The sequence below is a fragment of the Rhinichthys klamathensis genome, unplaced genomic scaffold (genome assembly GCF_029890125.1).
Source record: "Rhinichthys klamathensis goyatoka isolate OS25496 unplaced genomic scaffold, OSU_Roscu_1.1 h1tg000068l_1, whole genome shotgun sequence".
NCBI lineage: Eukaryota > Metazoa > Chordata > Actinopteri > Cypriniformes > Leuciscidae > Rhinichthys > Rhinichthys klamathensis.
In genome coordinates, this window is record NW_026606611.1 from 6,302,133 (window position 1) to 6,374,221 (window position 72,089).

At 38.7% G+C, this 72,089-nt stretch overlaps 1 protein-coding gene across 4 annotated transcripts; it reads left to right on the forward strand.

Moving 5' to 3' along the window:
- The first annotated feature begins 1,497 nt into the window (after positions 1 to 1,497).
- arap3 (ArfGAP with RhoGAP domain, ankyrin repeat and PH domain 3) lies at positions 1,498 to 34,799 on the forward strand. Of its 4 annotated transcripts, none has more exons than XM_056250359.1 (34): positions 1,498 to 1,649; positions 11,112 to 12,148; positions 12,905 to 12,951; positions 13,307 to 13,389; positions 13,485 to 13,546; positions 15,299 to 15,613; positions 15,776 to 15,845; positions 16,765 to 16,885; positions 17,486 to 17,670; positions 17,900 to 18,006; positions 18,883 to 19,082; positions 19,447 to 19,532; positions 19,665 to 19,847; positions 21,959 to 22,100; positions 22,625 to 22,729; positions 23,512 to 23,665; positions 23,779 to 23,881; positions 23,959 to 24,154; positions 24,272 to 24,335; positions 25,199 to 25,362; positions 25,457 to 25,669; positions 26,355 to 26,460; positions 26,536 to 26,683; positions 27,055 to 27,123; positions 27,235 to 27,309; positions 27,743 to 27,860; positions 28,003 to 28,131; positions 28,881 to 29,017; positions 29,108 to 29,190; positions 29,284 to 29,319; positions 29,542 to 29,605; positions 29,688 to 29,831; positions 29,933 to 29,971; positions 33,564 to 34,799. In XM_056250359.1, exons 2-34 carry the CDS (start codon positions 11,184 to 11,186, stop codon positions 33,972 to 33,974), a joined length of 5,124 nt encoding a protein of 1,707 aa, XP_056106334.1. In that variant the 5' UTR covers positions 1,498 to 1,649; positions 11,112 to 11,183; the 3' UTR covers positions 33,975 to 34,799. The 4 variants fall into 4 exon arrangements, with proteins under 4 accessions (XP_056106334.1, XP_056106335.1, XP_056106336.1 ...); XM_056250360.1 differs by having other exon boundaries at positions 15,299 to 15,517; positions 23,509 to 23,665; XM_056250361.1 differs by having other exon boundaries at positions 15,299 to 15,517.
- The last annotated feature ends 37,290 nt before the right edge of the window (positions 34,800 to 72,089 follow it).

Sequence of the window (72,089 nt, forward strand, 5' to 3'; positions counted from 1 at the left end):
ATGGCATTTTTCTCAATGTATTTTCTTGAGAATAAAAAGTTTGTATTTCTAAAACTAGTTTTTTTTTTTTTTTTGTATAAACAGCAATTGTATCTAAAAAGTTAAGGAAATTCTATTTAGTATTTTTATATATGACCATTTAGCCACTTTATCCATCTCAGCTTTAAATATTTGTTATATTTGAGTAGAAATGCTTTCCTCTTTTTTTTTTTTGGCAATAAGGAAAGTTTATTCAAGATGATATCCTTTTTCTTCATCCATAAATGTACAGCTGGGGACCACTCCTCAAAACCTCTATTGTCTCAGACACTTCCTGCTTCCCATTTGAAACAGTTCCTGCCTACATCAATCAGATTGGGCTGTAGGGGAGAAAAGGAAACTTCATAAGTGAACCCTCCGGCTTTCTCTCACAACAAAAGTCCTATTGCTTTTGCTGCACAGATCAAGCCTCTCTTCACATCATCTTCATTTTAAACCTAAAAGCACCCAATTGTAAACTTTCCATGACGTCACTAATATGACAGTATGAGATTTTAACTGTAGGGTTTGCATATATAGGCTATTAAGTGTTAAATAGTGTTAAAATATTATTTAGATATGTGCATAATATGATACACAAAAATGATAATAAAGTACAGTTACACACACAACATTTAATGTTGTCGAGTTTAGCTAAAACGGTCAGTGTTGATGATTTGTAGGCTAAACTAGACAGCTAGCCTTAAAGCCCATGGTGCAGGTTAAACACCATCACTGTCGATTAATGGGTACATAAAGCAGTTAAGATATGTATATAAAGTTAGAAATGTCTCCAAAATGGTGTTAAAGTCCAGTTTTTGAAGTTTTTGGTTAGCGGTTATTTTTTTACACGACTTGGCGATGACGTCACATGAGGTAGACAGGCAGCGGCACGCTTCAGAATCGGTTTACAGTTAAAGAAAGGGCAGTAAAAGAAAGAGAAGTGACATTGGGGATGGGACAAACCCACCCAAATAAGCTTCGGTTATTGTTTATTACCAACTAGAAAACTGGCAAAAAAAAAAAAAAAACCTGCACCATGGCCTTTAATTGTTGACGATTCGCCCGTGCTTGTGGTAACGTAGTCTTTATTTTGTAACTGGTTAAACATTAATTCCTGTGTGTAGTTTATATTGCAGAACAACACGCGAAAGTTTCTTTGCGCAGTCTAATTAGCCAAATGCTAACCACAAACTTATTTTACAAGAAAATCATACACCGCCATTCTAAAAAAGCCATAGGAAATTCCTGAGGGAAAATGTTTTATAGCTGAAACACATAATTTCTCCATTAACGCATAGGCTAATTCTTTATTTTAGATGGAAGAACAACTTCACCATTCTTTATGTGGTTAATTGTGTATTTTCGAAACTGTGATAGGCCTAATTAGGTTTTTGTGGCCTGGCCAGCGCTACACGTAGATAAACAATCGGCGTCGCTGTCCCTTTAAGAGCTCAGAGTTAATTCTCAGCAGCAGCGCTGTGCGTGCACTGAATCTCCGGCATAACAAACACAACTATCAGCCGCTCAACACTCAAACTTTCTCCAGCACTTCTCACATTACTGGAGTTTAAAACGCTCCGCATCAACACAACGCGATGTCGCGGAATATGTAACGCCATCTAATTAAGGTAAGGTAATCATTTTACATTCAAACTTATATTTGACAACATCTAACAAGCTGTCAGATAGCAGGCAGTTTTATTCATATCTGAAGGCTGCCCAGTGTGTAGTGCCAAGTGTGTGTACACAGTAAGATCTTCTAACATTTAGTGAGCGTTTATTATACAACTTTATTTAAAACTCGTTTTTCATAGCACATATCTCTTTGTGGTCTGAAATCATCCCAGACCTTGTAAAGAAGGTGAACGGGCTGTAAAGTAAAGGTTATTTTTTAGTTAAGGTCGTGAGTTTAACTATTACCCAGAGTGTTGACTGTTCAGATGGAATTTCATTGATTCTCATCAGGATCAGCAGTGCATTCAATCCTCGTGTATTGCAGTGTAACGAAAGATTTGCTCTGTAGGGTGTTGCTCACTGAGGAATCCGATACCCAGAGGCTTTACGCTCGCTGAATGGCACAGTTTAGTTTAAACTGAATTAGAAACACTCCGAGCTAATTTGCCAGTTCCTTACAGACACAACAACTGTGGGAGTCTCCAGGGAATTTGCAAGAATAACATGCCATTTTGAAGGTCTCTGCAGAAAACATGTTCATCCAGCAAGTGTATGCCTGATGTCGAGGAACTCTACGTGCACCCCCCACTTTTTGAGAGAAATCATTACTTTTAAAGTACAAGTGTGCACTTTTTAAATTGTTCTTGTACCCCTATATGCCATAGGCCTATGTCTAACTGAGCAGATTAGGTTCTCACAACATGGACGAGTGTATTAATTGTGATAAATCTCTTGTTACATAATCTGACCTGTATTTCCCTCTGTGCTCTTCATGACACTTGGAGGATGGGAAGTATATTCAAATCTAGAAGAGATTTGACCTTTGGAAAAGGTTCTAGATTTTTAATGTCAAGCGTACAATCTAATCCAGTGATATTTTTTTGTATGATTGTTATTGAAATAATGCAGTCATTTAGTTCATCTGATTAATTAAAACATTTTTTTAGGGTTATAATAACAGACAAAATGTGTTAGGCTGTATACGAAATATAATATAATATAACATTCAAAAGTTTGGGGTTGGTAAATAATTTTTTCCAATGATTTTTGAAAGAAGTTTCTTATGTTTACCAATCCTAAATACTAAATAGAATAAAACCGGTAATATTGTGAAATGATATTACAATTTAAAATTGAATATATTTTAAAATGTAATTTACTCCTGTAATGGCAAAATTGAATGTTCAGCATCATTACTCCAGTCTTCAGTGTCACACAATCCTTCAGAAATCATTCTAGTTTGTTGATTTGCTGCTCAAGAAACATTTCTAATTATTATCAATGGCGAAAACAAGTGCTGCTGAATATTTTTTTAATGAAAACTGTTACATTTTTCAGAATTCTTTATAATATAATATCACAACATCCATCTTTCTATCAACACATTGCACAAATAAATGTCAAATACAAATGTAAAATATACTCTAATAAGGCACTGAATTGTAAAGAAAATACAGTAAATAAATAAAACAAACATAGTAACATAAAACAAACAAGTTTTAAAGAGAGAGGAAGATTGTAGTGAATGTGTTTGCTTGCGTTTTGATGTACTATATGCATGCATTGCCTGCTACAATATTTGTATATTTGTTAGTTCTCTCCATTTTTGTTGGACATTAAATCATCTGATATGACTTAGGCTAAATGTGAAAGCGAAGGTTATCTAGCAGCAGTGTGGTTTCAATGCAGTTAGGGAACTGAGATCTGAATATGTGTTTGAGCAGAGGTCCAGCATATTAAAACACAAGTGTGTTCTGTCATCTCAGCTACGCGGCCTCCACCAGTTGTGAACAATGACGTATTGTGTCACACAATAGTGCTTCACTGTTATTTATACACCCCCCCCAGCACACTGCATCCCAAAAGCCTCCTTGATTCCTGCGTTTCACAAATTGCTTTCGACTCTACAGCTTCCACTAATTGTTCGTTCTGGAAGCCCAGGGATGTTTGAGTAGGATATGAGAGGGAAAGATGTTTTTCTCGTTTGGCTCCATCATAACCCACAGAGCAATGCAATCAATGAGTCTTGAAGCATGTTTTTTCATTAATGAAAATAAAAACAACAACAAATGATCATGTGTAATAATAATAATAATAATAATAATAATAAACACTCTCATGAGACTGAATTACACTAGCCGAGGCTTTATTTGTGAATGTCTTCACTTCCTGTTGCATGTATTGCCTAGATGTACAAAATCTCTAAAGTCTAAAGTGGTTTGAATCTCTGGAGAATATGAAACTTTTGGAATGCAAATAGTAATTTTCTGCTGATAAAGATTGCTGTTCAGATAGCAACCCAAGATCATTCAGGGCTCATTCTGTCAGATACATATTATTTCCCCTTCCATAAAGTTCTGGACAACTAGTCCATTCCATTCCATTATGGTTTGAGAGAGTGTTGTTTTTCAAATAAACTTGAATAGAGTGGGTGGAATTGAAACACAGCTTTTAAATGGTTCCCAAACAGGGCGTACAGTATGAGTTGCCATCACCGTTGGTATTAGTGGGACTTATGCATAAATAAAAATGGGAAGACAAGACATGCATGAACAACATAAGTAATTCAAAATGAAATGCATGTTTTGCTTGAGTTACTTGATTTTTGGGAGACCTGCCAAAATGTCTGCAGACATGAAAAATCTAGGTTGCAGAAATACCAGCTTAAGAGAGCTTAAAGGGCTAGTTCACCCAAAAACTTTTAAATTGTCATCAATGACTAACTCTTAAAAATGGAGTATCACAGAAATGATCACACTCTAAGTATTGATAAAGTGTGTATGTGTCCAATTGGTAAAATTTTAATCTTCATGCAAAGGAACAGTTGTGAACGAAAAGTGTGTGGTAATGTTTATGTAATTTTCTATAGTGACTGTGTACGTTAGAATATTAGTGCAAGTCTTGTTTACTCCCTTCATTACAAGAAAACATGCATCGTCACTGGCTTCATTTGGTAATACTATTTTGAAAGAGTGCAGGAAATGTGTATATGAGTTGCTCTTTTATTGCATAAACTCAATGTGTTTGTTGCTGTCCCTGTGACCACAAAACACCATCTTATTCTGTTTGCAGCTTTGGTGTCTGGCATTTTGATGTCTGTAAAAAATGGTTCAAATTTCATTTATTTTGATGGTTTAAAAAATCAGTTGAGCTTGTCAAGGTCAGCATGTCAAGGACACAGTCTGTATATTCTTTTCATGGAGACCAGCCTGGTCTCATTGTTTATATATTCGTAGTAGTACGTAACTTTTAGACACAAAACATACACTTTTGTATGTTTTGATTGATGCTGAAATGTACAATATAGATCTATTGACAAAATCCAAAACTTAAACATGATTACGTTTTTTTACTGGTATAAAAACATAACATTTAAAAATCTTTTATCTTTAAATTATAAATATAATTGTATTGGATTTTATTTTATTTTATTTTTTTACCATTGTATAGATTATATTTTAGATCCCTTAACCCTACACCCAAACCACTTTTATAGAGAGTATAAAAAATTTAACTGGGCTGGCAGAAAAATGTAAATGACATATTTAGTAACAGAATAATGTGAAATAAATATTTTGAGCCCTTAATCCCACTCCTACCTCTAAACCTAACCCTAACAGTTTCTGTATGTAAACGGCAGTACCAAAGCAGCCCAAACGACAATGTGTTGGGTTCTCAATACTCTCTTTAAGTTGTTAATCCTTGAATATCTTATCCTGATCCACTCCGTGAAGACACGCACAACTCATTGAAATGCATATCACCCAAAACACAGCATGTCGCAATCGATGACAAATGCCCTGTCCCAAATGGCACAGTTCAAATGCACTTACGATCTTGTGGACTTACAATGGCCACCGCATGATCGTGAAGTCCACGAGACCATAGGGTGTCCCATTTGTCATTGTAGGTTTCAGAAGGGTGCTCTTCCTGACAGTCAAAACCGCATTAGGCCTACATCATGAAAGTGCAGACTCGTAGGAAGACTGAGTGTTTTGGGTGCCATTTGGGAAGTCCAAAGCAGGCGAGGGCCAATGAGCCTGTGATATCACTACGTAAACTAGAGCTGCACGAATCTGGATAAATTGAGAATTACGATATTTTTTTTTAACGATTCTGACCAGACAACTAAACAAAATAACATGTAATTTACTAGAGGTTTTGACAAAATGTTAATTGCTGCAGTCTATTAAAATGTTTCTATTAATTTGAATGAATTATTTAAAAAATCAGTTTGAATGACTCACTCATGAAGACTTCACTTGTTTCATTACTAGATTAATCAGACCTTTTAAAAAAATCTCTTGAATGAATGATTCAATGACAGACACATTTTTTAACAGTTACTTTAAATGATTAAAGGAATAGTTGACCCAAAAATTCTGTCATTAATTACTCACCCCTCATTCCAAACCCGCAAGGCTTTCGTTCATCTTTGGAACACAAATGAAGACATTTTTGATGAAATCTGAGAGCTTTCTGTCCCTCCAGTTACGCAGCTACCACTTTGACACTTCAAAAACTAGATAAAGGGATCGAAAAACGAATCCATTATCAATTGAGCGGTTTAGTCCAAAATTTTCTGAGGAGACTCAATGACTTTATATGATGAATGGACTGAAAGTTCTCAGATTTCAAATTTTTGGGTGAACTGTCCCTTTAATTCCATGAATTTGATTAAATAAGTATTCGTGAAGTATCTGTGAAGTTGTTCATACATAAATAATTTACATTTCAGTTTGTCAATAAATATCAATGTTGTACATTTTAGTGTAAATGCTAATTTACATGGTTTGGTTTTACCATACATTACATATGAATGCTCGTGAGATCACGTTGAACCTGCTATGGGTTCAGATGGCTGCGATGATCTCCTCTTTGTATCATGCACGTTCTCTTTTTTTCCTCTAGAGTGGGAGAGGAGGAGGGTTTTGTTTGAGGGACAGCTGTATCCTGTGTATTCAGTAGTTCGGAGAAAACCCAGATCGGCCATTAAGATAAATATAGTTAGGGCAGGGCGGACAGAGCAGAGCAGGGGCACAGTTTTCCCAGCAAAATACATGTTGATTGTTGTTTGAGATGGTGGCCATCTTGCTTTGTTTACTGGCTCAGTCAAGATGTGGAGGATGATTTGAAGATACAGATATGGTGTTGCTGGAATGAGATGGTTATGGTGTCCTGCTGGTTGCCTTGCCATCTCTAGACCTTCATCTACGAGAACAGGCCTGCCCGAGACCGTCTCAAGCGACCCTTCCCCCGGCATCCTCAGGTCACAGCATGGAGGGAATGCGGTCATTAGACAAACACCAACCCGTTTATAGTGCGTCATTCCTCTGCGACCATGACAGAGTTTTCTTATAAGGCTGTAGGGTGTTTTGGATGGTTACTTACTGGCTTAAGTCAAAAAATTATATTTGACCGCTCCTGAATCTTCAAAGCCTATAGATTTTTTTTTTTTTTAGACCATTTAAAGGGTCGATTAGGCAAAAACTGTAAGTCTGTAAGTAATGTCAGTCTGGTTGCTCTGTACCCGTAAAGCAAAAAGTAATGGCATACCTTTCCTCAACAAGCATGTTTTGAGGTATCATTCATGTTTGTCTGAATTCTGTCATCATTTACTCACCCTCATGTTGTTCCAAAACTGTATGAGTTTCTTTGTTCGGTTGAACACAAAAGAAGATATTTTAAAAAATGTTGGTAACCTAACCAGACAGTTGATGGCCATTGACTTCCATATGATTTTTTTTATTCCTATAATGGAAGTCAATATTTGAACTCTGTCAACAAAGAAATGTACCTACATGTAAATGTAAAATCGGCTATTTGGCAATATTTTGGATTCAAATCAAATGCTAATAGGGAACCTGCAAACATTAATGAAAGTTCTATGTTTAATATAAGCGAGTTTGTCATTGTACTGTTTTTTTCGTTTTTTTTTCATTAAGAATATTAACAATAGTTTCAAGCATTTGCCCCCGAATTGCCGCTATAATCGCTGCACGGGCATTCGTAAGCGATTTAAAAGCGAGTTGAAAGAGGGGAAAAACTCCAATGTCCCAAACCCCCTCAGTGATACCGGTATTACCGGTGTAGTCACACCCGATTAACCGGTGGGAAAATTTCCTCACCGTCACATCCCTAAAACTCATACAGGTTTGGAACAACTTGAGGGTGAGTAAGTGATGACTGAATTTTCATTTTTGGGTGAACTATCCCTTTAATATTATTAGGCTAAGCAATAATATTACTAGTTAAACCAATAATAAACAGATGGAGGTTTTCTGTGCTGTCTGTTGAGTAACAAATCTATTGTCTTATGCAGTGCACTGTGTGCTGTGCTGTTAAGATAGAAATTGTGGTTTTGACCTTTCATGGCTTTATTTTCCCTTGCAAAATAGTCCCTGTCTTAACCGCACAACTTTAGTACATGTGGTTGCAAGCTAGATCGAGCACTGGGAACCTGCACATCAACCCGATAAAATGTGACGTAATATATAATGTGGTTGTGGGATTTCACTCAAAAGAATGTGTGAAAAGTACAGCTATTTTGTGTAGGGGTTGAGAAATGCTGCTGTAAAATGGGTAGGTGTTTGTTGCATTTATAGTCAATTGGTATTAATTTTGAACCATATGCGCTGCATTCAGTGGAGGAAATCCAAAAGGAAATGAAGGAAATGCCATTGCTTGCAAGGGACCAAAATAGTGCAAGCTTGGTTTTTAAGGTTCTCTGTATGCTACGGTTCAAAAGTTTGGGATCTGTGAGTTTTTTCAAATATGTTTGAAAGAATTCTCATATCTGACATTTATTTATATCATAAATACAGTATTAATTATACTATTACAATTTAAATGAACCGTTTTCTATTTTAATATATTTTAAAATGTAATTTATTCCTGTGATGGCAAAGCTAAATCTTCAGCGTCATTATAGTCTTTAGTGTCACATGTTCCTTCAGAAATCCTTCTAATATGCTGCTTTGATGTTCAAGAAACATTTCTTTTTATTATCAATGTTGAAAACAGTTGCTTAATTTTTTGTGGAAACAGCGATATATATATATTTTTTTTTCAGGAACTCTTTTGTAACATTACAAATGTTTAATCTAACTGGTGATCAATTGAATGCATTCTTGCTGATTCAAATAAATCTTACTGATCACTTTTGAATGGTAATGTAAATAAAATGCCGCATGAGTCACTTTCATGACACTCAACAATACGTCTTTTTTTGGCTCCACACAAGAATCATCATAATTTGGTATGCAAATAGAGGCAAGAGTGCAGTTGCAACTCAATAGGCAAATATTACAATGCCATTACTGATCTAAGTATAAATTTGATCATTTACAAGAACAAAAACAGACAGCATAGTTAGGACTGAAATTATCTATATAGGACAAATTTGAGTGGAGTCTGTAGATTAAGGGATTTGGGCTGAATTAATTGCAGATGTTTTGTCACTGGTTGGCTTCATGATGACAGTCTTGCTGAAGGGAGTTTTTCTGCATCGCTGCTAGAGGAAAAAGAAAACACCCAGACCCATTTCTCTCCTTTCCTCGGGTCACACTTTATCAGTCCTCCTCACAAGCTTCCTGCCTCCCCCCTCACCGTGGGATCCGGTGAATCAGAGTGCCCGAGCCAAAGGTTAGCATCCAGAGTCCAGACAAAGGAAGACGAGGATATGACTCATCAACCTTTTTTAACAGCCTTCTAACGTCTGCTTTTCTACTCAGACTCAGTGTTGAGTGAAACAGACCCTGTTGACATTATCAAGGCTTTTTAACACGTTTCTGAATTTTATTGTGTTTTATAATTGCGGTGGAGTGATTGATTGATTCATCTCTGCCACAAATAGAAAGTAGCACCGTACATACTCAAAAGTACCTCCTATTGAGATGTCCTTGTGAGAGAACAGTGTGAATCCTTTGTGGATTTGTACACCCTGTGATGACAGTTTATCCAATCATCACACCCACCCATCAGGCACCGCCCCTTTTTCAAGGTCACGAAATGTAGCAGCTCTCTGTCCCTGGGTTTGGCCGTATGCCACTCGTAGCCTTGAGATTCCTCGTAGGCCACTGCTCTCAAGTGGTATCTCTCCATAGGACACACAGTCAGAAATGTTTACAGAAAGCGTTTTCTCAGTCTCGCTCCCGAAGTTTTGCCATCTCTGACGAACAAGCTTTGCCCCACCCATGTGGATTTTCTCCCAGGCCCACCCTGGTGGAGTCTGTTCTCTCGACTGTTGCTAGTTCTCACAATTTTCAACAGCTTTCCCTCAATGAATGGAGGCTTCTTAAAATAGTCCTAAGAAATATGACTGCATTGTCGTTCCTTGCATATGCTCTCTGTTACAGCTTATCCTGATATTCCCATGTGTTTCGACTATGAATACTTGTTTTCAAATCATGGTACAAAGATTTGTTTTTATTCAGTCACTGACTATTTTGTTCCAACGCAGTGGTTTTAAGAGTCTATAAGCGGGGTCATGTCCTCATCTGGAAATGTCTGGGTGATTCAGTCTCAGCCTGCTGAAAAATGCTTTTTGCCATAAAAGACCATTAACCTCCCTGCAACTATCAGCCATGTCTTTTGTTCATCAAATTTAGAGGTGGACATTACACATTTAGCTTTGTAAAATATAAATTACCAGTTGTCTTTGCATTTAGGCACAATGCTAGTATAATAATAATATATTTCATGTATTTTACATATTATTAATTTACTAGGGGTGTAACAATATGTCGTGTCACAATTTATCGCAATACAAAAATGCAACAATATGTATCGTGGATAGTGAGAATCTGTATTGTGTATAGTTCACCCCAAATTATTTTTTTGGAGAAAAAATGTAAAGTTTTAGTATCAGTACTACATTAAACTACTATATATAGGCCTAATGTATAATAATGCATTGGGGGAATATTCGTGGGTCCTGATAATACCAAATGTCTTATGTTACCAGTAAAAAAGTGGCCTACATTATTTTAAATATATCTAGCCAGTGAAAGAGTGCAAGCGTATTCGTCTAAAATAATTCTGTTTTCAGCTTCAGAATCATGAATATTTTTATTCTGCTGTTACCATTGTCCTGTGCATGAATAGGCTTGGACTATCCAACTATCCAGTAACCCAACCAGCACCAAGTCCAAGCCTATTCATTCCCACCCCCTATGTAAAACAAAATTTAGCATTTTAGTCAACAGTACAATGTTTTTTTTTGTTAACCTTTTACCATATGTCTTGGAGTATCGCAATAATATCGTATTGTGAGTTCAGTATCGTGATATGTATCGAATCGTGATATGAGGGTTTCGTTACACCCCTATAATTTACTACACGGAAAAAGACCTATTTAATCCACCAAGAATTTGATCTACGTTCCATTAACCTATTTTCTTTGCTTGTTTTCTCAGATGAAGGACTGGTGTCGTCTGCTGCTCTTGGCTGGAATTGCTGCTGTTTTTCATGCAGCCTAAAGAGCACCCATGCACACTATGGCAACAATCGGTCCATGCTCAGATGCAGAGGACCTGTTGGCTTCCATCCACCTCGAGAGGTATCTGGACCACTTCCGCCAGGCAGGCTTTCTCCTCGCCCGAGACTTCTGTCATGTGGACAATGTCGCTCTGAACAGGGTGGGAGTCACTGCCACCGGCCACAGGAAGCGTATCCTCAAACTGGTCGAGCACATTCAGCTGATCTGTCAACATCAAAGGAAAGAGCTCTTGCTAGATCGCTGTAATTCAGAATCTGCTATTCACGAGGTGACCCCTGTCAATGTGGAGCCTCTTTCTCCTTCAAGACCTCCTGGCACCTCTTTAGAAACCTTACGTAACAGCTCTGCCCCGAATCTTTGTGCACAAGTGAAGCGCTCATTCTCCGAGCGTAGCACCAGTGTTGTAAAGCCGGTACCAAAACCAAGAACTGTCTTCCACAAACTGAGAGCAGAGAAATTTTCTTTACCAACACAACATGAAGTGCAACCTCGCCGAAAGTCATCTCAGGACCTGATGGTAATAGTTGCAGATGATTCATCCTCTACTGCGTCCAGTACAGACACTGTTGAAACATTTACTGAATCAAAAAACGTTCATTGTGAACCAGGTTTGAGCAATACCACTTCAACCCCAGAGACTGGTGGAATGTTACCTCCAGTCCCCCCTAGGTTAAATCGAGGAATTCCCCCCTCCACATTCAGGAAAATGTCGGACCAGGAGCATCTCAGCACCCCACCCCTCTGCACGCCACCTGACTCCCCCTCTAGTTATCAGTGCTCTCCCTTCACCAACACACCTGGTTCACCTCCAAGTCCTCCCTGCTCAGGGCTTGAGATGGTCTCTAATGAAATCTACTGTGGCACTTTATCAGGCACTCCTCGTGTGTTTTGGAGTCGCTCTTTACCCGTTCCCCCTCCGCGCCAGGAGGTCAGTCCGTCCACTGAAAATCAAAGGTAAACTGTTAAGTCTTAATTGAAATGACATTAGGGGCTTTCGCACCGGTGGAACCTTTTCATAGTTCCTAGAACTGTTGGCGGAAGTACCCGGATTTTGGCTTGTTTGCACCACGGGAACTAGGAACGATTTTAGTTCTAGGAACTCCTTTTGGAGGAACTAATTTAGCTCCTACTTCAGAGTAGGGTCTAAACCAGCACTATAGGAACTACCAGTGACGTTAGTGTACGCTTGGCCAGATGCACGCGAAACATCACCCTCCATTTAAAAAAAAAAGCTTTGTTAATGCACAGATTATAGCCTATATATTTACTCCACAAACTAACTCTACGGACATGGAAAACAGTGATAGATGGGTCTTTTTAACCTTTACGCTAAGGAGAAAATCCAATGCAACTTTGAGGGGACCAAGCCAAACATGATGTATTTCTGCTCCGCTAGCAACACTGGACATTAACCACACGGCGTACGCTAATACCTTTTCATTTACTGGCTTTTTATGTTGTAACAGTTCTACCTAATAACGTATTAGACAGGACTGTTAGACAGACTTCCTACTCGCGGTGCAAATGCAACCAGGAAAATGTTCCTAAGGGAACTATTAGTTCTCGGGGAAACCACCCTGGTGGCTAGTTCCTAGAACTACCTGGTGCGAAAGCCCCATTGTTTTTGCTGGACATACCAACATGCCATACCATTTAATTTTGATTCTTATGACTATCGCTCCACAATTAACTAACTTTCTCCTCCAATAGCACTTTAGAAAAGTCCAACTCAACTGAAACACCCAAAAGAACGTCTGGTAGGTTTATTAACACACAAAGTGTTATGATTTACTCCCCTGAAATTTGTTCCTAACATGTATAACTTTCTTACATATCTTTTTTTCTGAACATTAATATACATGCATACATACATACATACATGCTACCATTCAAAATTTGGGGTCGGTAAGATTTTTTTTTTTTTTGAAAGAAATTAATTCAGCAAGGACACATTAAATCAACCAAAAGTGACAGTAAAGTCATTTATAATGTTACAAAAGATTTGTATTTCAAATAATTTTAAATTTCTATTCATCAAAGAATGGATATTTATTTTAATATTAATGGTTTTATCTTATCCTACAATTATTTTTTTTTGTTCAACTGGCACAGCATCTGCTGAGTACGAAGATGAAATGATCAACCCGTACTGTGAAACTGTCTTCCACAGCAAGCGACAATATCAACATTCAGAGGTGAGAGACTTGAAGTGAGCAAACTTTATTTTAGAGTGAATTTTAACTTTATGTACTCAAATGGGTGTGTTTTATTTATGGTTGAATATGTTTAGGTTGACAAGACCAAAATTGAGGAAAAGACTACAAATAAAGAGGATAAAACAAGAGATCATGGGTAAGTCCAGTTATTTCCATGAAAGTTTAAATTGGCTGTTTCCGCAAAAGTCAGCATAATGTTTGGTATCCCCACAGTGTTATCCAGCTGATCATCCCGCTAATAATTCTAGTTTGTGTTCAGCTAAAGAAAGTCATATACTGTACATCTGGGATGGCATGAAAGTGAGTAAATGATGAGAGAATTAAACATTTTTGGCTGGAGTATCCCTTTAAGTCATGTAGATGCTTTAGTAAGTATGATTTAGCGAAGTGATCTTCGTAATGTGGTTAAAGCTATCTGAAACGATCTCATTTTCGTTTTTAACGGAACGGTTTCATTTTCACCCGGAAATGAAAAATCTGTCGTAATTTACTCATCCTCATGTTGAAAACCCTAGAACTTACTTTCTTCCATGAAACGCAAACTGAGCAGTTTAGCTGAATTTCCCAGCTGCTCTTGTCTATAAAATGAAAATGGGGAAGGATGCTGTCAAGTCCCCATATAACCATATGAAAAAAGATTGCATAAAAGGTGTCTTTATGGCTCGTGCTATACTCCAAATCTTCTAAATATAATATGATAGCTATGTTTGAGGAACAGACTATAAAAAATAATAATTATGAGAAATAGTCGCAATTGCGAGAAAAAAAGACAGAATTGAGACTTTATCTCACAATTCTGACTTTTTTTCTCACAATTGCGAGTTTACATCTCGCAATTCTGACTTTATAACACGTAATTGAGTTAATATCTCGAAGTTCTGACATCTTTTCTCAGAATTGTGAGATATAAACTCGCAATTGCGAGTTATCAGGCCAATTCTAAGGGAAAAAAAGACTAACGTTTTTCCTCTCAGAATAGTTTATATCACAATTCTGAATTTCTATCATGCATTTCTGACTTTATAACGCAATTGCGATTTTATATCAATCCTGACTTTCTATCTCGCAATTCTGACTTTATATTTCGCAATTGTGAGAAATAAAGTCAGAATTGCGAGATAAAAAGCCGCAATTACCTTTTTTATTTTTCAATCTGTGGCGGAAACAAGCTTCCATAAGTTTTAAATGAATGACTAGACTGTGTATGTACAAGATGTCGAGTTGGTCACTCAAGACTTACTCATGTATATTTATTGGTGAAAGGTCCTTTATTTGCCTTTATGTAGTTTTTGTAAGTCTTTCTTAACTACAAAGCATATTTTATTGGAATGTCCAGCTTTAAATTATATTAGGCAATGCTCTTATTCAGAAAGTAAATTAATTGACATTTTTAAAAAGGTTTCTTCTGGGAAAATATATATATTTTTTTTATCAAATTTTAAATTGAAAGATTTTATATGACTGGTATTATTATTAATATTATTATTGCTGTTAATTTTTTATTTTTGTTTAATTCGTTTGTAGAGATTATATAGTTAAATAATTGTATACAGTTAATTGAAATCTTATTTTTAAAATGAGTATTGTACATTTTATTACTCTTGAGTTTGCCATGAATATAGCCTTTGCTGGTATGGTGTTAAATAATGAATGAATGAATAGTAAATAATGAATCAATAATAATAAATGAAAAGTAATACATGATAAATAAATAAATAATAAACAATAACTAAAACACATTTTCTGAAAACAAGTCTTAATATCTAATGCATTTTTAGTTTTTTTAAGGATGGTTTTTACTTGAACATGAAACTGTTTAATTGTATTTTTTTTTTTTGTATACTAATATTACTGTGCGGTATATATTTTAAACCTCCTCCTTCTACAGGCAGAACCATCACGCGTGGCTCAAGCGTCTTGATTCTCCAGGCTACTGCACTGTGGGTGAACCCACACCGGGCTCCCACTCGTTCTCCCTCCCTCATAACCTCTGCTCCAATGAAGCAGACGAGGACCACATCATCTCTCCCTACGCCAGCTTCACCTCGCTGTCCGAGCGGATGGCACCTATCCTCAGCGGCTGGCTGGACAAGCTCTCTCCTCAAGGGTACGCCCCATCGGGGCTGCTACTCTCCTCTCATCTCTGCGTCTCCTGCACGCTCCTCAATGGCTGTTTCTGCTCCCTGTCTGTCCTCTCTGGCCGGTTTGTCATCACTTCACGTGTTGTGTCTCCTGCTGTTTGTTCCTGTCCTCTGCTTGACATCTTCCAGTGTCTAGATTCAGTTCCTGCTTAAATAATTTCAGAAATGTGACCTTTGTAATGTAGTGGTTTTTCTCTGACATCACATTTGTTCCTCTGTTATAGAAACTATGTGTTCCAGAAACGATATGTGAAGTTTGATGGGAAAAACTTGATGTACTATGGTAGTGAAAAGGTATGATTGCATGTGATCAAACTCAATGCCATCTTTCCATTGTATTATTAAAGGGATCATATCATACATTTATCGTTCAGTATTTTTCTACTTTTAATGTCAAGGTTTTTACACCAGAACAGTCATAATATTATCTACCGTTTAAAAGTATTAAAAAGGCTGTACAAATATTTTGTACCATTATAAATGTCTTTACTGTCACTTTTGATCAATTGAATGCTTCCTCAGTGAATAAAATTATTAATTTCTTAAACATCTGACCCCAAACTTTGAACATTAGTGTAGTTTTTCCACCCTCCCTCTGAATTGCTTTGAAGTAAACCCAGTTTTTGCATGCGTGTACTGCAGGTTTACTGTCAAATATAGTTTTTAACTGTTTGCTCCACGCTGAGCATTGAATAGTGGGTTAAACAGCTGAACAACACTGAATGGATGTTGTTGACGTGTAAAGGCCCTTTTATACTGAACGTGAAACAGGAAAGCTGAATGAATTGATGACGAATGGTCTATTTACACCAAGAGCGAAATCTATATTCATTTTGCTGAATGAAAAGCAAATTGCCAGAACAATAGATGGTGGTGATCGACAACCAACTTCACCTGCGTGTTGAACCTTTTACCTCAGCTGGTCTGGGAAAAGTTGTTACACTTTGTAATCATTTAAGGTTTGCAAGTTAGTTAAGTTTCAATAAATCATTTTTGGGCTGGGTAGAATGGTTTGTGTTCCCACTGTTACAGTACAGCATGCTTTCATAGTAGAATTAACTGATTCATCATGATCTATGACCCCTTTAAGCACTTCACGCTGCCTGAAGACCTTCAGAATATAAACAATTCCTAAATTCCAATGTGTTTTTCTGCAGATGTCACATATGTTGGTACACTGTTATTCTTAACACAACTGGTCTTTTTCTCCCAGGATGCTTATCCCAAAGGTGTGATTCCCTTAGCTGCCATACAGATGGCCCGCGTAGCCAAAGACAATAAATTTGAGATTGTGACAAGTCACAGGACGTTTGTGTTCCGAGCTGATAATGACGGTAAGCGCAGCATTTTTCTACATTGACGCTTATGCATTTGGCAGACGCTTTTAACGACTTACGATGCATTTCAAGCTATTCAGTTAATGCATTTCCTGGGAATCAAACCCATGACCTTGCTGTCGCTCTAACAGAAATGCAAATTTAATAACAATATTTTTGTAATCTTTTTGGTCACACTTTATATTAGGTGTCCATATGTACTTATTGTGTTCATATTTTATTGCAAAAATACTTTTACTGCTATTGAGGTGGGATACGGGGTAAAGTTAGGGACAGGTTTGGTGGTATGGGTGGTTTAAGGGAAGGCTCAATAGTGTAATTATAGATTTAATTACAGAAATTAACTACAGCTGTAATTACACGCTGGTATTAAAAAAAAAAATTAAATACATGTATGCACACAATAGGTGCATTGTATCAAATGATTAATTTAAATGTTATTACATAGTAGTTAAATACGCGTATAAGGTGGGACCATCTTTTTTCATGGCTGATCATATAGAATTGGAATGGGTCTTTAGAAAGTGTTTTACTGCTTATTTAAAATTGAACTATGGCAAAAGAAACCGTATGATCCTTCTTTATGCCGCCTTGTAGTCCAGAGGAGCAAATGGTGCAGCATGTTGCAGGAGCGGGTCAAAGAACAGCTGGTTTTTGGCCGTCCACGTTTTGGCCCCGGCAGTCACTGCCAAAAGAGTGGCTTCCTGGAGCTTAAAGGAACCAAGTCAAAGATCTATGCAGCAATTATAATGGAGCAGATCTGGTTGTACAAGAGTGAGCAGGTAATTAGTTAATCGTGTTATAGCCATACTACTCTGAATTTAGTACCAGTGATTTGCTTTACCTCTTTCTTCTCTCAATGTGATTCAGTTTGAGTGTTTTAAAAGTATTCTGAACTTCCTATAGCATATGTACAATGCATTCAAAAGTAGCTTTAAATGATTTGCATCATGAAGGCTTGATAGCTAATTCTTAAATGAAGGCTTACCCTTTGTGATATGTGTTTTACAGTGCTTTAAAAATGGGATTGGAATTACTGTAATTGAGGCCAGAGGTGCTACAATTCGTGATGGGAAGGGCAAGAGCTTTGATCTCATTACTCCTTATAAAACCTTCAGGTAAACCGTTCAAGTCACGCTATGCTTATGTTAAGCTTGTATGTGTTTACTCCTATGTAATTTCCAGCACTGCAAAAACATTGTTTAATCAGTGATTTGTCTTTTCCATTTCATTTATCTTGAATTTAGTTTCTTTTTCTTACCCCTTAGTTTAAAAGAAGAAAAATAGCCAACAGGGTTCGCAAAATAAACTTAATGTATATTCTCTAAAAACAAGTCATATTATCATGCACAGCTTTGATTCTTTAAAAGGACATTTAGATATTTTTACTGGGAAACAAGACAAGTATTTAAGAAAAATGGAAAAATAAAGATTATGTGATACGTAAACATATGTTATATATTTATATTGACTCATTTAATTTTTGATTATGATTTTTTTAAAATCTTTATACGTTCAAAAGGATCTGTCAAAATATCTGTAAGATTTTTAAAATGTTTTTGAAACAAGTCACCAAGGTTGCAATTGATCAAAAATACAGTAAATCAGTAATAATGTGAAATAATATATAAAATAACTGTTTTCTTTTTTAATATATTTTATAATGTGATTTATTCCTGTGATGACAAAGAAATCATTCTAATAGGCTGATTTGTTGCTCAATAAACATTTCTTATTATTATCAAATATCAATGTAGAAAACTGTTATGCTGCTCAATATTTTTGTTGAAACAGCGACACACACACACACACACATATATAAACATAGTTGAAATAAAATCAATTTTGATTTGTTAAATTTCACTGCACACTTAAAGCAGTGAAGTCATTCAGGAGTCTTTTCTCTCTAACTAACAATGGCAGACTAGAGAGTAGAGACAATTAATAGGATCCATGAAGGCAGAGCATTAAGAGGGTTTTGTGCACCCTTGCAGCTTCACGGCAGAGTCGGAGCGAGAGAAGAGGGACTGGATGGAGGCCCTGCAGGAATCTATAGCAGAAACACTATCTGATTATGAGGTGGCAGAGAAGATCTGGTCCAACAGGTCCAACAAGATCTGCGCAGACTGCAAAGCCATCAATCCAGACTGGGCATCCATTAATCTCTGTGTGGTCATCTGCAAGAATTGCGCAGGTGTGTGTGTGACTGATGTGGTGGGGTAAAGATTTGGTGTATTATCAGATCGGTGGCGTTTATAATTAAAATTTATAAAGCACAGTGAATTCGGCTGAATTAGGCTAGAAAATTCATTAAATAGTTGGTGTGAGATATTTAGTGACTATCCGGCATGGGTGACAGCAGTGCAGTGTGTCTTGGTTAATACAGATGGTATTAAGAGTTTCTAAGCTCATTTGAGAGTTCATATGAGGTCCTCCGTGCTGTAAACTGCAGGTAAATGTGGCTCAGAGGCACCATATCAGGAAGTCTTTATGGGACAAACAGAATGAATGGTGCGTGGAGAGTGATGTGGTGCCTCTTTTGTTCTGTCTGCCTGCAGGCCAGCATCGAAGTCTTGGCACAATGGTGTCGAAAGTGCAAAGTCTGAAACTGGACACCAGTGTGTGGAGCAATGAGATCGTTCAGGTAGGGGTTGCCGTGAGGTTTTTATTTTTTTCTTCAGTGAAATGATCCTTATATTCCAGTTGATCCCCCATGATTGTACTACACTGTCTTTTACAAATAAGGCCAAGATGAACTATTATGCTTATGTTCTAGCTCTTCATAATGCTTGGCAACGATAGAGCGAATGAATTCTGGGCAGCAAGACTTCCTGTGACCGAGGAGCTGGACTGTGATGCCTCCCCAGAACAGCGGAGAGAGTTTATCACCCACAAATATAAAGAAGGCAGATATCGCCACCCTCATCCCAGTTTCAGCACCCAAGAGGAACTTCTTAAGGTAAAGGATAAACCCTTTGCACTTACAGGGGACAGATTATGCAAAAAGAAAAGAGATGAGCATGACATATCAATATCTATTTAACAAATTGGAGTTATTGCTCATTTCACATTTAAAGAGGTTAACCAATCATAACAGAGATTATTTATATATAGAAGTCTTTAAAAGTAGTACAGAACCAAATAATTAAAAAAAAGCCCCTTAAAGAGGCCTTTGCAAAAATAAAAAATCTACAAACTTTCATGTGCGCACAAGAAACTTTTGCGTGCTCACGATAAAACATCCGCATGCTCACGAGAATCTATTGCGTGCGCACAAGAAACTTTTCACGAACACTGGATTTTTTTGCATGCTCACGCGTTACAATTTCCGCTTTGTCTACTATAACCTATTTCCTTTGTGCATCACTGCCATTTTACTATGTAGAAAACGAAAGTATGAATGCACATGAATTATTAAAGATCTATTTGCTCAAAATGTGTTTTTTGTTAGAGCAGTATATCTCTAATATCACGGCCTTATGTCTGCTTTTACTCTGATGGCGCAATACGTCTGTGTGCATTGTTCTATACGTCAAGTTCAAGACTGGTACAAAAAAGTGATCAATTTGCTTTTGTTGGGACAGTATGTCATATTTCAAGGCCTTATGTCGGCTTTAACGAATTTAACTCTGTTGTCGGAGAAAGTTTAATGGTTCATAAAAAAAACATTGGTACAGTAAAAGTGATAAATTTGGATTTTGTTTGAGCAGTATTTATGTTGTCCCATATAAAACTTTTTACTGTACCAATATCTTTTATTTGGCAATTAATGTACTAAAATTTTGTATTTCACAAGATTGAAACACCCTTTATTAAACCACTTTGTTGGATTTAACGCATCCTTACAGTTGACGGAGAAATGCTGATTTTCTTCATTCAATTCTAACAACGCTTATTGCGAGCATAGCCATAGACATAAAGGACTATAAAGCGCTGTGTTATATATCTTTATCAATTCATACGCATCCATACTCTCGTTTACTTCATAGTAAAATGGCAGTGATGCACAAAGGAAATAGGTTTTAGTAGCCTATACATAAACTGGAAACTGTCAATTCTTGTGCTCATGAAATAGTTTCTCGTTTGCTCGCAAAAAAGTTTCTTGTGCACATGTGAAAGTATGTGTGTGTGTGTGTGTGTGTGTGTATATATATATATATATATATTTGCAAATGTCTGTTTAGGGGCTCTGTACAAATGTCTTATTTTATTTCACGTCTTATTTTATTTCAGGTTTTATGTTGTTATTGTTTATTTTATTTAGCATTTTAATAATAATGATGGTATTAATAATATTTATTACTACTACTACTACTTCTACTACTACTAATTATTATTATTATTATTATGTGAAATTAATCTTAAAGTCATGAGCATTTTTATATAGTAAATAAACATTGTTCTCAATAATGCTTAGTAATCATGAATGATAGGAAAGGCCATGGAAAAGTCAAGGGAATTCATTGTTCAAAAATGTGGAAATCATATATCCTTGCTAAGAGTCAGCAGTGTCTGAAGCCTTTGTGTAAACCGTGTGCAGATGTCCATACAGGTCTTTTGCAGAGATAACAGTAAGCGAATGTTTTAAGTGCCAAATAACTTCAACATCTTTGCACAATAAATGCGTTTCCCCTTCCTCTTCTGCAATAAACCCTTGATTTTGAAATACACACAATACTTCCTTAAGTGAGAGCTGCTGTGAACTATAGCAGTGGCCATTTCTCTGTGTAATAGCTAGGCTTCAAAAGAAAACTTTTAGATCAGTCCCCACTGGGGCAGTGAGGACATCCTGTCTTAATATAGCCAGAGCCATCTAAGTATTTTGCCAGCGGTCAAGCCAAGATTAGTGTGTATTATTCTTTCTCAGGACTTTACCAAGGCCATCTTTTGTGTATTTGGGCTACCTATAAGTGATGCATGTGCTGTGAATTGTAAATAATTAAGAAAGCTAATAAAAGGACTGCAATGAATAGATGGATTTTTTGGAAGAAGCTTTGAATGTCCTTTGGCTGAATGTGCTATTAGCAGTGCATTTGTTTAAGTGTGTGTGCGTATGTGGTCTGCCTGCAGGCGCTGTGCACCGCCGTGACCGAGCAGAACCTCCTGAAGACAGTCACTCAGATTTTTGCGGAAGCTGAGGCCGTTCGACTCGCTGACGCTAATGGAAACGTTAAGCGCCTGTCCCCACATTACTCATACACACAGTCTGCAGGTATGATAGAGTCCTTTCCAGTACTTCACTACAGCCATATTTCTTAAAGGTGAAGTTTGTAATTGAATTGGTACCAAACGGAACTCAAATGATCTAAATCCCAACAACAACAACACAAATCCAGACAGTTCTTTTAAAATTCTTTCTCCATGTTGCCAATGCTTTATATGTATGTTTCTCTGTACTTTAGAAAGCCTTGTAATTTTGGTCCTAGCATTTGTTGATAGCTGATTTATGATTCTTTTTTTTCTTCTTCTATATAGTCTATTGTATTTGGACACACTAATCAATTTCCTGCTAAACAGATTATTACAGGTTATCCTGCCCCAAACTCAAGGCATTGGTTGAGCCATAAGCGAACACGTCAGACCACTCAGTTTTGAAAATGCGCCACAGGGGAAAGTTAACCTATGAAAAGTTGACTTATATTTACTATATAAAATGACATACTTCACCTTTAATATATGAAAAATGTGTGAAATGCAAGAAGTGTGAAGTATCAAACTGTAATTTTCTGGATTTAGATTCCTGTGTCTATGATGAGATCATGCAGCCCATCCTGTACTCCGGATACCTCTACAAGTCAGGCTCCTTGAACAAAGGGACATTATCCCGCAGAACCAGAGACGGTAGGCGACTGTGTGACAAAAACAAGCCTTGGCAGAGATTTAGGAGCCGAATGTACCTCTGCAGTATAAGTAAAGCTGTTCAGTACATCAAAATGTTGTGTATTGTTAAGGTGCACAAAGTAATTAAAAATCATTACAAAAGTTATGATACATTAAAAAGTTTTTTTTTATAAGAAATTAATACTTATAATCAGCAAAAATACATGAAATTGATCAACAGTGACAGTAAAATCATTTTTATTATAAAATATTTCTACTTCAAATAAATGCTGTTCTTTTGAACTTTCTATTCATCAAAGAATCCATACAAATATTTATACAAAAATATTAAGTAACACAAGTTAGACATTTTTCTTCAGCATATAAACATCTCTGAAGGATCATGTGACACTGAAGACTTGAGTAATGATGCTGAAAATTCAGCGTTGCCATCACAGGAATAAATTACATTAATTTTTAAAATATATTCAAATATAAAACAGTTATTTTCGACTGTAATAATATTTCACAATATTAATGTTTTCACTGTATATTTGAGCCTTCGTGAAGATTTTAAAATGATACTTAAACGGTAGCGCAAGTGGCTTCATGATAACCACCTGATCACTGATTCAAAACAACAGTGGTCTTGAACTTTAGACTGACATCTAATACAAAAAATACAGAAAAAAAAAATACTTTTTGTATATTTAATTGCTACTGGTATACATTCAGAATGTTATATTCAGTTTGTTGCAGGTTTGTTTGTTTTTAATTACATTTTTGGTTTTATTTTTTAGCAGATTTTCAAAAGTACTGGTGTTCGGTGGAGAAGTCTATTCTCTTCTACGAGTCTGACAGATGTCATGAGCCCAGTATGAAGATCAATGTGAAAGACATCATCTGTTTAGGAGTTAACAGGCCAGATTCCAGCAACAACAGCGGCTTTATTGACAAGTGGGTGTCACTGCATAACAGAACATCCTTCAGGACACTTTCAGATTTAGAAATGGTCATCGCATCTTGCATCATAACATTTATAACAATCTGATTCTTGTTGTTCCTTTCAGATTTCGATACACTTTTGAACTTTACTTAACATCTGATAAACTGATTCAGTTTGGCTTGGAGACTCGAGAGGCTTTGCATAGTTGGGCGAAAGCGATAGGGAAGGTAAATATTAATCGGTCGCAAGATATATCTTGTCACATCAGTGCATTAGATCTCACCTCGGTTTTGCTCTCTGACAGGCCACCACACCTCTCAGCTGTCACTGCCTGCTGGCGCGAGAGTTCGAGCGAGTGGGCGTACTGCGCTACAAGGCCATGCTAGACCCGCAGTGGAAAGAAGGCTTCTTTGTTCTGCAGAAGTCCAACCTGTTCATATGCCCTGGAAATGATGGAGCCGCTGAGGATATTATAAACCTGAAACGCCTACAGGAGCTCAGTGAGTCTGTTAGCTAAATCACTGATATGATATTTCAGAGAAAACAAGTCAGCTCCTTTATTAATCCTCGTGGATAAATTTAGCAATGTATTTATCCGTCTTTGTCTTGGGTTCAAGGCATTGCATCAGAAACGGAGAACCATGAGAAGAAGGACATTCTGGTTCTTGTTGAGAAAGGAAGGTGGGTCTTTGACTTCTATTAATGCTCATTTTAAGCCAAATTAAACTTATTTCCTTTTTTTTAAAGTGCCCTTATTATGCTTTTTTCGAATATTACCTTTCATGTAGTGTGTAATAAAGGTCTGCAGAGTTTAAAAGATTAAAGTGCAGAGAAATGAGTTATTGTCTCCCAAAAGAAAGAACCGATTCTGAACTGCCTGAAACGAGTCGTCAGTAATTCCAGTCTTCTTGCAAAGACATACGTAGGTTTTTAATAAATTTGCATAATGCCAGCCTATGGTCTTCATTAGCTGTCCATGAACAACATCTATTTTGACCCTCAAACACTGTAGCTGTAGCTGAGGCCTGGAAGAGTTTGGTTCATGTTGTCAACATGTCGAGAAGACGCTGTTTTCTGCGCTGGGAAAGCAAATCCACTTTGCATGGATGAGGACTCAGGCTCGAATTGATTCGTGAAAACTGACCCCATCGCTACTGTTCGTATGCTTGTGTATCAAGTGCTGAGGAAGCTTCCGCAGACGAAATTTAAATATAGTAATAGCGTTTTGTTTCTGACATGCGCTGTAAGCAGTAGACCAATCACAACAGACTGGGCCGTCTGACCAATCAGAGCAGAGTTGGCTTTCGGAAAGGAGGGGTTTAGAGAGACTGATTCCTTTATCAAACAGTTTCAGACAATGAGAGAAAAGAGGTGATGCTCCAATGTATATTAACGTGTTTTTTGACCTTGGATGCATCTAAACCTATTTTAGGAGACCTTTTAAGTTGCGTAATATGGGCACTTTAATACATGTCCCTAATTGCAAATGATTGCATGTTATTGAAGAAAAAGTCCCACTAAAAAAAGAATGACTGTGCTTGCAGGACTCTGCATCTGCAGGGCATGGGCAGGACCGATTTCTCCCTGTGGTACGCAGACATCCAGAAGTCTGCGGGAGGGAAGGGAAACAACCTTAAAGACCAGCAGCTCAGCAGAAATGACATCCCCATCATTGTAGACAGTTGCATTGCATTCATAACACAGTATGGTGAGAAGATGATGTATTCATGTGCTTTATATTATATTCCCTGGGCTATAACATTAACATTAGAATCCAACTGATGTATAACTCTCTTACACAGGTCTGGGCCATGAGGGTATATACAGGAAAAATGGTGCAAAATCCAGAATCAAGCTTTTGATTGAAGAATTTCGTAGGGATGCCCGTAATGTGAAGCTACGCATTGGAGATAACTTCATAGAGGACGTGACGGATGTACTGAAGAGGTTCTTTCGGGAGATTGATGATCCCATATTCATGGCTGATCTTCACCCCTTCTGGAGGGAAGCTGCCAGTTAGTACAGTAAACTGCATTTAAATCTTTAAACAAAGAAGATTGATCAATATTATGGGTTATTTTCAGCATAATGTCTATGACGTGAATCTGTGGCATGCTTACTTTACTATTGCAAACGATAATTTTGATGGAACATACACCGCTGTGCAAAAGTTTTGGGTTTTTAAAATGTTTTATTTGCTGCATTTATTTGATCGAAATACAGTAAAACAGTAATGTCAAATATTATTACCATTTAAAAATGTTTTCGGATTAAATATATTGAAAAATGTCATTTATTCCTGTGATTGCAAAGCTGAATTTTCAGCATTACTCCAGTCTTCAGTCACATGATCCTTCAGAAATCATTCTAATATGATGATTTCATGCTTGAGAAACATTTATTATAATAAAACATTATTATTGTCTGTTGACCCCAACATTTTTAATGAATTGGTAACTTAGCCAGATGTTCTTCCACCTGAAAAAGACAAATAAAAAAAGTTGTGGAATTCATCTAAATGGTTTAACGATATTACAAGGTTCACATTGTATGTGTATTGTTAAATGTAAGTATATAACAAAAAATGGATTTCACAACCATAAAGTTGAAAACAACCCAGAATATTCAAATAACTGACAACACAGATACTGTATTTTGGATAGTTTGTGCTGTCTCAGTGATTTCTCATACTATATTCAGAGATACCTCTAAAGGCACAGCGCTTGGACCGATACAAAGAGCTGATTCGAGGTTTACCACGGGTCAACAGGACTACTTTAGCAGCACTCATCAGTCATCTCTACAGGTGAGTCTTCATTCTGATTCAGGTCTGTTTTTGTAATTATGTCAACTCTTATACGCTGTCTCTTCCTCTTTTTAGGGTACAGAAGTGTGCTGATCTGAATCAGATGTGCACTAAGAACTTGTCTCTGCTGTTTGCACCCAGTCTGTTTCAGACTGATGGAAAAGGAGAACATGAGGTCAAAATCATAGAAGACCTCATTGATAACTATCTGTATATATTTGATGTAAGTGGATAACTTCATGGCATGATATTATAAGATATAATATGACATTTTACTGTGTTAAAGACCTTTGCAAAAAAAGTGCTGTGGTGCAGTTATACGGTAATATCAGATGACGATACAGTAGCTAAGTACTTTGATATATCATATACAATGTAACTGAATTAATTTTGAATATCGTGCAATTCATTCAAAGAATACCATAATTATACGGTGGTACAAAAAAAACCCACAAAAATATATGGTAGTACCATTGTACATTTGGTACTTTTTGTGGAATTTAGTTTAGTTTGAATATGAATAATTTTTGTTAATAATTGTTTTGTCTTTTTTTTTTTTTTAAATGTGTTTTGTGTGTGTGTGTGTTTGATCAGATTGATGAAGAGCATCAAACTCAGATTGAACTGGAAATCAGTTTGATAACCACTTGGAGAGACACGCAGGTAGAGCTATTTATATGTAATATTTTGTAATATGTTTTCTTTCTCTTCCTATCTCTCTTTAATATATTATAAATTATTACTACTATTATATATCTTTTCTTTTTCTTGTAGCTCTCACAGGCAGGGGACTTGATTATTGAAGTTTATCTGGAAGAAAAAATACCAGATTGCTGCATCACTTTGAAAGTAAGGGATCATGTTTGAAAAAATGATAAATGCACTTGTGTGTGTATGTGTGTGTGTGTGTGTGTATATATATGAAGACGACTTCTTTCAGAAAATATGTGATATGTTGTGATGAATTTCTAAAAATAAAACTTTAATGTAAAATATTTGAACCAATTTTTCAGTTCTACATTGTGCCAATTTTGTTTTTAAATGTACACATATTCCTTATTATTATGATTAGTAGTAGTAGTACACTGACTAGTATATAGATGGACTCAAAGCTAACATATATAAAATAATATTGTAGACAAATCTTTATTTCATCTTTAGAGAAGTCTGCTTCATGTCTGTATGTGACTGATTTTTTTGACTGAGAGTTGCTGTTGCACAAAATTACCACATGGTGGCAGATTGAAACCATTATTGCAAACCCGTATGTGTCTCTCCACAGGTGTCCCCCACTATGTGTGCTGAGGAGCTGACCAATCAGGTGCTGTATATGAGAAATATTCCTCCAGGGGAAAAAGACGTGTGGATGACCTTTGAGGCCATTGAGGAAGGAGAGCTGGGTAAAAACAAAATACACCCCAATTTGCATAAGCACAAGTTTACTTTGTTCACTACTAAAATTAGGAGGAAACAGCAGAGCAATCAATGTTTTTTTAAGGCTGGGTAAAAACAGTATATAAATGCAGGATGTCATTTCTATAGAGCGACCTCTTCACCCCAAAGAGAAGGTTCTGGAACAAGCTCTACAGTGGTGTAAAATGGCCGATCCCAGTTCGGCATATCTGGTGGTGAAGAAGGTGCCTAGAGGAGAAGCTATAGACATTTTCACAGGTGAAAGCATACTTCTTTCAGAGAATATAATGAAGTGTTGTGATGAATGTATTTCAAAATGAAAACCTAAGTTTAAAATATTTGAACCAATTTTCCAGTTCTGCATTGTGACAATTTTTTTTTATGTACACATATTCAATATAATCTCTCCACTAATTTGAGGTCATATAATGTATAGAAATTTGTACTTTTCAAAAGTTTGGGGTAGATGGTATTTTTTTTTTAATGTTTTTGAAAGTGTCTTATGTTCACCAAGGCTGCATTTATGTGATCAAAAATACAGTAAAAACAGTAAAATTTTTAGATATTACAATTTACATATACTGTTTTCTGTTTTACTATATATTTAAAATCTAATTTATTATTGTGCAAAGCTGAATCATATATATATATATATATATATATATATATATATATATATATGATTCAGCTTTGCACAAGAATAAATTAGATTTAAAAATATAGTAAAACAGTAAATGCAAATTGTTGCATCCTTGTAAAATAATTTTCTCTCTGTCTAACATTCACAAGATTGGGATTTTTTTTAGTGTATACAAGAATTACAAAAAAAATTATTATTAATAAAAAAGATACAATATAGCATGACGGTTATTACTACACATCATCCAAACACAAAACTCTAAAACCATATTTTGTCACATAAACAACACTAACTGCATATTTTGCTCTCTGTATTGTTGTTGGTTTTTGACCTTGTAACTAGTGTATCTCTGTGTTGTGGGTTGCAGCCTATAAGAGTGAGATTGTGAAGTCTGGAGTACTGAAGTGTCGGGAAGAGCCGCCCAAACTCTTGCAAGGAAACAAATTCCAGGAGCGATCATTCCAAATTAAAGACCACAGACTACTCCTGCTAAAGGACAAAAAGGTGTGTGTACAGTTCATTATCAGCTCCTAGATAAAAGCCCATTACAGAAGACGGTGAACTGAACATGTCAGCGTCTTTCCCACATCACAGAGCAACAAGCCTGAGAAAGAGTGGCAACTGAAAACCTTGAAGATTTACATGGGGATCAGAAAGAAGTTAAAGCCACCAACAAAGTAAGATGCACGCTTCACAATTCTGCTTTTAGATCAAATTAACATATCAGTGAACCTTACAAAATTTGAAATAACGAGTGCATTTGTTTGCAGATGGGGATTAACGGTAATGCTGGATAAACAGCAATTGTAAGTATTATTTAAGTGTGTGTGTCTGTGACTGTGTGTCAACCAATTTCGAGAAATACATTTGCTTTGGTTCAAATCCCAAAAAATTGGGGTCGTGGCTTAGTGACCATGTGAAAATGTGGGTCCCATGGCCAAACCAGTTGAGAACCACTGCTATAGGCTTTATAGAAAGTGTCTATTTATAGCTACACTTAACCATAATCGCTCTCCTTGACCTCACAGGTACCTTAGCTGTTCCTGTGAAACTGAGTTATGGGACTGGATGACTAATTTACTAAAAGCACAGGTACAGCACATTTTAAACTGAACATATCTGTACATTCATTAACATTTCAAAGGCGTAATTTAACAATAACGTCCTCCCTCAGAACGATGACCTGCGGCCACCCGTGATGAGACGGCACTCTTCCTCTGACATTTCCAAGCAGAAGTTTGGCACCATGCCTCTAGTGCCCATCAGAGGAGAGGAGAGCAACACCAACTCCACCATGCTCTCCGCCAACCAGACTCTGGTAGAACACAACAGCGTCCTCTAGTGGCTCGGTGCATGTCATGCTTGCTTGTTTTTGCTTTGAGATTTAGCTTTTTTTTTTTTCTTTGTGTGTTTTTGCAGAGAAAGCTTCACACCAGAAGAGCACTCTCAATGTTCTTTGTAAGTATTTCTTTTTAATCTGCAGATGAATCCAATGCAGTTCATGCAATTCAGTTTTCACACCTTTGTATGCAAGGAAGTTTGTTGCCATTTGTTCAATATGGTTAGTCACAATTACTCCGATTACAGTGGCTGGTCAAAATGTAAAAGTAGGAGGAGGTTTGAAAAGTATCAAATGACCTTTGCATTTAACAAGCGCTCAAAAGTTTAGGAGTGCACTCTACAAAATAGCCTATACTTAATTTAGGAACTCCCTTTGACTTCCTCGCTCCTTCCCCCTCATTCCTGTTGGGAAACCAGGGTTTCCTGGTATGACAGGATGCGTTTGTGGGAAGAATGCTTCTACTGCATTGTTCTGCAACTGTAGCCTTGAGGGAGGGCAGGGAGTTTTGGGAAAGTGCTGCAGCCTCTGGTGTGTCCCTGCCCAAAAGCTTTCGCAAGCAAATTGTCCGCGGGCTTCATGCTTTTGTCCTCGATGTATTCGGCAATTATCTTGATGCTGTTGCTCTGATACTGAGACAAAAGTTTAAACTCAAAAAAGGAAGGAACTTGTTTTGAACATTGTTGAGGGGTGATCACTTTCTGTGCATGCCCCGCTAACCACAAATACCTGTGTTCGCATAATGGTAGATCATCTAAGCAGATATCTGGCAGATTAGGTATTTTCATGAGATAATAGTCACTAGTGTGTTCGGAACCCGTATGTTTAAGATGTAGTTCCTGTTATCTTCTCGTTTAAGAGAATGATTTGCTTTGGAACAAGGAAATCAGCTCATAAGCTTACTTGTATTTTATAAAGAGATAGCTTTAAAAGTTTGTCTGTATGGATGAGCTATACATTCAGAGCTGTTGTGAAATAGCAGAGAATAAATATTTATTTATTATTTAATCATTTACAATAGTTATAGCATAAATTTTTTTTTTTTAAATAGTAATAAATAATTAAATAATTAAAATGTTCATATAATAGTATATTCACTATATTTTATTATGGCAAATTTAAAGTAATTATAGATGTAATGCCATATAATAAGCCATAGTAATATGATGATTAGTAGTAGTGGTAGTGTAATATTATAAGGTCCATAGTATATTCACAATATAATATGGCTCATTTAATATATTACAAAATGCAATGTCATACTATAATAATAATAATAATATATTTTATAGTTTATATATTATAATTATTATTATGTGATTATATACAGATCCTTCTAAAAAATTAGCATATTGTGATAAAGTTCATTATTTTCCATAATGTAATGATAAAAATTTAACTTTCATATATTTTAGATTCATTGCACACCAACTGAAATATTTCAGGTCTTTTATTGTTTTAATACTGATGATTTTGGCATACAGCTCATGAAAACCCAAAAAATTTGCACATTTCATCCGACCAATAAACACTTTTAAAAGTGTTTTTAATACAAAAAAAAAAAAGTCACCCTTCAAATAATTATGTTCAGTTATGCACTCAATAGTCAATACTTGGTCGGGAATCCTTTTACAGAAATGACTGCTTCAATGCGGCGTGGCATGGAGGCAATCAGCCTGTGGCACTGCTGAGGTGTTATTGAGGCCCAGGATGCTTCGATAGCGGCCTTAAGCTCATCTAGAGTGTTGGGTCTTGCGTCTCTCAACTTTCTCTTCACAATATCCCACAGATTCTCTATGGGGTTCAGGTCAGGAGAGTTGGCAGGCCAATTGAGCACAGTAATACCATGGTCAGTAAACCATTTACCAGTGGTTTTGGCACTGTGAGCAGGTGCCAGGTCATGCTGAAAAATGAAATCTTCATCTCCATAAAGCTTTTCAGCAGATGGAAGCATGAAGTGCTCCCAAATCTCCTGATAGCTAGCTGCATTGACCCTGCCCTTGATAAAACACAGTGCACCAACACCAGCAGCTGACATGGCACCCCAGACCATCACTGACTGTGGGTACTTGACACTGGACTTCAGGCATTTTGGCATTTCCTTCTCCCCAGTCTTCCTCCAGACTCTGGCACCTTGATTTCCGAATGACATGCAAAACTGAGCAACAGTCCAGTGCTGCTTCTCTGTAGCCCAGGTCAGGCGCTTCTGCCGCTGCTTCTGGTTCAAAAGTGGCTTGACCTGGGGAATGCGGCACCTGTAGCCCATTTCCTGCACACGCCTGTGCACGGTGGCTCTGGATGTTTCTACTCCAGACTCAGTCCACTGCTTCCGCAGGTCCCACCAAGGTCTGGAATCGGTCCTTCTCCACAATCTTCCTCAGGGTCCGGTCACCTCTTCTCGTTGTGCAGCGTTTTTTGCCACAATTTTTCCTTCCCACAGACTTCCCACTGAGGTGCCTTGATACAGCACTCTGGGAACAGCCTATTTGTTCAGAAATTTCTTTCTGTCTTACCCTCTTGCTTGAGGGTGTTAATGATGGCCTTCTGGACAGCAGTCAGGTCGGCAGTCTTACCCATGATTGCGGTTTTGAGTAATGAAACAGGCTGGGAGTTTTTAAAAGCCTCAGGAATCTTTTGCAGGTGTTTAGAGTTAATTAGTTGATTCAGATGATTAGGTTAATAGCTTGTTTAGAGACGCTTTTCATGATATGCTAATTTTTTGAGACAGGAATTTTGGGTTTTCATGAGCTGTATGCCAAAATCATCAGTATTAAAACAATAAAAGACCTGAAATATTTCAGTTGATGTGCAATGAATCTAAAATATATGAAAGTTTAATTTTTATAATTACATTATGGAAAATAATGAACTTTATCACAATATGCTAATTTTTTAGAAGGACCTGTAGTATATTCACTATATTACGAAAATGTAATAATATAAAAGAGCTTAAATACTATAATAAAATTAATTAATGAAATAAAATAAGTAAAAAAAATGAAAATGTAATATCATACAACAAAACAAACAACTACAATACAATTAATAAACACAATAAAGTTATTAATAAAATGATTCAAATGAAGTAGTGTAATATTATAAGGTCCATATAATTATACACAATATAATATAATGGCTCATTTAATATATTGAAAAACTTAACGTCTTACTATAATAATAATAATAATATATTTATAGTTTATATTATTATGTGATATTATAAGGTTAATACAATAGTATATTCACTACATTATGAAAATGTAATAATATAAAAGAGCTTAAATAGCATAATAAAACAAATATAATAAAATAAAGGAATAATAAAAAAATACGAAAGTGTAATATGATACGACTACAAAAAACTACAAAAGAATAATAAACACCAAGTTATTTATTACAATTATTAAAATTATATAATAATAATAACAATTACAGATACATGTTATTTTTGAATAGACATTAATATGATTATTATCATTATTCACTGAATAGTGTGCTCTTATGTTGCTGTTGTTTTAAGTTAAATTCAACTTATTTGTGTAGTGTTTTTCACAACTTTTATAACTACTGCTTAACTGTGGTGAAGTAATAATGGATGGCCACGTATGTGTTATTGGTTTAATAACTCAGCTCAGTGCTGTTGTGTGAAATCTGCAGATATCGTTTTGACCTCCTGCTATGCCTTGCCATCGTTCTCTTTTTCACTCTCAGCCCATGAAGATGCAGCAGGACTCGTTTGAGGAGCGCATTGAAAGCCCCGAGCCTTTGTATGAGGAGGTGGGCGACTTCGGTCTGCAGGTGCTCAAATCTTTGGAAACGAGTTTCCTGTCCAGTGCTCCTGCAGAGACCCAGGAGGTTCCCGCACGGCCCGTCAGCCTGGGACAGAGGAAGACCGCCTCCCTGGATCGCATGGTTGGGTCAAACCCACTGCACTCTCTGTCCTCCTCTGGTCAATCTCTAGACACCCTGAGCCAGGACGACTCTCTGCCCGTCCCAGGTAGGCACAGGTCACACAGATCATGTAGCCCGCAACAGGAATTGCTGTTACAGGAACTCTCCACTATGTTCTGCAAGAAACCGGAGTCTGAAGAGCAGCACAGTGCTGAGAACCTTAGAGACTAGACAAATCCCACGAGCAGTTTGCTTTGGAACTTGAAATTGCTGTTATGAAATTGCCACGTGTATCTGTTTGAAACCGACTAGTATTAAAATGACCTGTTCATTAACATAAAACATTGCTATAAAGTATTGTGCCAAAGCAGTCACTGGATTTAAGATGCAAATCTGTGCTATAATTGTTTTGTATAAATCTGTGTTGGCATGTGCATTTGTTGACTTTGTTACACTAAAACGGACCTCTCAACATTTTAACGAATTTCACTTTTTATTATTATATTTTATTGTTCTATTATTTGTACCTAAAGATAAAATGACATTTAAGTTTCACTTTGTAACCTTTTTTAAAAATGCATTTCTTGGCTCAGTAACATTGTATTTTCTCTATAACTGTAAGAAATGAGTCGTTATGCATGTAAAGCAAAGCATCTGTGGTCTGTAATACATAATCAGTGGAAAGCATTTACAGAGATATTCCAGGACTGCAGACCGATTCAATGACTACTGTATGTGTGCATTTCAGTTCTCCTGGGACCTTGACCAGATCTTTTTATATGTATACTGTTTATTATATTTATTAATTTATTTATATAGACTATTTGATATTTCTCAGTGTTTGGAAACACAGTGAAGGAACATTGTTATCAGAAGGAAGGCAATTTCTTCAATCGGACTGTAACAGTAGAGGGCAGTATAGATACAGCACATGATGTCCGCACAATCTATGGCATTTTCAATGCATAGATTTTCACTTCTCTTTACAGGCATTTATTAAAGGCATGTGCAGTTCTATAAAGTCTCATAACAAAATAAATCTGTTCTTACCCTGAATTTTTCTTCTATGTATTTCAATAAAACATTTTTGAGTGTTCTTCCAATGTATAAATTTAGTTTTTGGCACTCATTTTCCAATAGATATGAAGCACTACTGAATTCCTTACTGTTGTATAGAATTGCTTATATGATATAGTGCTAAAATGGATTTTGTATAGTATGGTATCACATGGTTTACTCCATAAGGATACTTTGATACTTACTTTTATAGTTTATAGCATAAAAAGTTTCTATGCATTGATTAATTTTGTTCATATGTACTTCTGTGTTTTTAACATTTTAAATTGAATTAGTCTAAATGTAAATGTTTTTAGCCACTGAGATCTTCGCTGGTTTATATTGAGGTCCTTGTGTGTAAAAATAAATGCAGAGGCATCAATATCAAGATAATTATTGGTCACATTAATTAGTATCCTAATGTATTCAAGGTAAAACCACTGTATAAATGGGTTTGAGGTATTGACTTGAGTCTTCAGGTGTGGTAAAGGAAGCAGTTTGAGTAAAAACGGATTATTTTTGGTTATGAGAGCAAGCATGTAAGCCTGGCTGAGGATCAGTCAATCAAAAGTGTCTTCTGGGGAGATTTGACTTTAAGAGTAATCTTATTATCCACGCTTTTAACTGGACACCTCTGAGGTAACCTTGTCATGGAAGGGATGCCTCTCATTTCCTCTCAGATAATCTCTCTTTATGTCCAAATCAGTCAAATATCATTTTTATTTGGAGCATTTAATTGTTCCCTCCCAGGATAAATGAGAAAATAATAATAATTTTTGGATATTATATTATCATTATGTTATCTGATGCTATGGATTTTATGTTTTGGGGAAATGGGAGACTCATAAAAAAAAAAAAAGTTCGTGAAGACCAAAAGTTGAAGCTTGGTTTGTATTAAGTTGTGAGACACTGAAGCCTTTTATGAGAATACTAACAATTAAATGTCACCAATTTCCTGGAAAATACAATCTTTATTATTTGATTATATTGATTATTTGAATGTGGCTCTACAAATCAAACGCTTGACCCAGATTTGGCAGTATGAGGAACTTTCCATGATTTATTGTTATAATTATTGTTATTATGAAACAGAAACGCATATCCCATGTTTTTGTTATGAGAACTGTTTGATAAACTATTTAAGTTCCTACAAAACCAATATTTGGTCCTAAAATAACGGTTACCCATTTTATTTTAATTAATTTTTTTATTATTATTATTTCATTTTTATATTTTATATAATTTTATACTTTTTTAAAAATGTATTTAAATTTATTTCTTAATAAAAATTGCATTGTATTTTAATTGTATACGTCTGTTCATGTATTTATTTAATTTTATTAATGTCTAGTTTGATGTTTATTTATACTATAAAGTAGCAAAACTCCACAAATCAGGGGTTTCAACTATATTTAAACATATCCCAAAGCCTTGAGGTCGGTGATCAACATTAGGTTACATCTATAGGCTAAGCACCTCTTTCACATGTTGAAGAAAATAAAAACTTCATTTACTGACATTTAAAAAAAACTATTGTTTCAAGCCATGTACTCGTCGAAATATTTACATATTTTTCATATTTCGTTTTTTTTTTTTTGGTATTGGTTTTCTAGATGTTACCAATTCCAAGTTTGACAGAAAAATTGCAGCTGTAAGCTCATTCCCCATACAGTTGGCAGAACACACAGATATGTACCAGTTTTTTTTTTTTTGGGAGCATTCAGCAAGCCCCGAGTGGGAGCTCTTGTTTGAGTTGCTTTGTAAGTTTGGGATCTTTTCTAGGGAAGAAGGGACAGCAAAGACAAGCCCCAACAAGAGCTTAGGGGATTAAGTTCATTCTCACTGCCGATTCGTCACCTTCCTTGTGCCCTCTGCTAGTGGTCTCAATGTGCTGCAGTGTTTTGTGGTGGCTGATTCACTTCAGTGAACAATCATAAGAAACATCAGCTCCTCCAAAAGCAGGAGGAAAAATATCCTCGGGGTTTTAGTCCCTCATCGAATACAAGAGGACAAAAAAAAGCGCTAAATCATGAAGTTGAACGCAAGCTGCTCGGGCCGCAAGCCGAACAATGTTGGAGTATAGAAGATCCTTAGTGAACCTTTGTATCAATGTGTCAGTTCTGTACTACTTTCTGTTCCAAAAAAAAAAAGCTGATTATGAGGATTTGTTGTCAAGATTGTCAATCTAATGCTCATGTGACCCAATATGCATGGTCTCAGGACCGAAATCTCTCCTTGGTGCGACGTTATTAACTCCATGAATCAATTGAGGAAAATGCAACGACGTCAAATCATTCGAATGCTTCACTAGTCTTAAATATTCAAGCGTTTCTTTCTTGGATGTTGAATCACCTTGAAAGCTGATGTTGAGATGATGGACAGTTGTCGAGTGATGACACGGCTCGGTCTTCTTGCACTGGGCACCCTCTTGTGAGCAAACACTTATTGTTGAGTCTGTCTGTGTATGAGTACCCGCTCTGAAAGGATTCATTGAGTCCATGGATGAGTAACCTCGGGCTGCTCGCTCTTCAAAAGGATCCTCTAGTGTGTCTTTGAAAGCAGACTCCTTCACTGTGAATCTGAAGGGGGACTCTGTACCCATTTAACAGTAGTTTTGGAGTAAGCCTCACACTTGGGGTGTCTGACCCAATGGAGACAGATAGAAGCTACAAAAAGGTGAAGAAACCGCAGGCTTACCGCAGACCAGGATTTCGTTTCAGTCTCGAGGAGGCGCTGCCTGTTTCCGAGCCCCACGACAATTGGGTGTAATTGGGACTTTTGTCTGAGTAGCATTTCTTCAAAGACAAGGGAGCCTCTCGGATAACCGCCATTATAGTTGTCCTTTGGCCTGGCAATTAGGATTTGAATCAGATGGTCACAAACCAAACCCTTAACACTCGTTTAATATGACTGATTTGGGGGCGACACACAAACAATGAGTATGAGAGCACTAGTGAAAATGCTTCTATTCTGCATTTTGCTTATGTAATGTGAAATGTTTCATTGCAAATGATATCATCAGCATAACATACAAAAGTACAAAAAGTTGGGTAGCACTTTAATTTACAGTCCTGTTCCCCATGTACATACTAGCACGTAAGTGGATGTACTGTAAAATAAAGTGCAACCAAAAGTTGAATTACAAGACTTTCAGGAATTCCAGTATGTCTTCGAGTTGGATTTGCCTTTTAACGGCAGCACTCAAACGGAGTGAATGAAAAAGTATGTGTAAAACCAGATGATCATGTCTCCAAATCCTTAAACTTTGTCACTTTTTGCCCAAGTTAAAATGAAATTTTGAATATCAGATTTTAATGTGCTCTCATATTTTTGGATCTCACTCTATAATGTAGCTTCAAGGGACGCCAGAGATAGCCAAGACAAGACTTTGGAATATATGGTTATATTATTTTGAGATGCTATTTGAAGAAAAACAAGTTAGCCTATATAGTAAATAAAAACATCATGAACAATTTTAGGCCATTTTCCATTGATTTTCTCACTGTAAAAATCATATGATCAAAACATATGAAGACACATTTTACATTGCTTTAATTCATCAAAATAACAAGCAATTTTCAACAATTTTAATGTAATTTAAGTCGAAATTACTTAAATTTTTAAGTACAATCAACTTGGATGTTTAAGGCAATTTTTTTTATGCTTTATTTGATTTATATTTGCCAATGTTCAAAAGTTTAGGGTCGGTAATATTAAGTCTCTTAAGCTCACCATGGTTGCATTTATTTGATCAAAAATACAGTAAAAATGTTAATATTGTGAAATATTATTACAATTTAAAATAACTGTTTTCTATATAAATATACACTCACCTAAAGGATTATTAGGAACACCTGTTCAATTTCTCATTAATGCAATTATCTAATCAACCAATCACATGGCAGTTGCTTCAGTGCATTTAGGGGTGTGGTCCTGGTCAAGACAATCTCCTGAACTCCAAACTGAATGTCAGAATGGGAAAGAAAGGTGATTTTTTAGCAATTTTGAGCGTGGCATGGTTGTTGGTGCCAGACGGGCCGGTCTGAGTATTTCACAATCTGCTCAGTTACTGGGATTTTCACGCATAACCATTTCTAGGGTTTACAAAGAATGGTGTGAAAAGGGAAAAACATCCAGTATGCGGCAGTCCTGTGGGCGAAAATGCCTTGTTGATGCAAGAGGTCAGAGGAGAATGGGCCGACTGATTCAAGCTGATAGAAGAGCAACTTTGACCGAAATATCCACTCGTTACAACCGAGGTATGCAGCAAAGCATTTGTGAAGCCACAACACGCACAACCTTGAGGCGGATGGGCTACAACAGCAGAAGACCCCACCACTCATCTCTACTACAAATAGGAAAAAGAGGCTACAATTTGCAAGAGCTCACCAAAATTGGACAGTTGAAGACTGGAAAAATGTTGCCTGGTCTGATGAGTCTCGATTTTTGTTGAGACATTCAGATGGTAGAGTCAGAATTTGGCGTAAACAGAATGAGAACATGGATCCATCATGCCTTGTTACCACTATGCAGGCTGGTGGTGGTGGTGTAATGGTGTGGGGGAAGGTTTTCTTGCCACACTTTAGGCCCCTTAGTGCCAATTGGGCATCGTTTAAATGCCACGGCCTACCTGAGCATTGTTTCTGACCATGTCCATCCCTTAATGGCCACCATGTACCCATCCTCTGATGGCTACTTCCATCAGGATAATGCACCATGTCACAAAGCTCGAATCATTTCAAATTGGTTTCTTGAACATGACAATGAGTTCACTGTACTAAAATGGCCCCCACAGTCACCAGATCTCAACCCAATAGAGCATCTTTGGGATGTGGTGTAACGGGAGCTTCGTGCCCTGGATGTGCATCCCACAAATCTCCATCAACTGCAAGATGCTATCATATCAATATGGGCCAACATTTCTAAAGAATGCTTTCAGCACCTTGTTGAATCAATGCCACGTAGAATTAAGGCAGTTCTGAAGGCGAAAGGGGGTCAAACACAGTATTAGTATGGTGTTCCAACACATTCTCATCCTTTGGCGTCATATAGGTGACGCCATATGACATTTCGTCGAAATCTTACGCACATGGCATCCTTTAGCATCAATATAAGACGCATTGTTAAGGGTAGGTTTAGGTCTGGGGTAGGGTTACGGTTATGACGCCTTGGGATCTGTGTCTCATATTGACGCCAAAAGATGCCATGTGCGTAAGGTTTCGACGAAATGTCAAAAGCGTCACATGTATGACGCCTTGGGATGAGAACTGGCTGGGTGTTCCTAATAATCCTTTAGGTGAGTGTATATTACAATGTAATTTATTTATTGTGACGCAAATCTGAAATTTCACCATCATCACCCCAGTCTTCAGTGTCACATGATCCTTCAGAATGCATTCTGCAACTAGCAGTTTAATGAGGAATTGTGACAACTTGTCATAGATTATTAAAACATTTGATAGCAACAACACTTGGAGAGATATTTCAGAACCTCGAAAGGCATCTTGAACTTATACTGGCACCTATGGAGTGGATTTTGTGCAAAAGCAAACGATTTCAGTGATGCCATTGTAGTAGTGACAGTCAGACAAAATGAATTCTGCGAGCAAGAAAGCATTATGGAGATAAAGTGAGTAGAATCTTTTATTAGGCTACTGACTAAACATTTCACCTGATTTAAACATAATTTTCCACTTATTGTTTTACTTAGCTTTCAATTTCTTTTCTTTGCAAAACCACACTGCAGTTCAAGATGAAGTCAAAATAAAGGGGCGGCACACGAAACTTTACATTTGAATGTTGGAGCCCGGAAACACAAGCTCAGTGTGTTCCAAAGTTCAAGTTTGGTGAAATCTGACCTGCGAATTTGTATCAGAAGATGGATACATCACAACGTGACCTTTAAGCTGAATTAAAACAACACAAACTTTAAAGCTGCAGGTTTGCAGTCTTGCAGGAAAGACTTTCTTTTTTGATTTTATTAATTATTTATGTTGTATTTATGGTTGAATTTATGGTTTATGGACTGTGTGATGACACGTCACGTCCGTGACCGTGTCTGAAGCAATTCCGCGTGCTTAAAATGTAGTTTGACTACCCCTTAACAATCAAACAAGTAAATTTGTTCACTATCTCTATGTGACCTTGAAAAGCGTCAGTGCACCTGCACATTTTCCCCGATCACAGCGTGCGTTCGCACTAATGAGAGTACGATTTGTCTTTAGTTAGCCAGAATGTCCCCCACAAAACAATTGCATCCTGTTAGTTGCCCCAGTTATTTAAAACAACTTGAGCCTGTTTAGATGTGCCTGAATTATGCAAATCTGCATGGGGACAGCATTGTTGCACACATATATCCCTGGAGGGATGAGCCTGTAAACACCATGGCGGCATTCTTCCCTCGGCCCCGAATTTCCCCCTCAGCGCCCAGTCGATAAATAAAGGCAACGTTAAAGGGGTCTAATCCCGGGGATGACCCCGCTTTATCACGTCACCTCTCCAGAGCTGAAGCGGGACGGGGTGGGGAGAAAAATGGGGGAAAACGCTCCACATTAAATCCACAACAGTGCACGTCTAAGCTGTCACCTCTGTAAATGACCTCAGGCCTCGAATGGGGAAGACAGCAGAAAAGGACACACTTTATAACTCGGGCTCAATTCAGCCCCGAAGGCCCCACCTCTTATTTTGGCTGCACAAAGTGTTGTTGCCGGCTTCTCCGTACATTAATCTTCAACCCCCCGCTTGTCCCCCCCCCCCCCCCCCATCTCCACTTGGACGGCTCCCTCCATTGTAGCCCGGCTCATTGTAATGTGAGCCTGACTTCATCTCTATGCACCGGCAGGCAGGACTGTCTTTTCCTCTGTCCTGCGCCCCCCCGCTCGCCTCGTACCCCTGCCTTAATTGCCTCGGACCACCAGTATGTTGTGGCTGCAGATGTCTCTCTCCTTAATTTGCGTAGGGAGCACAATCAGCCCCATCTGCTGCAGTTTTTCCTTTCCACCGGCGGCCCCCCTCCCCGAAGAAATCACCTCTGCTCTCGCTTAAGTCTCCGCGGTAAGCCCCCCTACCCCAGAGCCAAAAAAGCCACAACTCCTACTCCTCCTAAAGAAAACCTTGTCAGTGGGGCTGGGATTGAAAGCCTATCAAAAAGCTATAGAAGAGTGCTTTGCTTCGGAAGGGCACAATCGAGGGGTTGGTGTGAAATGAGGGCCCCCTACCAGTTTACTTTTTTCCAGCGCTACTCCCTGTCAGGCTTCTGAAAGAGGCTCGGGCTACAGAATCGGGGACAGATGGGAGGACTTTAGGGAGGAATAATCAGAACGCACCGCGGCCGATAAAGGTACTGCGTAGCGCCGTTGTTTATACAAAACAAAATAAAGTACACAAGCATAAATCCTCTCAATGGGCTGTGTGACACTCGGCCAAAGGCAGGCGGGCGGACGGATTCCCCCCGGACTTGCGCCATGTCTGGCTCTTTTTCACGTTGTTGAGGAGCAAATGCAGATGGTGTGTAACAAGGTGGGCTTTTCAGGGTATTCTTTTTTGTAATCCTTTCAGAGATAATATTTAAAAGTTCTACGAGAGAATATAATTCGTGCAATAATAGACAGACAGAGCAATTACTCTTCGAGTGACAGATGAACAGAACAGGCATTTTGACTGACATCTCCAGTCAAATGCCCATAGATTGCATTGGAATGGACACTGAGAGTTGGGAATGATTGATGGTGCATTGGAAGACAAGGGAACTCCCTGTTTTTGTGCATTTTCATAATTTTGAGAGACAACTTTTGTTCTATCAAACAAAGCTCTTTCTAGGTTTTTTTATTCTTTGTCTTTCGACTAAAATGAGGGTGTGAGATGAGTGAAGCCACTGTCACCCGTGCAGACCCTTATTATGGAGGGTTCAGTGAGCATTTGTGTCAGTTCATGTGTGCAATTGATTCTCCTTTCTTCCTTTTATTTCAACTCTAATTCTAAATATATTGAGGACGTTTGCACAAAATTTGGGCAAATGACCGCTTTCAATCATGTCTGAGATCTCAGGTTGTTATGCTTGTGGATGTGGATCTTTGTGCAGCTGGACAGTGTAAAACGATGTAAAACAAACTTGTCGGACTACATTTTACACACAAAGCAATTCATGAAATCATGTGAACAAATGTAAAATCCTGTGAGGGGTATAAAGTGTTTGCTATGAGGTTGCTAGAGCATTCTGGGTTGTTTCCTAGCCCAAGTCAAAAAAGAAATGGTGCTGCCTTCCTTGTGCCCCAGGTTTCCAGCCTCACGCACAGGAGTTTGGTCCTTCACTATGGTTCCTTCTAAATGAGTGAAAATTTGTCCTCAAGTTTTTTTGTCCTCAAGTGAAAATTTGTCCTCAATTAGACAGCTTTTTATAATGCCTTTTTGCAAACTTAATCTCCACCAACTGAGGGTTTTCATGAGTATAAACAATGTGGCATTCATTTCATTATATCAATATATTATATATTTTTTTTTTCGCTTCTTTCTCTGCTTCTTTCCCAACTTTGGCAAATTGTCTTTGCAGTGATTTAAAATGTTTACATTCTAAATCAGGCTAAATATGTCTAGATAATGTCCTAATATCTCATCATTAGCTATTTTTAGCTGCATGCCAGTGCATATCTCCGGTCACATGACTCTTTTCTACTCATGTTTGTGATTTTCACTACTCTGGCACTTACACCAGATGGCACAGCTTAATCCCCTGACATTAGTTAGATAATGTAATTGACAAATAAAGGCTTCACGACTATATACTAGCCCTATGCTCAACCCCCACAGGTAGCATCATAATCCCTTTAAATGGTGATATGATAGAAGAAGTGAAATGATAGAAGCTGCCTAAGGCTAGACTAATGACATTTGTGCTTCTTCCTCAACTTGCTAAGAGCTGAATGCAGTTTTGATGAAATATAAACCCTGCAATGAATGCAATTTATATGAATCCTAGCCTAGCTAATAAAATAGCTTCTTTATAAGCTTCTATGTAAGTATTGTATCGTCACATTAATGTACAGAGACCCCCAAAATTATTTAGAGACTTAAGACACTTGAGGCACTTTTATGTTTTTTTGTTTTTGTTTTGTTTTTTTGTAATACACTCCTTTTCAAAAGTTAGGGCTCGATATTATTTTTAAAGATGTTTATCTCGTATGCTCACCAAGGCTGAATGTATTTGAGCAAATACACAATAAAACCGTAATAATAACTGTTTTTTTTTCATTATATGTAAAATTTTTGTAATTTATTCCTGTGATGGCAAAGCTGAATTTTCAGCATCATTACTCCAGTCTTCAGAGTCACATGATCCTCCAGAAATCATTCTAAGATGATAATGTTATATATTATATACAGTGATCATACTATCCTTATACAGTGATATTGAAACAGATTTAAGGCTTTTAATATTGAGGAATGTACATTTTGCATTAAAGAAGTACTTTAATTAAAGCTAATTATATTTAATTAAATTTATATCAGTAAGTCATGTCAGTAAATATGATAATGGATTTGCACTATACATAGTATAAAATAAATGTATTTTAAATACATTTTGGAATAGTTTTTTTTTTTACTAGGGTGGAAATAAATAAATACTAAAACTGAACAAACCTAAAACTAAAATCCAAATAAATGAAACCTAGTAATACTGTATAAAAAATTATAATAAAAATGACAAAATCACAACAAAATTAAGATTAACCTAAAATTCTAAATAAACATTGAAAATATAAAAAAGCTACTTCAAAATATGAATAAAAACTCTAATAGTTTATAAATAACACTAACATAACACTGCTTCGTAGATTCAATAAAAATAGCCTAAGACCAGTTGATTAGAGGTGATCCATTGAGTCATTGTTTTGCAGATGCCACTCAGAGGCCGTTTACACTACACCGTTTTCAACTAAAAACTGAAAAAAACGTATGCGTTTTGGCCGTTCTTTTACACGACAACGGTGTTTTGGGGGCCTGAAAACACAAACTTTTGAAAACGTTTTAAAGTGCAAAATTTTGAGAGCGATACCATTATCGTCTCGATGTAAACTACAAAAACACAAATTTGTGAAAACGGTGACGTCATGCGCATGCGTGTTACATGTTCAGTCTAAAGGCACGTTGACAAAATAACATCGCCAACTACTGGCCGGACATGAATATTACAGCGTTTTTAGTCATTTTCGTGGATCCGTGTGAACGGGGATCGTTTTGACAATGATATTTTGTGTCTAATGCAATGCCATACAGACCTTTTAACTGTGATTTGAAAAGTGTCCAGTTACTTTTTGGGGCCACAATAAAAGGATCTTATTACTAAAATGGTCTAAGGATCATGATAAGCAGTTTTTATTCCTACAGGTGTTGTTATCAGGGGAATACAGTGCTAATTGTGCCGTTTTCCTTGTCGGATCCACTATGTCTGGCGAGGGACAGTGGGGACATACAGTCCCCATAGGTGCGAGTGGCACTGACACTCATAATGAAGGCTGTAGGCCTCGGCCCAGTCTCAGGACATGAACCCCCCACAGAGCCCGCTTTGCTGTGAAGCACCGCCTTTTGTTTGCCATTTATTTACCTTGCTTACCCAAGCCATAGTGGTGAGAACAATGAGGTCTAGATCAACAGCTCCTTGAATGGCTGCGGCTTCTTTATCCTTTGCCTCTGAACACTGGTTACCTCCGAAAGCCAGTGATTAAGATCCCAACGGGCTATCTTCAGTTCAAAAGCACAAAGGAACTCCACTTATCCAATAAAGAGTCCCACATTCTGCATCCGTAGCTTGTTGCCGTTAGATATGGTGGTACGAACGCCACGTGAGACTTTAGACACTTAAGACACAATTATTATCTTCAACTTTGGGTGTTTTTTCACTATTGTTCAAAAGTTTGGATTCTTAAAGTTGCATTTATTTGATCAAAATACAGTAAATGTTGTGAAATATTTTTACAATTTAAAGTGACTGTTTTCTATCGTAATATATTTTAAAATGCAATTTATTCCTGTGACGCAAAGCTGAATTTTCAGCATCCGTTACTCCAGTCTTCAGTTTGAGGAATATTAAGTATGGTCTTGAATGCACATACATGCAATATATAGTATACACACATGGAAAGATATTCAAATTATAAACTGGATACTGAATGAGGCTGGACTTATAGCCTTTATGTTTTACAATTACCATTGATCTTCACAAAGTTTATTAATGCAGCATAAGGTTTTTTTTTTTCTTTCTTCTGTGATGTTTAGTTTCTGAATATTGGAGGTTGGTTTGGCTGCATGGGGTAGAAGGGAGGTTTGGGAACCGGTGGTCCCAACCAGCTGCATGGCAAAACGCCGCCCATTCCCTGCTCAACAACAAAAGATGAAAGCGTGTCCTGCTGGGTGGCAAAGACACCAGGTGACTAGAGCAACCTGAAGGGTGAAGCCCAATGTTCCCTAATGCAGAAAAAAAAGCAGGATCCCATTCTTTGGCCACCATTTAAGCATTTTGCAAAGGGGAGTTGTTTCCCCAGCTTTTTAAACATAACCACATAATCCTTTCCCTCTCTAAACACACAATAGAGTGGTAAGAAGGTGGCACCGCTGAAGCCTTCCATAATAAAACCGAGCATTATGGACCAATGCACACAGGTCAGGTTTCACAGGGGAATCCAGGATTGTCTGCACTAAGAAACATTCAGTTTTTATTTTAAGTCATCATTGTACAAAACAAGTGCTATTTATCTGAAGTAATAAGTTTGTGAAGTTTGAAAGCATACTGTGCAGCCAGTCACTACAACGAAGCAGAAGAATGATCCGTTAAAATCCATTGAAATGTACATAATAGTAAAGGAAAATATGGGGTTCATTTTTGGCCAAAATATGGGCGAACTCTGCAAACATTGACAAACATGATAAAACAAAGGAAAACACTCTTTAAGTTGTTGTTTCAAAAAATGGTTGCATAAATGGCTTGGACCATAGTTGTAAAATTTCATCAATTTCTTTTTTCTTTAAGAATGGCCATAACTTTTTACATGAAAAGGGAGATTGGTCTAATTTGAATCGGAAAACGAAGACTGATTGCATTTTGTCTCACAGTCAAAGTTCTTTGTTTTGAATTGTCTTAAAATGTTTATATTTTAATTTAATACAATATTATAGTATAATATGTATATTACATTGTTTTGTTTGGCATTCCAGTGTTCAATATCATTGCTAGCAGCATTGAGTCTTTAAAACTTAATCCAAAAGCAAAGGAAACAATGAAGCTTTTTTTTTAAGACATTACATAACCAATATTATGTGTTTCCATGGTATCAGAATTGTTTGCATTTTGTGTTGACACAGTGGTCAAAATAATAGGTTCAGAAGTTCACGCTATAAACCCGACTTGCAAAGGGAGTCCACAATTGTTACTGGGAGTAAAGGGGAATCATAAATGTGACACTATCCTTTTCTCCATACTATATTTCTTTCATGTTCACATATTGTCTATTGGCCTTTAAAATAAAGGGTATTAAAAATTAAAAGTACTAGCTGAAAAAGTCTATGATACTGAGGTAAATAAAACATTTTTGAATAATGACAAAAATGCTAAATTACTAAAAATGTATAAACAATAAACACACACTGGCTTCATAATTAAAAATAATCCAAATTAAATTATTGCAATTTATAATACCCTGTGTGGAATATATTATAGTAAATTAGAAGTATAGAGAACCATGAAATTCAGCCCTTAGGGAAATAAGAAAATAATTGAATGAGCAAATAGACTGGTCAGATTTATTTAGCCTATTACATTATAATCCAGTGTTTTATTGGTGTCAGCATAATGTGCACATCATCATCATCATCATCATCATTGTTGTTTTAAATATTTAAGTTATTTAAGCTTAGATTATTGGCTATAATTGATTCAATAGCTGATGTGGTAGAGATGGAATTTCCATTTTTTAGGAAAGATTGTGTCAGGGGTATTTTCTTAAAATGCAGGGTTGAAATATCTACATTTACTGGTCAGATATATTATTTATGTCTAAATGAACCTCACATTGAGCTACACCAATCAAATCATTTTTTAAAGTTTGTTCAGATCATGAAAGGTAATAGCAGCACGTGTCCTCTTTTTGTCTGAACTACAAGCTGTATCTCAGTCTTTGAATTGAGATGCACTTTCAACAGAAAAGATGTACTGATCATTGCACAGACAGCTGTCAACTTACAGTAATGTGTTGTCAAAAGTGGAGTCACACATGAAGACGATTATGCTCCACCGCAAACCTTCATCTTGTCAGTCCGTCATAGACAGGCAGTAGAACTGATGACTCCAGAGACCATTACCCTGTGAATGAGAGGTGGCAGGTCTAGTTAGGTTGGAAAGGGTATTCGGTAGTATGTTAATCATTCTCGTGACATAGTACTGGCAAGAACCCATCAAAAGCCTCAGTGTCAGGTCCTCAGGACGAATGATGGATGCTCACCCCTCTCTGAGCTTCCAGAGGAGTGATCAGCAGCCTCCTCTGGCTTTACAATAATGAGGACAGGAAGCCCAGTTTGAAAAAGAAGTGCTACGTCAAGAAGTGGAGTGGGTTCCTCAGCCTTGAATAAGAAAAAGAGAGGTCACGATTGATCAGCAGCTTTATTGATCATTGCTCCCAGTGCTCTCCCAATCTGGAGGTGTAAGCGGGGCAGCTGAGGCGTCGCACGAACGTCACACCCCAGGTACTGTGCCCACTTTGCATTATTCCTCTGACAGGAGGATTAAGAACGCTCTTTAGCATGCACTGGAAATGCTGCGTTATGGCAGGACAATTCAAACTTATATTCAAATCACAAATACAGGGCTGGACAAAGTAACATCTAACTAAATATTAATGTAACTGGGGAGCCTACACAGAAAGTATTTTGTATCTTAATGTTAATACAATTCCTCTTATTTATGTCTGCAAAAAAAATAATGCATCTGATGTAATCATCATGAAATATAGTGAGAGAAAAAATACTTAGAGATACATTTATACATTCTCCACTACATTTGCTATAAGGTACAGCTTTCTCTATTCTAACAGGCTAAAGACTCAAACACATGCCAATACTTCTCATTGACAGTGACAAATGGTTTGTATATTTGTCTGAAATCAATATCCAGTTTGTCCTAATGGACATAGCAAACTGCAGCATGATTTAACTGCCATTGTGGACCTGTGCATTGTGTGTCTATTTACGTTATTATTTAATAGGTTGATAGGCAAATTAGGAAATAATTATATTTGTATATAGCCTATACCTTTTTTTGCTAACAATGTAAAACTCTGGCTTTTTGTCAAATTAAGTCTTCTTTCTTTGACAGCCATTTGAATATGCAAATTATTTTGTAAGTTTGTAAGTATAAAAGTATAATTTGTAGCTAGCTAGACTAGCAAATACTTACAAATACAAGTCAGAAGGTTGAAGATGCAAAATGAAACAAATGTAATGCCAATTTTAAAGTCAGCATGAAACCAAAATTTAAGTTTTTTTGGCTTTTAGTATTAATATGTTAACCTTACTGTTATAAGCTAGTGTGCTCCAAAACAATGACAAAATTCACATTTAGAAGATATAAGTGTTCAAAACTTACAGTCTCTTACTACCACCAATATTGGATCAATGATTTTGATGACATCACTCTGCAACGGTGGCCGAGAGAGCTCAACGCGCTGCAACTGAAACACATGCAAATAGAAAAAAACGCGTGCAAATAGAAAAAAAACGTGTACAAATAGAAAAAAAAAACACCTGCAAATTAAAAAAAAACATCATCATCAGTTTCACAACACACGTGTGCTCCAAATACAGAAACGCGCTGCAAAAGTTCACAACACAACCAAATACAGAAACGCGCTGCAAATAACACAGACCACAACGGAAATGTTTCCAGGGGAACCAAATAAGTGACGAACCCGGCTGGGACGTGCTTATTGCTCGTGAGCTTCCCTATGCCATACTCCCTTCGAAGCAGTGGTGTAGTCTACGTGATACGCAGGTATACGCTGTATACCCACTAGAAAATGTCAAGGATTTCCGTATACCCACTAGGAAAGGCCAAGGATCTCCGTATACCCACTTAAAAAATCGCGAGTATTCGTAACAACATCGTTTTATGACAGAACTTTCATTCATAAATTCACCCCACCGTCTGTGTTTGCGCAGCGGATCGAATCACGGAATCCAGTCACAAATGTAACGTAGCCTACTGTAAAGCGGAACGTCACGCAATTTGGCCATTTTTGAAAGAATAAATCAAAAGTAGGGATGTACAACGAATCAAATCTCGATATGTACTAGTGTGTAAACTAGTGTACTAGTGTGTAAAGCTCAAAAAGACTGCTATAGAAATAAACTCTGCATGTTCTGCGTGTTTCTGTGAATGAGCGCTCAATGTGTGCTCTACTAGCTACACACTGAAGCGCGCGTGACACTCATGGTGTTTTCAGCGTCTATGAGGAGGACATGCACACATTTGAACTTCATCGCAGACCTTTTATGAGAGTCACTTCACAAGAATTTTACCATTTCATTTGATAAAACTATCGTCATTCATTCGTATCATATACACTCACAAACTTTAAAGTCTTCATGACAACCTGTCAAAATAAAAGTTTTGTATAACGAAGAAAATATAACAGAAATATATTACTATTGCACAGTAGAGTATACTTCAAGTAGGCCTAATAATAATAATAATAATAGTTTATTAAAACACACAGAAGCTCAAATGTCTGTAATTTACAATCCACCATAATAAAGGAATCGAAGGAATTATTAAAGAAATTGCATAGTAAGATGTAGCCTACTTTTTAAAATAATTATAATAATCAAATCTATTAAAACATAATTTTAAAGGAATATCACACAAGTTTTCACACGGGGGGGGGGGGGGGGGGGGATGAGTAATATCACAGTATACTCACTACAAAAAACTAGACTACACCACTGCTTCGAAGGGCAGACGGCAGAGCCCTTAAAGTGGGACTGTGGAGTGAGCAGGGCTCTAGTGTGCTGTTAGGCAGCCGTGTGGAGCGCACTTGATGAAGGAGCAACGAAAAACAAACGTAATTCCTCATTATTTTCACCTGGGATGTTCCCATGACAACGCAGCACGGTGTCCATCAGCTGGTCTTACGACAGAAATATAATGCTGTTAACATAACTGTTACAGTTATGTCTGTCTTGTGTCTGTATTCCTGTGTTTCCCCCCGTCATTGTGATTTGGTTTAGTCCTGTGTTAGTTTTCCCGCTCCTCGTTTGTGTTCAGTTCCTTCACCTGTGTCTAGTTAATTTGCCCCAGCTGTGTCTTGTTCCCATGATCCGTTCTCTGTGTATGTAACCCTGTGTTCTCCCTCACTCCTTGTCGGTTCTCGTTTATGTAACGTTGGTATTAGGTGTGTTTGTATCCTCTGCCCGTCTGCTCCTGTTTATTGTTTTGATTTATTAAGTAAAGTATATTGTTTTTGGAAATCCTGTTCTCCTCGTCTTCCTCTGCCTACACCAACCGTAACAGAAGAACCGACCTAGACAGAAAGTGACAAGATGGGTATTTTCCTCACCCCTTCCAACTCCAACGAATCTAAGCTGATCTGTTTCCAAGACGGCCGGCACATCGAGGAGTATGTTGCTGAATTCCTGGAGCTCTCCGAAGGGGTAAGCTGGGCAGAAGAGGTCCAGAAGACCGTCTTTTGGTTTGGGTTAGATGATACCCTTCATCATCAAGCTCCAGCGGCGGTAATCCCAGGATCTTTTGCCCACTACCTGGATCATGTGCTATGGTTGAGTGGCTCACCCTTCACCGTAGTTGAGGTTGATGACATCGCCACTCAACCACCAACTCCAGCCATCTCCACCACGCCAACCATCATCCCAGAGTCTAGTCCCGCCGAGATAGTCACACCAGAGTCCTTAGTTCCTCTCCTCGTCCAGGTTCCAGAGGAGATGAACCTTATGGACTTTGACACTGAGCCAGTGTTTCTCCCCGTCACGTCTGCCGAGCCTGAGCTCCCCGTCACGTCTGCCGAGCCAGAGCTCCCCTGCAGCCCTGCCGAGCCAGAGCTCCCCTGCAGCCCTGCCGAGCCTGAGCTCCACTGCAGCCCCGCCGAGCCTGAGCTCCCCTGCAGCCCCGCCGAGCCTGGGCTCCCCTGCAGCCCCGCCGAGCCTGGGCTCCCCTGCAGCCCTGCCGAGCCTGGGCTCCCCTGCAGCCCTGCCGAGCCTGTGCTCCCCTGCAGCCCTGCCGAGCCTGAGCCCGTCGCCTGCCCGCCAGAGCCTGAGCCCGTCGCCTGCCCGCCAGAGCCTGAGCCCGTCGCCTGCCCGCCAGAGCCTGAGCCCGTCGCCTGCCCGCCAGAGCCTGAGCCCGTCGCCTGCCCGCCAGAGCCTGAGCCCGTCGCCTGCCCGCCAGAGCCTGAGCCCGTCGCCTGCCCGCCAGAGCCTGAGCCCGTCGCCTGCCCGCCAGAGCCTGAGCCCGTCGCCTGCCCGCCAGAGCCTGAGCCCGTCGCCTGCCCGCCAGAGCCTGAGCCCGTCGCCTGCCCGCCAGAGCCTGAGCCCGTCGCCTGCCTGCCAGAGCCTGAGCTTCAAGCCAGCCCTACAGAGCCTTCTCTACTGGTCCCATCCAGCCCTCCCAAGCCTGACCTGATGCACGTCCCTGAGCCTGGCACTCTCCCCAAGAAAATTTTGGGGGGGGGATATAGGCCACCTGATGGTGCGTCTCCGCCATGGCCCCCTGACCAGCTTGCTCCGCCCTGGCCACCGGAAGAGGCGTCTCCACCCTGGCCACCTGAAGGGGCGTCTCCGCCATGGCCCCCTGACCAGCTTGCTCCGCCTTGGCCACCCGAGGGGGTCTCTCCACCTTGGCCACCCGAGGGGGTCTCTCCGCCCTGGCCACCGGAAGAGGCATCTCCACCCTGGCCACCTGAAGGGGCGTCTTCACCCTGGCTATCAGCACGGCCTGCTCCGCCCTGGAGGCTTCCTGTTCCGGGAAAGCCACGCCCTCGTCAGCCTCCAGGGCGCCCTCCCTCCCGCCCCTATTTGATGTTTATACGGCGTGGGGACACGCCTTTTCGAGGAGGGGCGTAATGTTACAGTTATGTCTGTCTTGTGTCTGTATTCCTGTGTTTCCCCCCGTCATTGTGATTTGGTTTAGTCCTGTGTTAGTTTTCCCGCTCCTCGTTTGTGTTCAGTTCCTTCACCTGTGTCTAGTTAATTTGCCCCAGCTGTGTCTTGTTCCCATGATCCGTTCTCTGTGTATGTAACCCTGTGTTCTCCCTCACTCCTTGTCGGTTCTCGTTTATGTAACGTTGGTATTAGGTGTGTTTGTATCCTCTGCCCGTCTGCTCCTGTTTATTGTTTTGATTTATTAAGTAAAGTATATTGTTTTTGGAAATCCTGTTCTCCTCGTCTTCCTCTGCCTACACCAACCGTAACAATAACGGTTGCAAATACATTTTTATTTTTATTTTACAAAAAAGCTTTTAAAATATGCGTTATATTATTTATTTTATTTTTATTTCAGACACGTAAATAATGGTCCATATTACAGACAAGAAGAAACACACATAAAAGCAAAAAATGTAATCTCTGTATGCTTTGCATAAATACATAAAGTAGAATTTTAAGCTGTAAGCACCAGCACGTCCCAGCCGGGTTCGTCACTTATTTGGTTCCCCTGGAAACATTTCCATTGTGGTCTGTGTTATTTGCAGCGCGTTTCTGTATTTGTGTTGTGAGCTTTTGCAGCGGGTTTATGTATTTGGTTGTGTTGTGAGTATTTAGAGCTCACGTGTGTTGTGAAACTGATGAAGATGTTTTCTTAATTTGTGGGTGTTTTTTCTATTTTCATGCGTTTTTTTTTTTATTTGCATGAGTTTTCTTCTATTTGCATGTGTTTTCTTCAGTTGCAGCGCGTTGAGCTTTCTTGGCCACCGTACTCTGCACTTCAGCTTCTCATCAGATTTTCTGTCCAATCAAATGCTTTCTAGAATCTGAAGAGTCCCGCCCCCTACATTATAAATAGACGGCTAAAATCTGTCACTTGTTCACACATTTACTATTATCTACATAGTGAATCTCACATAGGCTAGTGCACTATATTGGGGATAGGGAACGATTCAGACAGTGTAAATATGCTTTCCATTGGGGCGAATGAAGTCTGGTTTCACGTCAGTGTAACACGAACCGCCTCACAGTCTGAGAACATATCGGAGAACATATCGGACACATTTGAATTCTGCACAGAATGCTGTATTTTAAAGCGATATGTAGGAGATTAGGAGGAGACACGGTTATAGATTAGGAGGAAACTGCGGCTTTACCGAGCTTAACAGCTCTGACCGAGCTGTGATATAAATGACACGATATTGGTTATTTTAAAAATGGGGAGGAGCTGTTCGATTTGTCTCGCCCTGTCTTCCTGTTTCGTCAACCCATTGAATAATGCTGCGCATTTCAGGGCACTTCAGTGGGGCTTTGTACAGATGGTGACATGTGCTGGACTTCTCCAATCATTTAGTCCACTGAAACTCCACCACTTTCCTACAGTCGACCGCATTCAGATGATCCTCCGTTAAGTCAATTTACATTTCACTGTCATGTCAATCACAGGGCTGACTGCCTACTACACAGTGCTACAACAAATACTAACCCCTAAACCTACCCTACACCCTAACCTTAACCAGTGAAGGGTGGGATTTTCTCTGAACTGATCAAATCAACAAACAGGAAACCAGGTCTTATTGCATCCACTTGCCGGAAAAAAATGTTAACAGCAGAATTGACTGCGTTATATTGACTGTTGGCATTTTATTCTATTTTAATAGGCCTCCAAATGTTAGCGGAAAGAAGAAGATTTTTGTTAAAAAAATATCAGTCAGCATATGCAACGGACATGGTTTATGCTATTGCTTCCTCCTTAGAAATAGGGCACTGTTTTAGGGGACAGACATTTCTAATGGTGTCCGGAACCATAGTGGATGTTATTAAGTGCGCTCATTCAATCCCACAATGCACTGCAATAACGAGTGTACAACCGATGTACGCTCAACGGCTCGAGAATACCCAGAATCCACTGTGAGAGTCGCGCGCTGAATGAATTCCCGCGTCTCGCCAGGAGATGGCAGCTGTACAGCTGACAGCTGAATCAAATCATCCATCATACAGGTATACATTTTTTCATTTTTTATTAAATTGTTTAATTAAGGTTTATATGCTAGTTTCCATAGAGTTCAAGATAAATCTTTTCATTACTACTGGATCTGCCAGTTTGCTGTTTCAAATAATTATTATTAAAGAGCAAGCACAAACTAAGGAAAATCGGCAGCCCTTCGAGCTCACTCAGTGTCCGAATTCACTCACTCCTTTCCGAATACAGCATATATTTAACGCCGCACATACAAAAGACCTGAACTGGAAGCGATGCTACCTGTTTTACAAAATACGGAAGTAGGCCTATGTTGCTACAGGTAACTCTGCCCCCTCCAATGGAGTAAACATCATCAAACTTTTGCTAAGGGGAGTGGAAGATTACAATCGGATATTATGACAAATCATTCAGGTTTCACAAAGGCACAAATCATGAAAATCATGACGTTTGGTGAAGCATCATCATGGCTGTCGTGAGGTATGTGAAAACAAGGTATTTATTAGTAACAAGGCATTTTCAGTACGGTGGGCAAATCTCTTGTCGCTGCAGTTTTGTTTGCTACTTTTTTAGATGCATACAACAAACTGTGAGTTTAGTGCAATGGAAAGATTTTAAAGTTTTTTTCATGGAATCATAGATGCCAATAAACCTTTATTTTTAAGAGTGTAGATGTGCCTTCATGCTCATGCATGTTCATGGCTTGTGTTTTTGTAACATTTGTTAATATCAGTATGTAGCCTGGATGCCAGCCCGAACCCCGCCCACAACATTTTTTGGTCGGGAAGTTCGGTCTGGACTCGATCCATTGAGGAGTAATTATGATCAGTCAAAAAATGTTCGGGCCAAACAAATTGCCAGGGCGGGCTTTATACGATGATGGACAGATGATCTGCAGTTACGTAATCCTCACGTCGTCAAAGAGCGCTTGGGTTGAACTGGTTTACCTCAGAGATGACAGCAGCTGGAGAATTGAGATGTATAGATTCCACTATCGCGTCTGTCGTAAAAGAAATCGACAGGGCATTCATTTTAAAAGACGAAAAGAGAACTGCAATAAAGGCATTTGTCGATCGTCAAGATGTGTTTGCCGTCCTTCCTACAGGATTCGGCAAAAGTTTAATTTATCAGCAGGCTCCGATGGTCGCTAAGAATATGTGACGCAATGAAAAGCCTGTTGTCATTGTAGTTTCTCCTTTGGTCGCACTCATGGAGGACCAAGTAAAGCAACCGAAATGGGCATCAGGGCGATGCAACTCATGTCAAAGCCATTGCTACATCAAACAATGGTGACGCTTTGTTATACTGTACTCGCACACCATACCCATACTGGTAATCACTGTACCCCTTATGAGCGGTTTATTTTTTTAAAATAAATCATTAGATGATGTTACTCAATTCAGTTTATTTGCCAGACTCATGTCCAAAACACCACGCAAGACAGAACAAATAAACAAGACAAAGTACAAGAATTACTCATCATTTTGTATTTAAATCATCATTAAAACATAATTTTGGCTCCTGGTCTCTTTTCTCTGAAGACTTAAATGAACACGCTTCTTCATCCTGGTGTCTTTCGTCGTCTCTCCATTTATTAAAATCAGTCAAGTCGCGCTCCAACCCTGTTATAAAATTGAGACAGGTCAGACAAATGCGAGTATTTGTTGGCTTTACTGTCGAGATCTAATCCTAAACGGAGAACTTGTTCGTATATACATTCACATTTTCTATTTCGTTCAAAAATGTTTTTCGAGTTTGCAAGTACTCTGCAAATCCTTAAATTCTTTTTGCAACACCGGCAAAGGTCGTGTTCACTCAATTTTCTTTTAAATACTTTTTCCAGAGTGCGTGCAGTGCAGTTCAGTTCAGTTCAGTTGATATGAGTCGCTCAACATACCACACTTACTGCGTTGCTCTGATTGGTTGTAGGTCTATCCAATCGAGTGCAGAGTTTTTTTTTTCCTGGTTCGATTAAGACACGCCTCATAATCAAAGCCCTATGGAGCAGTATCAGACTCACATTCTGACTAAAATATGAGTATGACGAAGTCAGGCTAGTCAGTATGGGCCCTGTCAGAGAAATCTCTGACACCTATCCACTAACTAATCTGAATAATCCCGAATACGCATTTCTAAATGTAAATAAACCTATCTTTCATGTGACACTTTCATTATTTTGTTCACACCTTGTACATGGCAACTGGGTGACTGTCTTAAAAGTAGTTAGATGCTCTTTGAATGTGATCCATTTTGGATACAAATATTTTCTTGATCTACACAAGGAAAACCCAACACAACACAAAGCACATTTTAAAAACCCTGATATGTTTGAAGAACAGAGGGATCTAGAACCTTCAACTCAAAGGTCCGGTGTGACGAATCACCTGAACTGCAACAAAGAAAAACTCGGCTTGGCTATGATATGTGGTCTCAATTCATTTTCCACCTTTTTTAACGGTGGAAAACAGAGATGCCTTTCCAATTTTACCATGTACCATTTGCCCCTCTGTTTCATGTGGCCTTTTGCCCTGATCTCTCCCTCCCCTCCTTAGTCCTGCCAGCATCACAGAACTCGCAATTATTGCCGATTTCTAACTTCCCCTGGAACTAATGTGATAAAATCTAAGAAAAAGACAAGGTAGACAAAGAGAAAGATGTAGCCCTGGGCAGGACGGCTAGCAAAGGTCTAAGCCAAGGCAACAAGTGCCTTTGGGACCTAATGGGATTTTCAGGGGCTTGCATTGATCTCCTGCATGCCCATTCACAGAGTCTTTTGGCAGCCGGACGGCACACTTCAGCCCCCCAGCTCTCTCTGGTGCACACCGAGAGCCCCCCCGTGTAAAAGCAGATCAGCCGCGCTCTGAGGTCACAGCCACAGGTGATACTAATGGACAGAGGATCCGTCATTAGTCTAAGAGCGCTGAACCACTGCATATGGCACAACTCACTGCTGCTTAGACAGATTAGACTGTACATAGAAGGAAGCATTATATCAAATTGTATGTATATTTTGTAGTTTTCCAGTATACGATCTCTTATGTTTAAGGCTCAAATAGCACATGTTGCCTAATGCTCTTGCAACAAAAAAAAAACTGGTCTTAATTTATAACAGAGGTGGTATCAGATAATAATGCCATGATACTTTGATACTGTTGCCCGAAATGGACACTTTTTGACACTTAAGTTGCATGAATGTCATTGTATTAGATACAAAAGGTTAAATGGCATCTGCAAACAAATGCTGAAGAGCTTTTCTCAAAAATCAAAATCTTAAAATTCTTACAAGTGCTTTTAATTTACTGGTCTCAAGCGTTTTTTTTTTAAATCGATATATGGCATCTGTTCTCTTACACTCTAAAAAATGCTGGGTTGTTTTAACCCAATTTTGGGTCAAACATGGACAAACCCAAATGTTGGGTTAAAAATGAAATTTAAAAATGTAACCCAACGGCTAGGTTTGTCCATATTTGACCCAAATTTGGGTTAAAACAACCCAGCATTTTTTGGAGTGTAAGAGTAACTAACCACAGGTGTACTTCATCACATTAAATATGAACATAATCCATTAATATTTGACAACCAAAAAGTGTAATGGTGGTTCATTTTTAACAGGATATCTAACATTTTACCTTATCTATTATATGTTATTCCTAAAAGCAATTTGTTTGTGAACTTTTTTTACTGTCTGAAAAGTGTTTGTGCTGAATTTCTTAAATTAAACGTCACTTAGTTTAACATTTTGTTAATATGCAAAAATATTCGGTTACACTTTAGTTTTGGGTACAATTTTCACTATTAACTATATTGCTTATTAGCATGCAAATTATAGGATATTTGGCTGTTTATTAGTACTTATAAAGCACATATCAATGCCTTATTCTGCATGACCATATTCTACATCCCTTAATCCTACCCAACACCTAAACTTAACAACTTACTAAGTATTAAATAACAGCAATAATTAGGAGTTTATTGAGGCAAAAGTCGTTAATAGTGAGAATTGGACCCTTAACTAAACTGTGACCAAATATGCATATATTTTTAGGTGTAGCGTAATTGTTCAAATACTTTTAATGTTATCATGGTACTGAATATACCATGGTATTTTCGTAGTACTTCAACGCATATTGTCCCATAAACCATTGTGGTACAACAGTCCTTTTTGGTACTTTTTTGTTAGTTTAATGCAAAGTGTTCTGGCTCCATTGTGGTCCTCATTCTCCAAACAAAACCCTGAAACAGAATTGATTTGATGATTTGTCACTAGATAGCTTTTACACTAAAAATAGCACTTTTTTTTCAGTGAACATTTATTATGGTTCATTTATATGAATTCACAATTAAGTAGTAAAAGTGACTCATTCAAATTGAAGAAAATATAGTTGAATGAAAACACACTATTTTTGTTTATTGGTACATTTGCACAGAGCCATTACCTCACGCCAGTGTTCGTCATTGCTCTAAATGTTACCATAACAAGAGCGCGAACACTTGTTCATTCATCAGTCTTGCCACGTCTGTTGTTACAGCATGTACTGTATATAGACAAGTGGGTTCATTCTTTGCAGCGAGGGCTTCCTTTGTGTCACTGACGGCCACAGAGAGAGCTCCAGGGCTTGATCTGAGGGTGGGCAAATCTGACAGCCCACACTTTGAGTCGAGGGGGAAGGGAGCCAGTAGCTCTGTCAGGCAATCTTCAAGTGGCAAAGCTTTTCAAAGCTTTGTTATCCACTTTGGGATGCCCCCTCTGACCTCACTGTGGACATGCTTAGCCCTTCAAGGAAATGGAGAGGGATCTAGGGCGTTCTGTATTGTCGTCCGAGGGAAGCAGGGTTCAGACTCGCATGACCGCCATTCCCCAAGGAGCGGTCGGGGTGAAGACCCGGCACAAAGGTGAACCAGGGGAGTTGTCATCGGACACATGAGAGAAGCAGAGCAGCAGAAAGATTTAATGTCCACAAGGCGACCTCCTTGTTTTGCGAGGCTGTAATACACAGCGCCTATTCTCTCTTTGTTTTACTTTTCCTTGTACAACCATGCCGTCCCTCTGTATCCTTCTCTCTAAAAGCAACAAAAAGAGTTTCATTGAACTGAATCTGTATTTTCTAGCTTGTAGGTCAAGGGAAATAGAGATTCAAATGAAATGTGTTTGTATAGCTTTTTCACAATACACAGCAGTTCAAAGGAGCTTATGTAATGCCTTTAAGATTCAGCTCTTTTTGAAAAAAGTCAAAAAATCTCATTTCTAGCTCTATTTAAGTTCAAGGAACAGGTTCTGGTTTCCTGAAACTGGGAATGGGTATCTTATTTGTTTCAATTGATTTGTCAATCCGATTCAAAACCATTAGTTAGAGATGTTCAATCTAAAATTCTTTGTAGGCAGATGCTCATGTGATTAGAAATTATGATTTCAATACTGAAAATCTAATGGAAAAACAACAAAAAAACTATATTAGTCTCAATTTTACCCCAGAAAGTACCTGGCTCTGTTGTGAATTCTCTCTTTTCTTTGTGGTTGGAGGAAAGATCACGGTAGAAGCAGGTGTTACACACTTCTCTATTATGTGCCAAATCTGCAGCCACCGATTCCCGACATCAGCCGCACCACACAGTAACAAATGTGCAACAGTTGGCTATTTCCAAATCTTAAAAAGCCAAACCAAATCCAACTTTGTGGTTCATTGAAAAGAAAGGTGAAGAGTAAAAGTTGTGCTCCATCTCCTTTGATTTAACCCTTGCTTTGAGATACTGCCCAGTCTGGGTTCATCCCTGGCACGCCAATAGCTGCACACAAAATGCAATTAAAAGAAGCTGCCTTCTCATTCTCTGTTCCAGACACTTTCACTCAGAGCTTAATCCATCCCCCAGCTTTAAGACCCTTATGTGATCTGGGACACACGGTTCCCATTCACACCGCTTCATCCTGCTCTTTTGTGTTCTTAATCGTTCCTCAGTATTAAGCAGCCTTGGCAGCCCAATCCCCTTACTAACACACAGCCTTGGCGCTTTGTTAGGTCCAGGCACATCACCCCCCATCCTCTGAGCTGCGTGCTGCCCCTCTCCTGCCTGAGAGGCCCTCCTTCACGTCGCCCGGCTTATCCCATGTTGCTTCACGTGCCAGTTGTGTACCCGCAGACACGGAGAAAGGGGCCTTAACAGACAAATGGTGAAATCTTCTCCATCACTGTGGTCTCATGCACTCACAGATATGCAAAATGTGGCACCTGAGTGCCATAACGGTTAGACTTGATTTTAAGGTGACGTAGTTACATTACTTAATCAAATATTTAATATTAATTAACCACGTGTACTTACTACAGAGTTACGGTTAGGGTTTGGTTTAGGGTTAGTTACTTGTAATTATGCATCATTTATTACTATAGTACATGTAAAAATAACCTTAAAATAAAGTGTTACTGCCATAACTGTTTATATCTGTTCTGTTCTTTGTATCTGCAATCCTTAAATGAAACTTTATGTGACAACTAAAGAATTGTTGTAAATATTGTGAAAATAATACATTTTCAGAATTTAAATAAATTGTGCACACTGAATGTTGTAACAGCTGCAGACATATTGTTCATTTTGTGCACTTGTTGTCAGAATTATATAAATTAAAAAGTAATTTATTCCTGTGATGGCAAAGCTGAATTTTCAGAAGCCATTACTACAGTTTTCAGTGTCACATGATACTTCAGATATCATTCTAATATATCGAATATGTAATATTTTTTGTGGAAACCTTGATATGTTTTGTTTTCAAAATTTGATGAATAAAAAGAACAACATTTATTTGAAATAGCTATTTTTTTGTAACATTACAAGTGCCTTTACTGTCACTTTTGATTTGAAAAGAATTTATTTATCTTACTGAGATAGTACGTATTTGTATAAGTATACATAATTCAGTCAAACAGAACAACTGATATTGGTTTTAGCAATTAAAAAAACAGCTTGCTTCACTCGACTTTCTATTTGGATGACTATAAAACCTTCATAGAAAAAAAACAAACAGTTTTGATATTTGTGCATTTTGTAAGGAACTCTGTACTGACAAACTTGTAGATGACACTTGCTTCAAAATATTTGGATTACAAAATATAGTGATAAGTTGGTTCGGGACACTTTCAGATATCAGTAAAACATTGTTTTCTTCCTTTATCTTGAAAGACTATAGCAGAATGCATTTTACCATGCAGCACAATAGATATGATTTTTAGGGTCTGACTTCATTACAAAGCACCATTAACTTCAGTGAGCAAGAAAAACAGTATAGAAGATTGTAAAGCCATTAAAAGAATATTTTCCCCTCTCTTTGTTTTTATTTCCCTCTGTCTCTCTCCAAGTGCTCCTCCACACAACTCTCAGCCACACAAACAAATGCAAATCAGTCTGAAAACTTTACATAATGTAACTCGGACCCCTATTTTAGAACTGGCTTGAATGGCTCTTAAAGGGGGCCTAATTAATCTAAGTATAGAGGCAATGGGCCCTCTTGGAATTTTTTTCCTTCTTTCTCTGTGCAGAAAGAAAGAATGGGATCAGGCCTCCCCTTTCTGTCCAGAGAGGAGTCCGCCTCATTCAGCCATTTATGTTAACATTACTGAATGTTATACCCCGTGGGTGAGCAGAATCAATCACTCCAACTCTGTCCTCATTTCTTTTTAACTGTTGTAAAATGTGCAGTGGTGCAAAGGCGTCAAAAGATATATAGCAATATTCGCAGTTGTTTTTGGCCTGCACGTTTTAAGCAGCTAAGAAAGCCTGGTGCTAGAGTTGTCAGGTGCTGGGGTGACCGGAGAGAACAATGGGAGAAGAGAAGCAGAAGGCTCGAGATGAATGCTTTTGGTAAATCAGTAATAGAGCTAAAGGGCATAGCCTGTGGGGAATTTGCTGGCTTATAAAAGAGCTTTAAGAGGCCTTCATTCATATGGACCCAAAGAGATTTGAATTGCCCCCTTCACAATCACTTGAAAGGCAGAGCTCAGGGTGTTCCGAAACAAAGTGGAAATCACGCTGCCTTTCAATGGCTCTAATAAGCTTTTAACTATTTTACATTATGGCGTTACCCTCTTCATCTCCTCTCCACGAGGCATTGTTTTGCCATGTAGCAGGCCAACTTAAATGTGTGATTTATACTTTTCTTCACGGTGTATTTAAACAAAAAAAATTGCAGAAGCCAGACGCACTGCTCAAATGAATGGGCTTGATTCAGCTTTATTTTATAAGGTAGAAAATGGGCTTCATTATTTAACCGACTGCTGGGCCATTGGTGGAAAAAAAGAAAATAATACAAGAGACTCCAGTTTTCTAGAAATCATGAATTGTTTTCGTGACATTTTACTTCACGAGCTACGAGAGCTGTGATATCTGCAGGCCTTTCCGATCAAAAACAAGTCTTGCACAACTAGCGCTTAATATTTGTATGTAGCCTTAAAATGCTCATTTGGTCACCAAAAAGCCTCTCTGGCGATATCAAGCGGTTTTCTAAAGGCCATGAGTCACAGACAGCATCTCGGTTGCCATGGTTGTTTTTATTGCCCTGGAAATTGCTCCTCTCCACAGTCTGCAGGGGTCATGGGTTCAGCTGTAGCCTGGCTGCACCTTCAACTTCTGCGCACCAAGGCAGGGGATGATGGGAGGAGATGCGAGGGAGCCGGAGAGACGCACAGCCAGAGCCCTCGCCCTCTGGATGACACTCTGAATTTTGGGGATCCCTCGGCTGTGTGGACATTAAGAATTTCATGGTAATTGTTGAAGACAAGGAGGAGGGCTTGACCTCCACTGGCCTGATTGAGTTCTCATAAAAAGCCCATAGCCTGGCCCCATTGATGCCCTCAGACAGTAAAGAAACCATTGGTCTTCTGAGAGTCGTGAAGTTTAGATTAGAGAGTACCAAAAACCCTTTTACAGTTTTATATCAACTCCTGCCTTTATTTCAAGATTTTTCTGTATATTTGTGAATGTTTATGAACATCTATATTTGTCTCATGTAAAGCACTTTTGCCGTGGGCAATAAATAGTTTTACTTACCAAAATAATGTGATGATTGTAGATTTGCACATTATCATTAGACACCACTGATATTTGATTAGATATCAAGTCTTCTGATTTTATTAATCTGCTGCTTTGAAAAGGCCCTTGTTGGATCGTATCATACGGTCATCAATATTCAACATCTCTTGGGACCGCTTGTATTATCTCTATTAAGATCTCCCCACACTAATTTGAACATTTCAGACATGGTTTACATGTATTTTGCCAGTTAATTTCAAAACCATGATTAAAATGCTCAACTTCATGAGTATTGGGCTAAATTTAGCTATAGAAATTAATATTTCATGCAACTTCTTACATCTTTTGTTTTCGTTGTACAAACGTTTTTTTTTCACTCAAGTCATATTATTTGTATAGTGCTTGTATAGTGCTTATATATAAACTTATTCTATAACAGTATATGAATGTATATTTGCACATGTTGCATGATTTAATGTTTGTTGTATGCTACTAAATTTGCACACACACACACAGACAGATATTGCATATATGTTACATGATTTCATGTTTGTACTATGCTAGTAAATGAATATTTAGTAAGGATAAAGGATAAATAATATCATAAGCACAAGTCAAGTGTTTATAAAAGGCTATACCCTTGAATTTGAATACTTTCCAACTGGCATTTTAATTACCAATGTTAAATACGTGCTTGCTAAATGGCATTAGTCACAACTGACAAGTGATATGATCAAAAAAGCCTGTTGCCACCAAACTGATTCATTGGATAGTTATCTGTAATTCCAGGTCACCAAAGAGCAGAGTGAGACATCAGTCTTCCAGTGGCATAGCGTTGGTGCAGGTGCAGGGTCACGGAGAGATGGAAGACAGGGGAAGAGGTTATCTTGTGTAGCACTGAGAGGGGAAAAATCGCATCTGTTTATCCAAAGCTGTGGCTTGGATTGAATTTCCCTGATTTTTATCTGGAGTCTCAGAGGAGCTGCATGCCTCACCAGTGGGAGTGGGGTGAAAAAGCCATCTATTTAGCAGAAAATCATAGTTTGCGTTCGAGCAGCTGCATGGCTTCCCTTTTGATTGACACTTTCCTGTCGCCGTGGGCCTGGGGGGCATGGGTCGTTTCTCCTTGCCCTTGAGGAAGATAGAGGGGGCAGGTGAGGCGCAGGTGACAGTGCGTGGCGATACTGGCGAGAGCTGCTCCTCCTCTACCGGTGGTTCTGCTCTCATAGGCACTCCAGTCTAATCAGACAGCACTTAACTCAGTCTACAGCACTCGTAACCTACTGCCCTCCACTTTAAAGCCACTTTGAGATGCATCCGTTTCAAGCACAGTGCTAGTGTATTGGCAAGAGGACATATTATGATAAGATCATGTGACTGATGGCTAAATGAGACCAGACACTATTGTTGCGAAGTAAGTCGTTTCAAATTAATGGAAATGCATAATTGAGCAAAGTCATGGGATTATACAATGCCTTTCCAGATCTTACCAAAAGAAATATTAAAAAAAAAAAAAATTGTATACTTTTATTCAGCAAGGATACATTAAATTGATCAAAGGTGACAGTAAAGACATTTATAATGTTACAAAATGCTGTTCTTTTGAACTTTATATTCATTGGTTTCCTCAAAAATATTAAGCAGCACAACTGGTTTTTTTAACATTGATAATAGTAAGAACTGTTTCTTTAAAGGCAAATCAGTGTATTAGAAAGATTTCTGGAGGATCATGTGACACTGAGGACTGGAGTAATGATGCTGAAAATTCAGCTTTACCATTACAGGAATAAATGTAATTTTTTAAGTAGGCCTATATTAAAAAAGAAAACTGTTATTTAAATTGTAATATTATTTAAGAATATTTCTGTTTTCACTGTATTTTAATCAAATAATTGCAGCCTTGGTGAGCATAAGATGTTAAACATTTATAAAGGTTAAAGTTGGGTGCAACAGTTAATTTTTTTAATTATCCCCTTTAATCCTGCACTGTAAAAAAAGTTGCTGTCTTAAATTTAAGTACAATCAACTCGGACGTTTAAGTCATTTCAACTTAAATGAACTGAATTTTACTGAATTCTTATTTTGAAATTAGTTAAAGCAATATAAAAACATATTATGTTGTCATAACTAATTCCATAACATTTTTTTTTTACAGTGTGGAAATTATCAGAATGTTTTAGTATTTCGATAATTTTTTTTAAAGAAATGTTATATTGTTAAATGAAGAAATATTTTAGATTCTACACTTTTTCACCTACAGTATCAAACATACATTTGTAACCATGTGAACTCTTTTGGACAGATGATCAGATTTTCTTGCTTCCATTGAAGCTCAAGCGCTCTTTGGATCGTCTCAACTTTTGGACCCGAACACATATTATCACATGAAATTGAGAATTGTCGAATGGTCACACACGAAAAAACCTTCAAAAAGGTACAAACGAGGATGTATGCATGCATGTGTGTTTAGAGGCGGAGGCTGAGTGTAGGTGTGTGTTGGTGGCTTTCCATTACAAATGAAGACAAGATATCTTTACATACTGCAGCCAGCCACTTGGAACAGGCAGCCCTCGGGCAAGGGCCCTCTGTGTCTTTGTCTGCCTCTCCTTCCAAAGTGGACTCCTCAAGCCTTAAACCAGAGGGATGGCCTCTTCCTCAGGTTATGGGTGACATATGCCTAATCTACCATAGAGGAACATCTGCACTCGCTGCCTCAGTACAGGTGTAGGTGCTTCTCAAATGACTGAACCAATGAGGCGACAACTCTGTGGCAATGCATTATGGTGTCGCTAAAGCACTGGATACACAAAATAGAATCACTTTGCATTAGTGAGTGGCCACTTAAGACACAAGAGCCCTGCTGTTTTTAAAGTTCAGGTGTATTTTTTTAAATTTTTCATTGAAGTGTTTGTAACCTATACTGAACAATGAAGTAGTTTGGATTAGTGTTTGTTTGTGATAGTTAAAATAAAATGAAATGTATTCATGTGATGTCAAAGCTGAGTTTTAGCATCATTACTCGTCCTTCAGAAATTATTAATATTCTTATTTGATGCTCAAGGAAAAATTTCTTATTCAATTTTGAAACCAGTTGTGCTGCTTAATATTTTTGTGTAAACCACGATACATTTTTTCTGGATTCTTTTAATGAATAGAAAGTTCAAAAGAACAGCACTTATTTAAAAACTTGTTTGAAATACTATTATGTTAACCCTTAAACGCATACCTCAGGTCTTTAGTGACCCGGGACGTCATTCACGATTTCCATTACACGAGAGTAGATGTTAAAACTTCATGCTGATTTTTACTCGGCTTTCGCCAAGATAAGCAACACTAAGACGTAGCTTTACAGTAAACTATGCTTCATCCATTTAAGCTTCTTTCCATATGGTGGTGTGACTCCCCTTTTGTCCGGCGTTAACGGCTGCAGTGTACTTGGCGCGTCAGCACACACGACGGCTGCAACTACAGTGTGGTCTCCCTAGTGGACCAGCACGACAACCGTCTGGATTGAGCCGAGTAGGGGACATCTCTAGGGTCTTCAAGTGGGCACCTTCCTTCCTCAGTGTTTCGTCGACTAGCCCACGACACCTCAAGAGGGCTCGACAGTGACTCTGGCGTCCCAGAGTCACCCCCCTCCGTCCCCCACTCAACTCAGCCCAGCTTACTGACCTCTACATCCCTCCTGCTGCTGAGACCTAACCACAATCTCACAATCTCTGCAACCCGACCATACGCGCCAACCCGTTTGACTAAGGCTGTCGAGCCCCACTGGTGCGTTAATGCAGTTTCAGTGGCAACGGTTCCGTATGGCATACCACCTACCGCAAAACACAATATCTGCCCAACCACCCGTCATTCACGCAATATACACAGGAACGTAATGACTGTAAATACTATACAACCTATACACATAAACCAACAGACTCTTCAAGTTTACAAGAATTCTACGAAACCGTAGTGTGGCGGCCTGTACACAGCCAGCTAGAATCTTTCCGTCTCAACCACAGCCAGTTGCTGCTCCTTTCTGCTGCTTCAGATCAATTCTTTACTGTGCGACGCAACTCTTGGCCACTGAATCCGACGTCTCTGAGGAACCGGGTTGTAGAGTGATCCACAAAACCTCGACAACCCACTTCCACTGGATAAACCTGGACTCTCCATCCTCGCTGTTCTGCTTCAGTGGCCAGATGAACATACCGCAGTTTCTTCCTCTCATATGCCTCATCTACCGCATCCTCCCATGGCACTGTTAACTCTATCAGTTGAACAATGCGTGCTGATCCAGACCACAAAACAATATCTGGTCGTAGGTTAGTGGTGGCAATCTCAGGTGGAAAAATAAGCCGTTGATCAAGATCAGCCAGCATCGTCCAGTCCCCAGCAGCTTCCAGTTGTCCTGGGCGAGAATTGGTGTTAACACCTTTTCTTGGTGGTTGCTCGCCTGGGCGGAGGAATATTATCTTTTGCGTGTACTGTTTTGCTAGAACAGGCGGCAACTTATTGGTCATACTACGCTTGCCTTCCAATGCTAAAGCCAAACATCGCAATACTTGGTCATGGCGCCAAGTAAACTGACCTTGGCCAAGAGCCACCTTAAATCCTATCAAAATGTGCCTTAATGTGGCAGGTGATGAACACAAAGGACAAGAGGGATCCTCTCCTACCCAGAGGTTTAGGCTCTGCGGTGATGGTAGAACATCATATGTTGACCTAATAAGGAAACTGATCCTACTCTCTTCCATTGACCAAAGGTCTTGCCAGCCCATCTTGCGTTGTTCCACACTCTCCCATCTCATCCACTCTCCCTGCCTGGCCTGGGAAATGGCCTTTATACACCTCATCCTCTCCTCCTGCTTTCGCACCTCGTTGACTACCAGCTTCCTCCTTTGAGCTGGGCCTGCCTTGTGCCATTTAGGAGGAGCTAAACTGAGCCCAAAACCCCCTCTTCCATGCTGTACCTGGCCCACGATATCCCCAATTTGAGGGTCAGCCTTTGCCTCTTCTACAGATTTCTTTGCTGAGCACTTTCTACTAGTTTTTAACACAGGTGCTGCCTCCCTTACACATTTGTCGCGTGACTCTACTAAGGTCATTTCCAGTCTGACCTTGGCACACTTAAACTCCTCCGTTAAAGCAGAGACTGGCAACTGCAATATTCCTTTACTATAAAGTCCCACTCTGCTGAGGCAGCGTGGAACTCCCAACCATTTCCTGATGTATGAACTTATTAACGCTTCCAGCTTATCCACTGTTGTCAAAGTAACCTCGTACACAGTCAGTGGTCACAGCAACCTTGGCTGTAGAACAAACTGAAAGCACCAGAGTTTTAGTTTGCCTGGTAGAGCACAGCTGTTTATGCTCTTCAACCCTTCCACTGCTTGTCGTCTAACTTCTCCCACTCGAACTGTGTCCTTTAGATCCCCATCGTACCATCTCCCAAGACTCTTCACTGGCTTCTCAGAAACTGTTGGTATTGCCTCACCATTAATGAAGAATGTTTTATCTACTACCTTTCCTTTAACTATCGAGATGCTCCTTGATTTAGTGGGCTTAAATTGCATTCGTGTCCATTCAATATTATCTGTTAACTTTCCCAATAACCGATTAGTGCAGGCTACTGTTGGTAATCGCATCCCAGAAGCCAAGCGCTCTCCTCCTACTACCCATCTTAATGCCCTAATGATTACTTCCATTGCCATGGTAAAAGCCAGTGGAGAAATGGTGCATCCTGCCATTATTCCAACCTCTAAGCGTTGCCATGCAGTGCTGAATTTTGGAGTTGAGAAACTAAATTGCAAATCTCCAAAATAGGCTTTCACTAAATTTGTTATTGACATTGGTACTCTGAAAAAATCAAATGCTGCCCAAAGAAGCTCATGTGGCACTGAACCATATGCATTAGCCAAATCCAGGAATGTCACATGGAGCTCCTTTCTCTCCTTTTTAGCTGACTGAATTCGTTGCCAGATAACATTGATGTGTTCTAAGCATCCTGAGAACCCTGGAATGCCCGCTTTTTGAACTGAAGTGTCAATGAAGCCATTCTTTAATAGGTAGGTGGACAATCTCTGGGCAATAATGCTGAAGAAAATCTTACCTTCAATGTTTAATAGTGAAATAGGACGAAACTGACTGATGCTTGTAGCATCTTTTTCTTTAGGTATAAAGACTCCACCTGCTCTGTGCCATGCTCTAGGTACAACCTGTTTTTCCCATGCCACTTTTATCAATTTCCACAGAATTCGCACAACTCCTGAAGCACTCTTGTACACTCTGTACGGAACTCCATTAGGCCCTGCAGATGATGAAGCCCTTGCCTTTCTCACAGCCTGCTCTACCTCTTTCCACTTAGGTGCACAGACCTCCATTTGGTATTCTAGTGGGTTGATAGGTGGTATGTATGATGGAATTGACATAGGCTCATACCTTTTTGCATCTGTATGTGTATTCTCCTTTCTCTACCAAACCCTTCAATTTTCTGCTGCCGTCTAGACATTCCAGGAGTAGTTTGTACTTTTTCCTTCCTTTTTTCCACACCAAACCTCTCACTTCCATATGCGTAAATGATGTCCCCAAATTTATCCAGCTTCTTTTCAACTTTACCAGTTAATCTTTCCGATGCAAAGCATAGATCTGTGTTTACCGTGTCCCATGCAGTTTTCTCACAAGCTCTTGGCTATCTAACTCCAGGCCTATGCCCGTTGAGGTTCTTTTCTCTCTTATGCTGGTTAGTCTGACCGGGTTCACAAGTAAGAATACGTTCATCACTAACTGTGCAAGCCCTCCTCTCCTCTATGACAGGGGTGCTGATATCCTGCGAGCTGTGGTTTGCTTCCTGTCGCTGGATTTCATTCGACTGACTTCGTAAGAAGTACTGATCAATGCAAGGCCCTTGTCCCTTCTCCCTCAAGCATTTCATTTTCCCTTGATGAACCTTCAAACCCCTGACCGTTGTCGCCTTGCTCCAGCCACAGACACAAACTTGGAGTTCAATGACTTTACTAACTGCAGATCTTGAACTAGTCTTACTCTCCATACTCATATCCGTTTCCATTCCTAAGTCGTTAACCATGTTGTCTAACATTGAGTCATCTTCCGCCCCCGCTCTCGCAGACTCTAGGGGTATTTTTCTCTTTAATTTCTCAGAAGCCTTGGGCGGGTGTCTCCAGCATCCTGTAAACACAGAGCTGGATACTGCCGACAAGGGTAGCTAACCCTTACCAGCCCCATTGGGGTCTCTTTCCTCCTGTCAGCTGTCTCTCCAGGCTGTCACAAGGTCTTTCCCTTGTTGCCAGCAGCACTATTCACCGCAGTCACTGGACGTATCCAGATCTTCATGATTTCCATTACACGAGAGTAGATGTTAAAACTTCATGCTGATTTGTACTCGGCTTTCGTCAAGATAAGCAACACTAAAACGTAGCTTTACAGTAAACTATGCTTCATCCATTTACGCTTCTTTCCATATGGTGGTGTGACTCCCCTTTTGTCCGGCGTTAACGGCTGCAGTGTACTTGGTGCGTCAGCACACACGACGGCTGCAACTACAGTGTGGTCTCCCTAGTCGACCAGCACGACAACCGTCTGGATTGAGCCGAGTAGGGGACATCTCTAGGGTCTTCAAGTGGGCACCTTCCGTCCTCAGTGTTTCGTCGACTAGCCCACGACACCTCAAGAGGGCTCGACAGTGACTCTGGCGTCCCAGAGTCACCCCCCTCCGTCCCCCACTCAACTCAGCCCAGCTTACTGACCTCTACATCCCTCCTGCTGCTGAGACCTAACCACAATCTCACAATCTCTGCAACCCAACCATACGCGCCAACCCGTTTGACTAAGGCTGTCGAGCCCCACTGGTGCGTTAATGCAGTTTCAGTGGCAACGCTTCCGTATGGCATACCACCTACCGCAGAACACAATATCTGCCCAACCACCCGTCATTCACGCAATATACACAGGAACGTAATGACTGTAAATACTATACAACCTATACACATAAACCGACAGACTCTTCAAGTTTTCAAGAATTCTATGAAACCGTAGCGTGGCGGCCTGTACACAGCCAGCTAGAATCTTTCCGTCTCAACCGCAGCCAGTTGCTG

Excerpts from the sequence above, each read along its gene's own strand:
- arap3 (XM_056250359.1), top strand. The coding sequence starts at position 11,184 with ATGCACACTATGGCAACAATCGGTCCATGCTCAGATGCAGAGGACCTG. Across the intron at positions 28,132-28,880 it reads AGCTATAGACATTTTCACAG|CCTATAAGAGTGAGATTGTG; the intron begins GTGAAAGCATAC and ends TGTGGGTTGCAG. Across the intron at positions 29,606-29,687 it reads CTAATTTACTAAAAGCACAG|AACGATGACCTGCGGCCACC; the intron begins GTACAGCACATT and ends GTCCTCCCTCAG.